This window comes from Mustela putorius, unplaced genomic scaffold (genome assembly GCF_011764305.1).
Source record: "Mustela putorius furo isolate JIRA1106 unplaced genomic scaffold, ASM1176430v1.1 tig00003921_pilon_pilon_pilon, whole genome shotgun sequence".
In the NCBI taxonomy this organism is placed as follows: domain Eukaryota; kingdom Metazoa; phylum Chordata; class Mammalia; order Carnivora; family Mustelidae; genus Mustela; species Mustela putorius.
In genome coordinates this window covers 1-72,089 of record NW_025422066.1, presented here as the reverse complement: position 1 = coordinate 72,089, position 72,089 = coordinate 1, and the positions used below count along the sequence as shown (strand labels likewise).

Sequence of the window (72,089 nt, the reverse complement as noted above, 5' to 3'; positions counted from 1 at the left end):
ATTTATCGTCGTATTCTTCCTGGGTAGTATTACCTTTACCCTTCTTTCATTTTCAGCCTCCAATTTCTGACTTCCCATTGTTGTCAATCCTTACATTTCTGGCAATATTTAACCGACTAAATCATATCAATAAATAAGGCACTGGAAAACTAGTCAAGTCACCATGGCAGAGGCAGGGGATGTGAATTGGGTTATTACTCTATTGTGCTAGTATCTTATATTACAGAACTAATTCAGTGGGTGATCTTTCAATTAGTTTCCATATGTCTCCCCCCCCCCCCAATTTGTGTCTTAAATCCAGTTCTAGTATTCTTAAAAAAAATTAGGAAAGTAGCTCATGAGTGGTATCTCTTTTAATTTTTGTTTTCAGTGTAGACTTGTATTAACTTTTCATTTTGTTGGTGTGCTATTCCTACCCTTCCCCTGGAGTTTAGAGCTATCCATTTCTACTTCTCCAGAGAAAGAGTTATATAGTAATCATTTTATTACCTAAAAGTCAGCTTGCGTATTATCAATATTCCTAAAAGTCCTGAAGGGGTTCAGATGTTTTTATATAGAAGCTTTTGAAAAAAGTTTTTAAGTGAAAACAAAGAATGAAGCAATGAAGCAACGAAGCAATGAAGCCCTTTTTGTTGTTGTTATTGTTACAGGCTTTGCAGAATTACAAATTACCTTGTATAATATTATACTGGGAGTGCTCAATCATTAACGCCTTTAGAACAGCCATCAACTAATGATAGGACTATGTGAATAAGTAACTCAGTTCTCTTGGAACAAACCTCAGATGAATGTTCTATACAAGATCTCAAATTAATATTCTCTGTTGGATTAAGCTCTAGATATATTCAATGGTAGCTACCTTGAAAATAAATAATTAACTTGCTGTCCACCCCCTATTTTTCAGTCTCTATTCATGTTTTATTCATCTCCAAAATAAGTCACTTTATTTAGTATTTTTGTGTCAGGCACTGTCTCTGGAAAACTCCAGTGGTACATATTAGTCTATCTTGTTCCCTTATCACCTCAAATCCACTATTTCCTACTTCTACAACAAGTAGAACTATCTTTTGAGTTTTTCATCTTAAATTTATACTTACAGCTGAAACCAAGTTGTTAAGGGATTGCATATTCCAACCAACTCATACACATATACATATATATGTTCTCAAAAACTCATATGTATATTATATATGGACAACTCTATTCTCTCCTTCTGTTGTCTTCCCCCCCACCCAGTTTTCATTTAAATTCCAGCTAAAACAATGAATCCTGGAACACTGAAAAATAAAATTAAATTTAAAAAATTCCAGCTACATAAAATACAGTGCAATATTAGTTTCAGGTGTAAAATTTAGTGATTGATCAGTTACGTACAACACCTGGTATTCATCACAATTGCCCTCCTAATACCATCACCTGTTTAACCCATCCCCTCATCCACCTCCCCTACAGTAACCTCACTTTGTTCTCTATAGTTAAGAATATGTTTTATGGTTTGCATCTCTCTTTTCTGCCCTATGTTCATTTGTTTTGTTTCTTAAATTCCACATATGAGTAAAATCATATAGTACATGTCTTTCTCTCACTGACTTATTTGCTTAACATAATACTCTCTTTACCACATCATTGCAAATGGCAAGACTTCATTCTTTTTGATGGCAGAGGAATATTCCAGTCTGTGGCATGTGTGTGCGTGCATGTGTGTGCACCACATCTTTATCTACTAATCAGCTGATGGGCATTCAGGTTCTTCTATAATTTGGCTATTGTTAATAATGCTACTATACACACTGGAATTCATGTATCCCTCAAATCAGTATCTTTGAATCCTTTGGGTAAATACCTAGTAGTGCAATGGCTGAGTCATAGGATAGCTCTTTTTTTAACTTTTTGAGGAAACTCCATGCTGTTTTCCAGAGTGGTTTGCACTCCTACCAGCATTGTAAGAGGGTTCCCCTTTCTTCACATCCTTGCCAGCATCTATTGTTTCCTGTGTTGATAATTTCAGCCATTCTGACAGCTGTGAGTTGGTATCTAATTGTAGTTTTGATCTGTATTTTCCTAATATGAGGGAGGTTGAACATCTTCTCATGTATCCATCAATCATCTGTATGTCTTCTTTGGAAAAATGTCTATTCATGTCTTCTGCCCATTTCTTAACTTGATTGTTTTTTCTTGGGTGGGGTGTTGAGTTTTCTAAGTTCTTTATAGATTTGGGGTATTAACCCTTTATCAGATATGTCATTTGCACATATCTTCTTTCATTCTGTAGGTTGTCTTTTAGTTTTGATGATTTTTTTCCCATTGCTCTGCAGAAGCTTTTTACTTTGATAAAGTCCCAATAGTTCACTTTGCTTTTGTTTCCCTTGCCTCGGGAGGCATATCTAATAAGAAGTTGCTATGGCTGATGTCAAAGAGGTTATTCCCTATGTTCTCCTCCAGCATTTTAATGGTCTCCTATGTCAAATTTAGGTCTTTAATCCATTTTGAATTTGTTTTTGTGTCTGGTGCAAGTGAGTGGTCCAGTTTAATTCTTTTGCATGTTGCTGTCCAGTTTTTCGAACATCATTTATTGAAGAGACTGTCTTTTTTTCCGTTGGATACTTTTTCCACTTTGTTGGAGATTAGTTGACCATATAGTTGAAGGTCCATTTCTGGCTTTTCTATTCTGTTCCATTGATCCATGTGTCTGTTTTGGTGCCAAGTATCATACCGTCTTGATCATTATAGCTTTGTAATACAACTTGAAGTACAGAATTTTAATGTCTCCAACTTTGTTTTTTTTCTTTTTCATACACATATTTTGAGATTGTTTGTTCTAGGTGTGTGAAAAATGCTGCTGATATTTTTCTTAAGAATTGCTTTAAATGTGTAGATTGCTTTGGGTAGTATAGCATTTTTTTTTCAAATCTTTTTTTAAAAGATTTTATTTTTTTTTTAAATTTTTTATTTTTTATAAAACATATAATATATTTTTATCCCCAGGTGTACAGGTTTGTGAATCACCAGGTTTACACACTTCACAACACTCATCATAGCACATACCCTCCCCAATGTCCATAACTCCACCTCTCTTCTTTCAACTCCCCTCCCCCCAGCAAGACTCACTTTGTTTTGTTAGATTAAGAGTCACTTGTGGTTTGTCTCCCTCCCAATCCCATCTTGTTTCATTTATTCTTCTCCTACCTCCTTAACCACCCATGTTGCATCTTCACTTCCTCGTATCAGGGAGATCATATGATAGTTGTCTTTCTCTGCTTGACTTATTTCGCTAAGCATGATACCCTCTAGTTCCATCCATGTTGTTGCAAATGGCAAGATTTCATTTCTTTTGATGGCTGCATAGTATTCCATTGTGTATATATACCACATCTTCTTTATCCATTTTAACAATACTTGTTCTTCCAATCTGCGAGCATGGAATGGTTTTCATCTCTTTGTGTCATCCTCAATTTCTTTCATCTTTATTTTATAGTTTTCAGAATACAAATATTTAACCTGTTTAGTTAGATTTATTCCTAGGTATCTTATGGTTTTGGGTGCAATTGTAAAGGGGATGGATTCCTTGTTTTCTCTTTCTGTGGCTTCATTATTGATATGTAGAAATGCAAGAGATTTCTGTATGTTGATTTTATATCCTGCAACTTTTTCAGAATTTTTGTATCAGTTCTAACAATTTTTTGGTGGAGCCTTTTGGGTTTTCTATATAGAGTAGTATGTCATCTGCATATAGTGAAAGTTGAACTTTTTCCTTGCTGATTTGGATGATTTTATTTATTTTTGTTATCTGATTGTTGTGGCTAGGACCTCTAGTACTATGTTAAGTAACAGAGGTGAGAGTAGACATCGTGTCTTAGGTCTTAACCATAAAGGACAAGCTCTCAATTTTTCCAAACTGAGGATGTTATCTCTGGATTTCTCATATATGGCCTTTATGATATTGAGGTATGTTCCCTCTAACCCTACTCTGTTGAGGTTTTTTATTATCATGTATTGGATGTTATACTTTGTCAAATGCTTTTTCTGATTTTATGGAAAGCATCATATGGTTCTTACCTTTTCTTACTATGGTATATCATGTTGATTGATACGTGAATATTGAACAACTCTTATAGCCCAGGAATAAATCCCACTTGATTGTGGTGAATGATTCTTTTACTATGCTGTTGGATTTAATTTGCTAGCATTTGCTTGAGGTGTTTTTTTTTCAATTTTTTGAGGGGGTTGGGGAGCAGAAGGAGAGGGAAAAAGAATCCTAAGTAGGCAACCAGTCCAGTTCAAAGTCCAATGCAGGGCTTGATCTCAGGACCATGATCATGTGATCATGACCTGAGCCTAAATCAAGAGTTGGAGGCTTAACTGACTCTGCACCAGGTGCCCCTTATTGAGAATTTTTGCATCCATGTTCATCAGGGATATTGGTCTGAAGTTCTTTTTTTTTTTTTAGTAGTCTGTCTGGTTTTAGTAGCAGGGTAATTCTTGCCTCATGGAATTAATTTGGAAAGTTTCTCTTTTTGCCTTGTCCTTTGCCATATGCTCTGTGAAGAAAACCTCTGAGCAATTTAAAAATGATAAGTAATAAAACTTACTGCAGGGAATATATGAACAGCCTTTACCTAATATACTCAAAAAGTTTTCTGTATATGCTATGAAATAGATAGGATTGAGTCTATATTGAAATATTTTATTTATATTCTAGCATATTAATAAGTCTAACCTTCTTCTTATATGACTTTATATGACGTATATGACTTTAGGGTTTCCTTCTTTGGTAGTTATAGCAATAAAATATATTAAGTAAAGAAAAAACTGTTGTATGTTTTCTTAGTATTTTGTTTTTTCTGCAAATAAAACTCAAAGGATTTCAGAATATAAACACAGACTTTCTTAAAAAACTTAAAAAGAGTCTCTGGGAAGTCATTATATTTTGTAGAAGTGAAAGTAGAAAAACAACATTTTTAAGTATGCTTTGTTCCTAAATATCAATGAATATTCTTGAAACTCTATTACATCAATTATAAAGATAGAAATCAAAATGAAATATCAAATAATATAACATATTGATAAATGTTCTTATAAAAATAACCAACATATCACAAAATGAAAGATTTTCTTAATTATTTCATAAACATTTATTTGATATTGATAATAGTAAATTTGAAATCCAATAAGATTAATGTCAGTAGAGTTTAGTTATATTAATCTGTTCAGCAAATCATTTTCAAAGTATTAAAAATTATTAGAAGTTGTAAAAACTTGTGTTTTATGTCTTTGAAGCTGTGGAATTCACTCAACATATATTTGTTGAATGATTATTATGAATCAATCACTTTTCAGAGTTTATTTTATTCAGTTTTTGATAACTGCTGTAATAAACTATGTAAAGTGCACCTTTGAGTTTCATTATGTTAAATTGAAAAGGCCTTTGTCTATCAAATGTTCAGGAATAATTTTCAGTGTTTACATGAGTGCAGGGAAAAAAGTCTTTATAGCATGTTTGAGGTATAAATTGATTCAAAATTTCAAAATGCAATATGACAACATATATTCAAATCTTTATAAATTAGTTATATCCCTTGGGACAGCACTTCCTTTATTATAAATTTATCCTACGTAAACAGTCTTTGGTATGTGCATATTTATATGTAGAATATACTCTGAATCATTTTTTATAATATTGACAAAACAAGTAATCTTAAAGTTTAATAATTGACCACCAGGCAAATAAAGATTGGTAATAGCAGAATACTCTATAGCTATTAAAAATCTATTTTGGTGTATTTTTGATGAGAACACTGAAGATATATTGGGAAGAAAATATTCCATATTGTTAAAAAAAAGTCTTTGCATAAAAATACTTTGTAAAAAGTAGAAGATAAACACCAAAATGTAACAGTATTCTTTTCTGAATACTATTTAAATGTTTGTTTCTTAAAATATATTTGGAGCATTTTTGGAGAACTCATATGCTCTATGATGAGTTTAAATTACTTTTGATATCAGATTTAATATCATGGGAAATAACATATAGAATATAAATTATGTTGTTCAAGATTAAAGAAAATTTGGTTGCTACAGTTTATGATACAGTAGTAGCTAACATTTTTTGTAAATTCATTGTGGGCAAATAACTTCATTAATAAATTTTACAGGTTCATAATCTTATAAAATATGTCATGTTCTTATTCCTTTTTTACAAGTGAAAAATATAAGGCTTGAAGATATTAAATCAAATATAATAATATTTTAACTTTGTTTTAAATAAAGTCATTTTTAGACTATAAACTATGCCATATGTAAAAATTCCAACAATGGATTCCAATGGAGAGTTGTATTTACAACTCTCCATTTTTTTCAGTTGTTATTATTTGACTTCTCAAATTGACCCTAGGTCAACTTTATCAACTGGTCAATAGTTACTTCTTATCTCCAAATTTCATGTTTCCAACTTTTTTTTTTCTTAAATGTTCTACACCCAGTGTGGAGCTCAATGAAAGTCTTGAACTCATGACCTTGAGATCAAGACCTGTGCTGAAAACAAGAGTTAGATGTTCAACTCACTGAGCCACCTGGGCACCCCTCATTTTTCCAACTAACTTAAAATACTGATAAAAAAGCTAAAATAATTGTTTCACATAGTCAAATTTGCATAAATTCCAATTTTATATTCAGGCATTAAATGCCATCCTGTAATTTTTAACTAGATATCAACAAACCACATCTAGTGATAATACTCAACTAAAATTCATCACTTTTCTTGTGTTATATTTATCTTGTTTATTTGAATGATATTTTTTTTTCCCAACAGACATTACTTAAAAACCTGAAATCTCTGGATATAATTTTTAACCCAATATACTACAATATGTTTTAAATACTCTGATTTTTTAACATCAGGCTTTTCTGCAACAAACTCAAAAGTGAGTGTACCTTTATAAGTTAAAATAGAGCATTTTATCATTACTTATAGTTAAACTTATTTATTTATTTTTACCCATGAATTATTTTTTTACCCTCTTTCTTGTTTTGTGTGAATATAGTTGGCATACAGTGTTATATTAGGTGTAGAACTTGGTGATTTGACAAGTTCGAACATTATGCTCTGTTCACCACAAGTATAGCTACCATCTATCCCATTACATCATTATTACAATATCATTGACTATATTCCTTATGCTGTGCCTTTATGTCCTTGATACATTTATTCTGTAACTAGAGGCCCTATCTCTTCCTCTCCCCCTCATCCATTTTGCCCATCCCCTCATTCCCCCTCTCCACTCCTCTCTAGCAACCATCAGTTTCTGTATCTATGAGTTCTCTGTATTTATGGGTCTGATGCTATTTATTTTTATTTTATTTTTTTACTTCACCTTTTTTTTAGATCTAACTTATGAAATAGATTATTTGATATTTATCTTTCTCAGTCTAACTTATTTCACTTAGTGTAATGTCCTCTAGGTCCATCCATATATTTTCAATTTAACATCTCTTTAATGCCTCTTGCAAGACATTAATCAATCAATTAATTAATTAATTAATTTTTCCCCAAATGGTACTTCTTCATCTAAATTAATCTGAGGGAAAGGAGTTACTCTAATTTGTTTTCAGTACAGTAGATAGCCAATAAGGGGTTAATATCAGTAAATGGACTTTCCCTGTGAAGGACTATTTTCCTACTTAATAAAAATAGATAACAACAAATGACCATTATTTCTGCAATGTTTTTTAAAAGATCCTGAGGAAATCAAGGATAGTTTGTCACATTAAGACAATCGTATATATAATTTCCTTGCATTTTCAAGAAAGGAACTTAAAGTCTTACCAAGCATTGGTACAAAGTTCCTTTTATAAATGGAAGATAATCTCAATTTTACTGTGTTATGTTGGTGGTGTCAATGTTCTGGTGGACAGTTTTTCTCTCCTTCGCTTGTTTCTCAATGTTACAATTTCCCTATGTGATCTAGTGGAAGGATCAGGGTCTGCAACTGTGTAGGGTTTGATTTTTAATTTTCTGGGGTCTCTTCCAAGGCATCTGAGAAATATGTCCCCAGATATTTATTTTCCTCTCTCAAGAAACTACCATTTTCATCCTTATTTGAGTTTATTTAAGTGAGACAATTAAGGATTTTGTCTCCTGTTTTAACCCTCATCTTTCACACAGTTCAAGAGGGTTTTGCTGTTTCGTTGTTGTTGTTTTTCCTTTCAAGTTTTCTCTTAGATGGTTCACAGGACATAATGATTTGGGAGCCATGAACAAACACTTACTTCTGAACCATCTCTAGAATACCAAATAAAATATAGTATAGCATCATATTTTACCATTTAGCGATCAAAAACATAAGTATAGACTGGTTTCTGACCTCTTAATCCTTACATGGAGAAGCTCCAATAAAAAAAAATCAGTCTAAAACAAATGACTAAACAGACACATGAAAAAATCATTAGGCATCAGGGAGATTCAAATCAATACCACATTGAGATACCACCTTGCACCAGTTAGAATGGCCAAAATTAACAAGACAGTAAACAACAAGTGCTGGAGAGGATGTGGAGAAAGGGGAACCCTGTTACACTGTTGGTGGGAATGCAAGGTGGTGCAGCCACTTTGGAAAATAGTGTGGAGATCCCTTAAGAAATTAAAAATAGAGCTACTCTATGACCCTGCAATGGCACTGCTGGGTATTTACCCCAAAGAAATAGACGTAGTGAACAGAAGGACCAACTGTACCCCAATGTTCATAGCAGTGGTGGCCACAGTTGCCAAACTATTGAAAGAGCCAAGATGCCCTTCCACAGACAAATGGATAGAGAAGATATGGTCCATATATACAGTGGAGTATTATGCCTCCATCAGAAAGGATGATTATCCAAGTTTTGTATCAACATGGACAGGACTGGAAGAGATTATGCTGAGTGAAATAAGTCAAGCAGAGAGAGTCAATTTTAGCATATGGTTTCACTTACTTGTGAAACATACTTGTGCCATAAAAGGAATAATATGGAGGACATTGGGAGAAGAAGAGGAGAAGTGAGTTGGGGGAAAACAGAGGGGGAGACAAATCATGAGAGACTGTGGACTCTGAGGAACGAACCGAGGGATTTGGAGGGCGGGGGTGGGAGGTTGGGTGAGCCTGGTGGTGGATATTATGGAACACATGCATTGCATGGAGTAGTGGGTGTGGCACATTAATAGTGAATTCTGGAACACTGAAGAGAAATAAAATAAAATAAAATAAGATAAAATAAAATGGAAAAAAAATCAGTCTAGTCCAAAAATGTAAATAAAATATGAAGAAAAAAGGAAAAATGCATTTTTTTTGAAAAAGTGGGAAAGCTAAGAATATCTCAGTAACAAGCTCTCAGGTATAGTCTGTGATCACTCTTGAGATGTTGAGAACTGAAGAAATGGAAACAGTTCAATCTCCAAGCAGAGCATACCTGAAGCATACCATTTGCTTACCATAAGGTTTTCCATTCCCCTGACAGTCTTTGAGTCTCTACCAAATGCAAGTGATGGTGACCAAATCCCTTGCTATAGCTATTTCTGAATGTCTGAAGAAATAGCCTGCTTGTTCTCATTGGGAGTGTTCTTCACATATTCCCACAGAAGGAGATGAAGGTAAGACACCAAGGACTTTGATAATTTGCAAACTCCATCCTTGTGCTGTAACCCTCTCCACTTATTTTTGATATGTGTATTGCTTCAAATCTTGCTAAGATTGCACCAAATTTTGTAGGAAACTGTATCATACACTTAGATTTTTTTAAGAAATATGATCTTTTCCACTGATTAAAAGTTCTTCATATAGAAAAAAATGAGGGGGACATCCACCAGATAGAAGCAGGTGTCTTACTCAGTACCTAAAAATATCAGATTTGGAGGATAGATGAACATAATCCATGATCTGCCCCATACCCTGCAGCACCTTCCCAGAAATTGTTTTGGAATCCACAAGGAAATTAACTCTTGTAGTCTGACATAAATAAAACAATAATGCACCTTTGCAAAGAGATTCAGTAGGGAATTTTTATTCTAATGGGACAAATATGATTCATATAATACAGAGGTTGACAAATTTTCTTCTGTAAAAGGAATGCTAGTACATATTTTAGACTTTGAGGACTATATGGTCCTTAATGCCAAGTCCATATAGATATCATATAGATGGCATCTAGTAAATTGTTGAAACTGTCTCCCTAAATATTACCAATACATTGTGTTAACAAGGCAAAGCTGAGTTTACTACTTATCACTAGGAGAGGGAACACTTCTGTGAAGCTTTAGCAACATCTCAGTTGGAGGGAGGTAAATTTGTTGAGAATTGGAAATTCTGTTTGTGGTAAATTTTTCAATGTGAGACCTTGATTGGATTAAGATTGGTAATGATGATATAACAATCCAGGATTGGGAAAGACAGGAAGGTAGAGTTCTGAAGTGAATAACTCAAAGAATCTTAGGGTCCAACCTGTTGTTTGACGCTTTTCATTGAAGAGTTGATGGGACTTTCAGATCATGTAATGAATAATAGAACTATTTGCCTGGGTGTAAGGGCCCTAGAAAATCAAAAGTATGCTAATAAAGATTGTGGAATATCAACACATATTAATTACTGTAGACAATAAGGTATCTTTTGCATTCTTAGTGTCCAGGCTAGGTGAGGGGTAGACAGATTGGTTCTCAGAACTCGTGAGGTGGGGCACAGAGCAGCCACAGATAATGAATTATCAAATGAGAGGAATTCTGTAATAATAAAACAATATAGAAACTAAAATTTGAATATTTTATAATCCTCAAGTTACAAAATTTTATTCTGCTTTTGATTATCTGAAAACATTTAAAAACATTAAAAAAATTCTTAACTTGCAGGCCATACAACAAGCAACTGGATGGAGGTCCCTAATTCACTCTTATTTAGAGGGTCACAGTGAGTATGGTATATATGGAATAGAACATTAAAACAATATTTTTTAAGTTTAATTTCATTTTGAGAAACTGACATAAAATTTTTCTGATTTGGGAGAAGAAAGAGATGCTCACCTTTTGAATGGAGGTGGTTGAATTTTTTCAGGGGTAACTTTTGTTTTCTATAGTCATTTCCAATCCACTTAAAGGTTATCATTCAATTTGGCCATTTTCAGACCACTCACATAGTACAAATTTGTAACAGTGTATATAGGTTTTGGATTATAAATTACTCAGGGAGATACTTATTTTGGGAAGTGAAATAAATCCTGAGATCAGGTTATCTCTTCCATTTGTGTGGCTGGTATAAGAGCTCAAGTGTAAGTCTCTGCTTTGGAGTCCACTTTTCTTTTCCAACTTTACAGTTATGCTCCATGCAAACAAGGACTCTGACACCACCATTGGTACAACAAAACAGTGCAGCACGTATGTATTAAGATCAGTAAGCTCCGGCCCTACCTGCCATTCTGCTGCCTTTGGCCATGTCTCAAGCCTAGGAGCACATATACCAATGGCTACTCTGCCTTATGAGAGTGGGATCAGGAAAGAGACTTACAAAAGGCACTGAAGACAGCCTCTTGGCTATTGTGCAGAGAATTCTAGGAGCTGATATCCAGCATATGATCTGTAAGTGACATGGATTCTGGATTGCAAGTCCATCATGCAGCTGAAAGTGGAAGTCCCAATTTCCTGTTCAAACCACTTTTGATATTCACATTATAAAAGTTATGGATCCATTCTTTTGTCAGAGTCTTAGTTTGTCTTTTCTATTTCCCATCTGATTTTCAGCTTCAAAGATATTTTATTGGAAGTAAAATAATAACAGCTCTAACTCAACATTTTCACCTTTGGCAGCAGATTATCTTTAATATTGATTATATTTCTAAATAATTAAATACAATAACTTTTTTTCCAAAACTTCCATGTCCGGTTTCAGCTTAATAATATTCATCTTCAGTGTCTTCATACTAGTCAGGTCTTCCTACTAGAGAAAATTAGATTGTAGTATATTTTTATAAGGGTAAAATTGGCTTTATTATCATTTCCAGTTTACACAGATTCATGTTTTATTTTATTTTTCTCATAAAGATTGAAATTCCAAGTTTGTCTGGTTGATGTAGCAAAGGTAATTATACCAAGAATATATTGCTTAGAAAAAAATAGCTTTACAATAACTCCAAGTTAACATATTTTTATGTCTCTACTCCACAGCAAGAAACTCTTTTCATTTTAGAGTTTGTAGTGGCTCTGTGAAAGCATGTGAATTTCACTGGAATAAAGAATTCATTTGTGTGCATATTGAAAAATAAAGATAAGCTTTATAAAACAGCTGGAAATATACAGCTATATGTAGATACAGTAACTGCTTGCTGGCACCCTATATTCTGAAACCATACGTATATTTTAGAAACTCAACAAAAGGCAAACAAACTTGAAGCCCAAGTGCAAACATACAGAATTTTTATTTTAGAAATCGGTTTTAAATTATGGATATAAAATTGAAAACAAAATGAACCATAGGGGTTTAGGAGAAGATACCTTAAATATAGAAAATTATTGAAGCATTTTTTACCTTGTTATCTTAAGTGTATTTTTTAATTTTTTTAAAGATCTTAGTTATGTATTTGACAGATCACAAGTAGGCAGAGAGGCAGGCAGAGAGAGAGGAGGAAGCAGGCTCCATGCTGAGCAGAGAGCCCGATGCAGGACTTGAGCCGACAGCAGAGGCTTTACCCCACTGAGCCACCCAGGTGCCCATTTACCTTGTTATCTTAATAACAGTCCTAACAAGAGCAGAAAAATGTCAAGTCTCAATTAAAAACGCTATGATTGAGATGTAAAACTGACTGGAAAAAAAAGGAAGACTTTTTAGTTTTAAAATATTAGTACTCTCTCATTATTCTGTTCTTACATTACCTGAAATATTAAGTACTTTAAAAATTAAGAGACTATGAGAATATTCTAAGCAGTATGTTTTCTTTATCTACTATGGAATTTACTTTGTATGGCCTGCCATTGGGGAAATTTTCATAAACAATAGTGGTTCATCATTTAAGGATATTTGAATCTCTTTCTGAAATCTATTTGATGTGGATCTAATAATACAGTAATATATGAGTCATATTTGTTCCATCAATAACTACTAGCTATAAACTCTTCCTGTTTTTATAACCATTAAAAATGCCATTTTGGTCTGCTCTTGCTTCCCAGCTTCTGGCTCTCTGCCTTGCTCTTTAGGTTCCAATAATATAAAAATATGTGCATTGTCCTTTGTTTCTTGTCAGTGTAGCATTTCTCTCACCATCTCCTTTGCCTGTGTTACTTACCTCCCCATCCTCCTGATTTCCTTTTTACATATTGCTTTTTTCTGTTACCAAGTTACGTTGGTGCATATTTCAATTCTGTCACTAGTTGATCTGTAGTTTTGTACCATTTCAGCTAGAAAATATACTTGGTATGATTTCAATCTTCTTACATTTGTAGTATGTGTTATGTTCCTCTTTTTATTTAAGATTTTATTTAATTTGTCAGAGAGAGAGAGAGAGAGAGACAGCAGAAAGAGGGAGCTAGTCTCCTACTGAGCAAGGAGCCCAAAGTGGGATTCAATTCCAGGACCCTGGGATCATGACCTGAGCCTAAGGCCGATGCTTAACCAACTGAGCCACCCAGGTGTCCCAGTTATATCTCTTTTTATGTAATTTAGCTAGGGGATTCTTCTGCGCATGCTTGAAGAAAATGTGTATCCTATTTTTCTTAGATGGAACGTTTTACATATCTTTTTGAGAACCATGTGCCCTGAAGCATGCTTCAAGTAAAAAATGTTCCTGTGAGGGAAAAACAAAACAAAACAAAAAACCTTTAACTGAAGTTACTCATTTAAAATAGAGCATATAGGAGGGAAGTTCGGTGGGAGGATGGGTGTAACAAGTGAAAGAGTTTGAGTACATTTATCATGATGAGATTGACTAATGAGATATAGAATTGTTGAATCACTATATTGTACACCTGAAACTAATAGAACACTGTCTATTAGCTATACTAAAAGAAAAAACTTCATAAAAATAATAAAATAAAATGATAAATTAATGAAACTACACTAAATTAAGCTGCTACTTGATAGAGAGCTGTCATTTATTGCAATGATTTTTGGGTGTGGAGGAAGGGATAATGGTCAAATCAATTTTGTTGTCACCCAGAGTTGTGATTGTGATAACAGAAATGTCTGTTTCTCTCCCAATCTCCCTAGCTTCTGAGTGCAGCACCTAAATTACCAGCTCCCAGACAAGAAGAACAGAGGAATAGAAAAAAAAATAGAATAGCAAGAATTCAAAGATAAGTTTTTTGGATAGCATTAAAGTGTTATGTTTTATTTGGCTTATTTTATTTATTCAGGAAATCAGGTGGCAGCTTTATTTTTTACCATAATATGCTAGTATAATGCCAATTGAATAATAAAAATGCAACACAATATGTACTAGAATAAATGACATGTAATAGATACTTATACAATAAAATGAAATGCGTATCTAATATAAATATTTAAAGTAAAATATAGTATATTTTATATATAATATGAACAAATGTTCTCAGTTATAAATATAATTTCATGAAGTCCAAGTATCATACATTTTCTGTTACTCCTGGAAAAAATAGAAGAATTGTTTTGGCAAACTACTTCCTTGTCAATTAAAATACTTTCCTTCATGTAAGTACAACTTATAAGATACTGTCTTCATGAAGTCTTCCCCAAGTTCTTCAGCTTTTAGAAATTCTCTGTGACTCTATAGCCCTGATACATTTTAAAGCTCTCTAACCATAATTGGTTTTCTTTATTTTTTCAATCTATGTCCTCCCCACCATTCTGAAGATTTATTTTTTCATGACAGCAATACTAGAATATTAAAAATACAAATATATCCTATATATAAAAAATAAAACATGGCCTTAGGGACCATCCACTTCACAGGCAGTCCACTGTTGGTTGTCTTTTTATAGTAATTGATGTGGTGATATCTCTGGCAAGGCTGAAGTCTGAGGTCATCATGTTGTCCTTTGTCACCAGCACTTCCCTGGTGGCCAGGTCTTGGTGTATGCACTTCTTGGAGGCAAGGTACTCCATGCCTCAGGCTACCTGATAGGCACAGGATACCAGGTCCTTGGAGGAGAGTTGCTCTGCTGCATTGTGGCTGATATTGTAACAGTACTCCAGGTCAGGAGGCCTCTGGGCCTGCAGGTAGTCCTGTATGTTGTCTTTGGAGGCATACTCCATGATAGTGTACAAAGGACCGTCCTGTGTGCAGGACCCAGCAGGTTGATGGTGTCCTTGTGCTTTCCAATCATCTTCATCATCTCCATTTCTGAGATTAGGTTTGACAGGTCTTTCTCTGTTGCATCTGACTTCAACATCTTCACAGACACTTTAGTCAAATGGTTGGATTTGTCTTTGTCCAGCCCAATGGCCTCCTCCAACACCACCTGCCCAAAGTAGGCCTGTCTTAGGGGTCTGCCTAAACTGCCTACAACCAGCCTGTCTAAAGGCAGTTATGAACTCTAGATTATCCTCAAAAACATTAAACCACAAGCTAAAAATTCTCTTCACTAGGTCTCCGTCACAGGTCTAATTTTCTTATCTTTCATCATTTATCTTTTTCCTAATTCTTATTTTCAGTATAGTTTATTTTGCTTCCAGGTGTTTCCCCTGTTTTCTGTATGCTGTTTCATAGGGAAGAATTATCCTGCAATAAAATTATTTCTTGAGAATTCATTACATCTCTCAGTTAAAATGGGTTCTTTTATGGTATTGATTCATTTGAGTTTTCTCAAAATGGGAAGAATTTTCAAAATGGTGTTTTCCTCAAGGTTCAGAGTATGTCTTAGCCTCATCTTTACTCTTTTTGAAATTCACTTTTCAAATTCTTGTCCCTCTTTTTATCTTTTTAAATTAAAATGTTTTATTTTTACTATTTTTTTTATTTGAGTATAGTTGATATTCAGTGTTACATTGGTTTCAGGTTTTCAATATCTCCATACATTATTCTATGATCACTACATAGCCACGATCTGTCACCATATAACACTATTATAATATCATTGACTATATTTTCTACACTGTCCCATATCTCTTTTTAAAATCTCTGATTTTTATGTTTTCTGTTATTCCAATTTTCGACCATCATTTTACTTGGTTACTTTAATAAAATATGCCTGATTACACACTCTTCGCTGAAAACCATTGGATTTATAGTAGTCTTCTTCTTCTACTTTTTTAAAAATTAACATATAATGTATTATTAGCCCCAGGGGTACAGGTCTGTGAATCGCCAGGTTTACACACTTCACAACACTCACCACAGCACATACCCTCCTCAATGTTCATAACCCCACCACCCTCTCCCTACCCTCCTCACCACCCCGGCAACTCCCAGTTTGTTTTGTGAGATTAAGAGTCTCTTATGGTTTGTCTCCCTCCCGATCCCATCTTGTTTCATTTACTCTTTTCCTTTCCCCCAAACCTCCCACATTGCACCTCCATTTCCTCATATCAGGGAGATCATATGATAGTGTCTTTCTCTGATTGACTTATTTTGCTAAGCATAATACCCTCTAGTTCCATCCATGTCATCGCAAATGGCAAGATTTCATTTCTTTTGATGGCTGCCTAGTATTCCATTGTACATATATATACCATTCATTTGTTGATGGACATCTAGGTTCTTTCCATAGTTTGGCTATTGTGGACATTGCTGCTATAAACATTCGGTGCACGTGCCCCTTTGGATCATATAGTAGTCTTCTTTACCTCTATCAGAACCCCAGGAAGCTTTATTTATTTATTTACTCACATAAACACATGATCCAACACAATGTTTTTTGATGTTCAAATGTACCGCTTAACACTATGTTAAGTGTTACCGCTTAACACTATGCTTACTGTTCTCTTTCACTGTCTGACTAAATCCTCATCATCACTATGCCATTTAATCAGAAAGAACATTTGAACTCAGAGTTCTCTCCATATAAGAGAATGAAGACTCCACCCTTCTGTTTGTACAGGTAAAATAAATGTTGATATTGTCTGTCCTGCACATACCCCATCCTGTTCACCCGAATATTCACCATCAATATACACAAAATATTCACCATCAAAATATACACAAAATAAAAAGCAATGATACCTCACCATCACTTCTATTGGTGACAGCATGCTAAAATCACCATCATACTGTTTCTGAAATATTGACTTGATTGATAACCCCACTTCCACAATCATTTGGGGGCACTCCTTTTAAGCTCCCTGCAAATTTCATTTCCTGGTACAGCAACTTAACCTAAAAAAGCAGGGAGCCTGCTTCCCTCAGATGATTTTTGTGATTCTGCTGTGTCAAATGAAAATCTTTTGGTATCTTCCCCTTTCATAGTAAATAAAAACTGAAGGCATTTCACTGTACTAGAAGGTCATACATCAATACTTTCTTCCTCTCTCCACCACTATGAACTCCTCATTGGCCTCCTTGCTTTTCCTCAAAAGTAACAGACAAGCTGTTCACACAAAGTCTATATACTTACTTTCTCTGCCTAGAGCAATCTTTTCCTTTAATATTTGTATAACACCCTCCTTCACTTCCTGGGTCTTTGTGCAAAGAACATCTCATAAATGAGATATAACCTCCCAACACAAAATAAAATTAACTTTCATCCCAGCATTCTCCAATGGCTTTTACCTTTCCTGTATTTCTTTGTAACACTTATCACCATCAACCATCAATCATTATTCTATTACTGGTTTATTTTCTTATTTGAGACAGAGAGAGAGAGAATTGGGAGGGGGCACAGAGGAAGAAGAAAACACCCCACTGCCTAGAAAGCCTGCTGGGGAGTTACATACCAGGACCCTGAGATCATGACCCAAGCCAAAGGCAGTCACTCAATGGACTGAGCTACCGAGGTACCCCTCTATTATTGGTTTATTTCACTATTATATTTCAAAAGAATGTAAGCTCTTTGTGGTCAGGTATTTTATATGTTTTATTAATTGAAGTATTCTCAGAAAGGTAGCTGGCAGATTGTAAGGGCTCACTAAACTGTATTTTGTTGTTATTATTGGGCTCCTTTATGGGCTTTACCTCTTACGCTAGAAGTCTATCCTTCAGATGTAAGCAATAAGAATAGAGCCCTGCTGCCTGTTCAAATGAGTAAAAAGCCTGTATTAAGTGGATATTTTAAAAGCTAAATGAATGGCTTAATAGTTGTATATAGGGGGAAAGGGAACATATTTTCCACAGTTTAGAAGTGGAGTTCTTTTATAGAGTTCTTGTACAAGCCTACACTATTGTACGATAATGGGCAGTTGTACATTACAATTATACAAACACTTTGGTAATTTATATCCTTTTTTTGTAATTCATGACTGGATCATTTAATTCCTTAGGAGCATTATAGCATTTCAACTTTTCATGTTCAATAAACTTATTGGGGTTGCTACCTTTTTTATTCAAATGGAGAAATAGTCATGATTTAATCTAAATAAAGTGTTATTGATTGTGTTGTTTTCTAGGAATGAGTCACACACGCTAGTTTAAAAGTTTTGTTAAATTCCCAAGTCTGTCACCGATAAAAGCCTTTTGTAGATTAGTAACTTGATACAAAACAGAAAAGTTATGTAACACTCAATTGTTATACTATCTATGTTTCCATCTTGCATTGTAATAACACCCATCTTAACTCTATTTAAGACAAATCATTGCCAGTTGGCTTTCTGGCATTGATTGCATGATATGAAATCTAGTATAAATAAAAGTTTTTGGTTTTAGTAGCATATAAATCAATTTAGAAAAATATATGTATTTGAATATATGATAAAGTTTTAAATTATTTGGCAATTGTAAACTAAACTTTTTTTTTGTAAATTTTTATTTTCTAAAATCTCATTGAGCTCTTTTGCAATAAGAAACAAGTTACAAAAATTAAGATTTATTTACCCCAATTCAAAATTATTAGGAATATAATCATAGAGGTTGAAGTATTTAAAATATTGAACCCAAAATATTTTATTAGGTAAATTCATGAATGCTGAGCATTCACTGTTAAAATATACTAATACTATTGATAGACTGGTAGAAGCCTAAAATCAAATATTTATTAAATATTTATATCCATATTTTTTCATGGCTTGATAATTCATTTCTCTAGCATTAAATAATATTCCATTGTTTGCATGTACTACACTTTATTTGACCTTTCACCTATGGAAGGATATCTTGGTTGCTTCCAAGCTTTTGTCAGTTATGAATAAAACTACTATAGACATCTTTGTGGGTATAATTTTCATCTTCTTTGGATAAATACCAAGAACTGCTACTGCTGAATCATCTGGCAAGAATATTTTTAGTTTTGGAAGAAACTGCCAAGTTGTTTTCTATTCTTTACTCTCAATAGATATAGAAGAACATTCCTGTTGCTCCACATCCTCACCAACATTTAGTGTTCTGTTGTCAGTGTTCTGGATTCTAGGTATGTATTGGTGTCTCTTTTTTGTTTTAATTTGCATTTTCCTGATGACATATGATGTGAAGCATCTTTTTATATGCTTATTTGCCATCTGTAATATTTTCTTTTGTGAGGTATCTGCTAAGGTTTTTGGCTCATTTTTAATCAGGTTTTTTCCCCCATTGTTGAGTTTTAAGGGGTCTTTGTGTATTTTTGATTAACAGTCCTTTGCCAGATGTGTATTTTGCAAATTTTTCTCATAGTCTGTGCTTTGCCTTTTCATTCTCTTGGCATTGTGTTTCACAGAGTAGACATTTTTAAATTCAGTGCTTGTGCTTTTGTAGCTAAAGTTATTGCCAAAACCAAGGTCATTTAAATTTTCTTCTATATTACCTTCTACATGTTTCATGTTTAGGTTTATAAACCAATCTGAGTTAATTTTTGTGAAGAGTGTGCCTGATATCTTTTATTATTTTATTTTATTTTATTTTATATTTTTACCTTTAGCTTCACCATTACTCCAGAACCATTTGTTTAAAAGATTGTATTTTGCTCTCTTGTATTGCTTTTGTTTTTATATTTAATATAAAATATAATTGATAATATATATTCTGTTCCTTTCATCTAGTCTTTCTGTGGTATTACAATATCTTGCTTACAATTATCGTTATGGTAAACTTTTTTTTTAAGATTTTATTTTTTATTTGACAGAGAGAGAGATCACAAATAGGCAGAGAGACAGACAGAGAGAGAGATGAGGAGAAGCAGGCTCCCTGCTGAGCAGAGAGCCCAATGCTGGAGTCGATCCCAGGCCCCTGGGATCATGACCTGAGCCGAAGGCAGAGGCTTAACCCACTGAGCCACCCACGCGCCCTATCATTATGGTAAACTTTGAAGTCAGCCCTCAGACTTTGTTCTCCTTCAACACTATGTTGACTATTGTGGGTCTTTGCCTCTCCATATAAACTTTAAAATAAGTTTGTTAATATTAAAAAAAAAAGAACTTGCTGGAATGCATTAATTGTATAGATAAACTTGGAAACCAGTGATCTCTTGAGCTTAGCAGGAGATAGACCATGGACATCAGTCGTCACAGTGGTGCCTCTGGCAGAACCTATTGCAAATCCCTAGGCAAAATAAGACCTCAAGGATCTGAGAGAATGTCTAAGAAGTACTTGATACATCCCTTGGATATGGTTTATTGAAGTGTCCACCTGTCTGAAAGCTGGGGAATCTAGCTAAGGGAGGGAAAATTAGTTATGATAAAACATATCAACAAACATCAATAAATTTTGTAAAACTAATTGTCATGGCTCATATACAATATGACCAACAGAGGGACCATCAGAAGGAAAGCATCAGTTATGTTTATTGTGAATTTTTTATTCAAAATAAAGCAATGTGAGGGGAAGATACAATGAGAAAATTACCATTTTTAAGTGGTAAACTTCTTACAACATGGAATAGGTTTTATATTCTAAGAAGTATATTGAAAAGTAAAACATTAAAAAATAAAATTTTAATTTAAAAAAATTATGTAATTTTAAAAAAAGGTTAAAAATAGCAGAACCATTTTTCTTATAACTGGAAAATACATTGTATATATATCTATCAAAAATAACTTGTCATGGGGGCGCCTGGGTGGCTCAGTGTGTTAAAGCCTCTGCCTTTGGCTCAGATCATGATCCCAGGATCCTGGGATCAAGTCCCACATCGGGCTCTCAGCTCAGCAGGGAGCCTGCTTCCTCCTCTCTCTCTGCCTGACTCTGCCTACTTGTGATCTCTATCAAATAAATAAATAAAATCTTTTATTAAAAAAATTAAAAAAATAACTTGTCATGTCTGGAATCAGGAGCATATGGAAAAAAATAATATCTGAGGACAATACTTCTGCCATGTTTTGTGCCTTATTATTTTTAAACAGTCAGGCAACTTTTAGCTTTATTGAAATACCTGCTAAGATACCAGCAGTGCCCTTTGGAGCCCTATGACTATACAAATTAATTGCAAATATTCAAAAGGTTTACTTGGTGTCACTACATAGGGCCACCACCAAGTATGTTTCAGAAGTAAGCATAACTGTTACTCTTCCATAAGGCAAAAGGGCATGTTTTCAGGAGTTCCATTTGCTGTACCAGGAGGTGAATCAGGTAATGATTTTTGTCTATAAAATAATTCACTTTTCAATCCAACATTCCTCATTCCACATTATAATAATAAAAACTAGGAGGAGACTAAAACAAACAAACAACTACAACTACAACAACCAGCTTTTCCTTCAGTGGAAAAGTAAATATAACCTTATGAGTAGCCTGAAATTTATTTTTAAATATTTTTAAGATAAACGTTTTTGTTAGAAAACCATATATTTTATATTAGTAAGAAATAACAGGCGAAGTTTTATTAACTTCTAAAAAGTCTAGTTACTTTTATTTATCTATTAACTCATCTCTTTATAAAGTAGAACATGATCACACCTATTGTATCTATCCAAGTTTGTATGCTTTGGTTATTTTATGTTTGCTATTTCCTTGCTTAATTTTTACAATATTTGATACATAATAGTATCTTTAAGTCCATCTATGGTTTAACAGAATTTGTTTGAACTTCATAAAAATGTACCATACTTTTTGCACTGTCCTTGTTTTACTTCTCTATTAACTTTCCAAGATTTATTCACTTTAGAGTGTATAGCTATCGTTTATTTTTATTCCTCCATAATGCTATGTTTACAAATTTGTATTTATCTGTACTTTTAAAAATATCTTAATTATATACCATTTCTCATCTCACGTAACACTCATGCTACTTCTGCACTTATTAGATATTATGTAACTGAAAACCACAACTCAGCAACAATATAACACCATTTTTCAAAATTAAATGGCTTACCAGAATTCTTTAATTCTATCCTTTATTTGTATTAGATGACCCTTTATTCTGGTATTTGGCATTGTTCATATGGAGGAAAGCTTATAAGTTGATATTCCATAATAGAAGAAGGATTTTGATTATTATTTTCATTGATGTATAGAATATGGTTGATTTAATATTTCTTTTTTTTTAAAGATTTTATTTGTTTATTTGACAGAGAGAGACAGAGAGGTCACAAGTAGCATAGAAAGCAGGCTCCCCGCCATGGTTCCCAGGACCCTTCATGATTTAAGGCTATTGATTTAATATTTCTATCTTACTCTCTGCCTGGAACATAGTGCTATCTATGTAATAGCCACTAAAATATTAAGTTAATTACCTAGACTTTAAACTGCATATTGATAGGAATAACATACAGAACTCTTCTCAGATTGGGACACCTGGGTGGCTCAGTCAGTTAAACGCCTGAGCCTTTAGCTCAGGTCATGATCTTAGGGTCCTGGGACTGAGTTCTGCAACAGATTCCCTGCTTAGCCGGGAGTTTGCTTCTCCCTTACCCTGTTGCTCCCCTTGCTTGTGCTCTCTCTCACTCTCTCTCTTACAAATAAATAAAATTTAAAAAATAAATTCTTCTCAGATAGCTAATATAGAATATTGTCTTTGTATTCATCAAAGGGAAAGTGCCATATAATAATGAAATTCAGACTACTTCAAATTCATTTTTTAACCAGTAAGAAAGTACTGGAAACAAGCCAAAAATGTCTTCAATGAATTAAAGAAATAGATTGATTTTCAATATCTTAATGTTTCTAAAATAAATTGCAAGATTTTTATACTAGATATCAGTGTAAATATTCATTATACAAGGATATTCTAAAAATAAACCTGAGAAAACTACTTGACATATATCATGACAAAAGCGAGTTTGACAAAGTCAGTTTGGGTAAAACTTACAACAGCTACCACCTGAAAATCTTGTTCTGTAGTTTAATTATTTTAATTTACAAAAATACAAAAATAATATATCAGAGTAAGTATATTGATAGCATTGAAGGTATGCTCTGGTTGGGCACTGTTTACTATTTAAAGGGGAACGAAATATGTGATGCTTATGGTGTGACTATATTAAAATTCAACAAGTTCAGAAGCATACAACGAATAGAATAAAGACAAAAGATGACCCTTACTTATCCAAAAGATAGACAATGGTATATATGTGCTAGTTGGGGAGAGAATCCAGTCAGTAGATGGAGGACGTGGTAGTGGAAAAAAAAAAGACACAACGTTTTGGTTGAAACTTTAGCACTATATTTAACAAAGTGAAATTGTGTGTTAATAGCCTTGAATAAAATCCAAAAAATATTTTCAATTCATTGAAGATTATTTAGGACAAACTTGAAAAATACAACTTGATAAGGATTCCGATAAAAGATTCATAAGCAATACAAGTTTCAGAATTTTCAGTATATTTTCCCTAAAAAGCCATTTGATTTAAATTAAAAAGAATTCTATTTACCTGCCACTTAAATAAGAGGAAATTATTGGGTTTTGTAATAAGTCAATAAAATAAAGTAACATATCTTTAGAAAACAGACATGCACACTAATTTAAAAATAATAGTGCTTAATCTGTTCAGCAAACATTTGTAAAATTCCTTGCCGACAGCTAGCTCTGGAGTTCTGCTAGGTGAGTAAGGCCATGTATGTTACTGCTCAGAGTACTGACGCAAAGCAATTGTCCCCTTCACATCCATTTTTTGCTGTTGATATGTCATGCTATGTTGTTTAGAGATCCATAGATGGCCCTACATGAAGGCCTTTTTTTGTGTGTATATGGGTGACTGTGATTTAACTTTCAAATAAGATGGCTCCTGATTTACAATGATTCAACTTATGATATATTTTGCAATGATGTGAAAGTGAAAGTGATTCAGTAGAAACTGTACTTTGAATTTTGAATTTGGGTCTTTATATGGGCCAGTGACATGTGGTATGGTGCTGTCTTGTGATGCTGGGCAGGGGCAGTGAGCCACAGCTCCCAGTCAGCTAGAAGATTACAGGGGTGAACACCTGATATACTTACAACCATTCTATATATAACCATTCTTCTTTTTTTAAGTGTAATATTTAATAAATTGCATGTGATATTTGATACCTTGTTATAAAATAGGCTTTGCTTAAGATGATTTTGCCCAAATGCAGGCAAATGTAAGTGTTCTGAGTATGTTAAATAAGGTTAAGGTAAGCTATGATATTTCATAGTTTAGGGGTATTAAATGCATTTTCAATTTTTTATGTGTTTCTCTGTACATAGCCCCCTTGTAAGCTGAGGAACATCTCTATATGAATATGTAGCCTTGGTATGGCTTACATATTATTGGCATGAAGCATCTAGAACAGTACGTGTGCCATATAATTGTCTACAACATCAAACAAGTTTCTTGAAAACTTGTGCCAATGGGGTTATATCTTTAAGGATTCTTATTTCAGAAGGGTTCTCTCTTTTCAGAAGTTAAGTGAAAATCTGACCAAACTAAACATTTTTCCATTTTCCTTAGTCAGCAAAGAGAGCTAAAATCTATCTGCCATTTTCAACACTGTACTCAACGATTGTAATTCTAATTCAAGAACAGATTATTTATATCAAAACCACATGTTGGCCTAATCTTATACAATATTCATAAATCTCACTCAGAGCCTTGGATACTTTTATTTGTTGAGTCTATATGGTACTACGGACATTCATCTTTTTTGACCTCATAGCTTCATGTATGTCTATACTTTTGAAAATATATGCATCATAGTTCCATTGTAAAATGTCTATGCTATCAAAATGTGCTATGCTATCAAAATGGTAATAAGAACATACAAATGACCTGATGTAATGAACTGGACCAGATTGCCAGATATCACATTTCATACCAGAAAGATGCAGTGGTAAGTTTTAAAATGGCCATCTATACTTTGACTGAATTATAACTCATTTAACTTCTTTCTTTGTGTACAGTATTATACATTAGTCAGTGTTATAGTAAATAAGTACTTTGGACAGATGTAAATATGCTGTAATAAAAAATGTTTTTCTTCTTTCTTTTAGTCCTTTTAACTTGTAAAACTAGCCACAAATACCATGCCTCCCCCAAAATAATTTGCAATCCAAATTTATCTCTAAATGAATTTATTGCACAGAAATATATATATATATATACACATTTACAGTAGACATGTTCAAAAATAGTTACACAACAGCAGGTCCCTAAATGTAAGCAGTATAGTTGTTTTGTTTTGTTTTTTTCTTAAAAAAAAAAAAAAGAGGTTATATGAAATATTGGAATTTTATTTCCAGGCCTAGTATTTCAAGAAAGTTAACTACACTTACGGTGTCAACAGCCTCTTGTTGGCAGTATGATTTTATTGGCTCCATGGAATAACAGCAAGAATTTACTATTGCTTTTTTCTTTTATGACACACACAGAAAAAAAAATTGACACGTTTACTCAAGACCAACCAGAATCATTTTAACCTATCAAAATTGATGGGAGGCCTTCACTGCCAAAGTCACTGCTGGCTTTTCACAATTCATTGCAGACAATCTGCTACTCCCATTATGATAAAGGAGAGAAGAGTCATAATCAGGGAAGAAAGCTAGATTAATACTTGTAATTATCATTGAATTATTTAGCCTTCCCTAGGATTATTATTATTAGTGTCATTTGATAATTTTCTCTCATTTTATTAAACACAACTGTGAGTAATTACCCTAACTAATATTTCTCTGTATTGGCTGACTAGCTAGCAAACATTCATGAAAATATCCATTAGCCACACATATAAAATGCTGCATTATGATGCTGTTGAATCAGAACATAACACTACCTGATCCTGTAGCTCTTTGAGGATTTGCAAATCAACTAATTATATGTTTCTTGGATTCTTCCCATACAATTAGAAAATTTATAATAGAGTCCATGAACATTATTAGTTTTACCATTTTAAACCAGCAATCACACTTTGATTTTTACAACAAAAGCAGAAATATAAACACACACATTTGGATCAGTTTTCTGTTAGTCTGTCCAGACTTCAAAATCCTATTCCTCAAGATAAAGCACACCAAAGTTCTGGATTAAACAAGAAATTAGATGGCACCTGAACACTTGGTTTAATATTCTCTAAAGGACTATGCAACTTATTTCTTACATTATGACATTGTTTTACAAATATCCACACTTTTATAATGTTAATATTTTTAATAATCAATAAAGTCAATTAATCATGATTAAAAATCAAACATAAAAATTTCTACTTTTTGCTTTTGCCCCCTCCATTTGGAACTTATTTATAACCTGATAATTCAAAGGTCCCTATGTTTATGAAAATCTGGACAGAAATAGCTCTAAGATCCCATTCAGAACTTGATATTAATCTAAGTCTTTTGGCTCCATTTATCCTGAGAGCAAAGAGTAGGACAAAGGATTTGAGTACTGTTAGTTTATCTGGGAGATTATCCAAGGTAGAAAAGAATGGGAAAGTGAGACAGTGAAGAAGCAACTTTGTCAAAAAGGTACATTGTTGATATAATTGTTGTGGATAGAAAATGAAGGCTTGCTTTTACTGAAAGTTCCTGAGAAACTTCTTTAAATTGTCCTCATGAAGACCTGAAAACTGACAATTTTATCTATGGTTCTTATTTCCACTTCACTGAGAGCTGTCCTCAGAGGACATTAACTCTCCTACACTTTTTGGGTTGTGTTGGAGACATTATAAAATGAGAGAGAGAACATGAGAGGCTATCAGTGTTACATAACTGTGATTTCACATGGAACTATCCACCACAGGTGTGGCTATAATCAGGTGTTGGGCCTTGATATCAGAGGTATTTGAGGCAGTATCATTTTAGGTTAATCACTATATCTGAAATTTCCAAAAACTTCAACTGATGAAAATTTGATTATAAATCTATAAATATAACAATAAATCTACTGTATTCAAATTATTTTCATAGAAATTCACAGAAAAGCATCAATTGATTAATATTTAAATGTTACAAAATACTGAACTGAAAGAATTTGGTCATATAACAACGTGTAAGAAGTAGAACTTAGGTTTAGGTTAGAACTCAGGATGCATTTGAGACTCAGTTAAGAAATTGAATGGAGGGACGCCTGGGCGGCTCAGTGGGTTAAGCTGCTGTCTTCCACTCAGGTCATGATCCCAGGGTCCTGGGATCGAGCCCCAAATCGGGCTCTCTGCTCAGCAGGGAGCCTGCTTCCTCCTCTCTCTCTGCCTGCCTCTCTGCCTGCTTGTCATCTCTCTCTGTCAAATAAATAAAAAAAAATCTTTAAAAAAAAAAATTGAATGGATGTCTGACTATCTTATAGGTTTGCTAAAAATCAGTGACTTTGTGTTCACTTGTGGCTATGCAGGAATTTTTAACTTTCTCTAAGAAGTTATTAGATTTGATTATATAATGGCAGTAAAGGATGGGGAAAAGCAAAGTACAAACCCCATAAAGACAAAGACACAGAGTATGAGAAACGAGTAATAGATAAGAAGAATCAATGCATTTGAGGAAAATGGGAATTGAAATACACAATGATTGTTGATTTTTTCAGATGGAGAAAACAAATCTAGCTTGCAAGAAGGAAATAACAGAAGACATGTTGTGATGTGATACAGAATCCTGGAAAAGGCAGTAACGTGGAATAAAGGAGTAGGGAGAGCATATCAGGTAATTTGGATAGGAAGGAGTTAGGAGATAATTGCTTGATAAATTTTATATGGCCCACTTAAATGCACAGATTTCTCTTCTTTAATTTATATGGAGAACAGGGCGTCCTTTCTCTTCCCTTTCAGAGCACCAGAGGTGTACTCTTTCAGACTGAAAACCTGAAAAGCTCAGGACTCAGTTGCTTAAGCACAGCTGAGAGAACATATTTCAATTAAGATTTACATTTTGCTGTATGTAGTAGACTGTCAAAAGTGGTTTAACCATATTTTTTCATTTAACAAGAAGACTACAGAGAGTGTTTTCTGGTGTTGGTTCAGAGTCTTAAGAAAGTCCAGTGAACTATCTTAGAGGTTTTCATGGCTTTTTATTCACGGTTGCAAAAATTGCTGTTGGAGTTCTCACTATTAAGCCCACATTTCTGGCAGAAAGATAGAGGTAAAAGAGAATGATATCTTGTAAGACTGATACTTTGTCATATGGTTACAATGTAACTAGAAAAGAGACAATAAAATATTTGATGTTGTTTTAAGTTTCCTTGTTGTCAGTCCCTCAGTGCTTTCTGATATTAAATGAAAAAGTAGACGGATATTGACCTGGCAACTATCAACACGTGTCAGTCTCTCTTGGATAACCAATATCTCTATAATCTCTTCTTCCCAGTAAAAAATATATATATATTCATAACCCACACTGTGCCATCTCAAGTTACTGCACCAAGCTAAAATTACAATGATTTTCAGTCATTCCAAATGGACAGAATACCCTTCCTTATGATATCATGTCTTATAAGATGGATATTGCTACCAATATACCCAGATGTGACTGTGGAAGAGACAGGAAAAAAATAATAATATTTATACATTCCTTGGGTTGACCCTGTTTACACAGATGCATTACTATTAGAAAAGGTTGGTTTGGGACATTGGAATGAATTTACTTAATGGGTCTGTATGTAATTGGGTTGGAGGAAATTTTTAATTTCTACAAAAATTATTAGAATTCTACCTTATTCTCTTTTGTTAATTTTCACATGTTAACAAAGCCAACGTTTTTGTCTAGCAGACAAGATCTTAAATCCTAACAAAACTCAATTTTTTCCTTTTTTTTTAAGTTTGAGAGCCTCATGTTCTCTCATGCTGCTTTAAATACAACTCAAAAAAAGGGAGCTAAATGGGGCAGTAAGACCAGACTTTTTATTTCATTTTATTTATCTTATTTTTAATTAAAAAATTAAAGATTGTATTTATTTATTTGAGAGAGAGAGAGCATGAGTGGGGCAGGGGGAGGTAGCTGCAAAATCCCTTTTTTCTGGGAAACAATACTTTACAAGAGATGTTTGAAAAAGTACTAATCGGAGATACAAAAATTTAATTGACTTTTGTAAAGCTACAGGGATCCAAATGATGGGAATCCCAGCCAGAGTATTATTCTCTGTAATATTTTATTTATTTTTATTTTATTTTCTTCCATGTCTACTAACTCCAGTCCAAGTTCACTGATCTCTTTTTACATAGTGCAAAACATGGCAAAGAATACCAAACAAGTGCCCAATATTCTACATTTATTATATCATTTCTAACATATAGAAGTGTGTTATCAAGGCTGGTTCTGTGAATGAACATAGTTATGCTAAAGTGTGTTTTTTTCTCCAAGAAATTAAATGCATGATTATCACACAATTATAAAATACTTGTGTCAAGAATTTTTATTCAAAAATTAATAAGAGAATCAGATATTAAAACTAGTTCACATGGTAATTTGGGATATAAGCAGAGTTGTGCAGCAGAAGTGCTCTGGGCCCATAATTTGGGTTATAGAATTTATGTTTTCTAATGAAAAATCATTAACTTGCATTATTGTTAACAAGAATCTTGTGCATTACCATCAGTTTTCTACATTATAACCTCTTGCTCTACAGTTTGTAAATAACTTTGTCAATAGCAAGCTAATAAACGGTGTGACTCCAAAGGATTGAGATAATCTCCAGAGTTTCTGCTACATAATGCCCAGGACTCCATTGAAAGGACACCTAAGAATTTATTTTGCCCAAAAATTTGATCATTTTTTTCACTGTCCTTACCTATTTTCCAAACCTAGTCCTTTTGCTTCACCTTTCAGTCTGCGGACAACCCTGTATCTGATTGACTTGTTAATTCTGGGAATGTTTTGCAGATTAATTTGCTTGCCAGAGGTGGTTCCTCTAATTGATGTCTAAGAACCCTAATTAGTTAAGAATACTTTTTTTAACATTTTCATTGCTATTTATTATTATTATTATTATTGCTAATATCTCTATTATAAATAATTCACAAGGGCATCTATCTGACAAAAGACAAAGAGCTGGCTACTAGTAGAAAAAGTACATTTGACTCTGTCAGTGAAAATGGTAAAGGGATTTGAGAAAATAAGGCAAAGCACTGGAATCATGTGTTAAAACTTGAAATATTATAGACACATTTACTTAATTTCTAATACTGTTGTTGCTTATAATTAAATAAGATGTTTTCCATGAACCACGCATTACAGCAAATATATTGTTTATACAGATTAAATTTTCATCAAAAGGGACGCCTGAGTGGCTCAGTTGGTTAAGCAGCTGCCTTTGGCTCAGGTCATGATCCCAGCGTCCTGGGACTGAGTCCCGCATCGGGCTCCTTGCTTGGCCGGGAGCCTGCTTCTCCCTCTGCCTCTGCCTGCCATTCTGTCTGCCTGTGCTTGCTCTCTCGCCCACTCTCTCTGATAAATAAATTAAATCTTAAAATAAATAAATAAATAAATAAATTCTCATCAAAAAATTGTAAGTGTATTTTATTGTAGGATCATGATCAGCATTTTGCAGATGAGAAAAATGAAATTTAGAAAATGTCTCTTCAAATCCCTCATACAATATATCTGGCCTGAAGGATATACTATCACAATAGGACGATAATTGAGATATACTTAAAATGATAAATTTACTGTTTAGGAAGATAATTGACAGATTCAGATTCTTTTAAAATGATAAACTTTACTGTTTAGGGTTTTTGGGAGTGGGTTAAAAGTTTGCCACAGTCCCGCATCGATTCTGCTCAGCAGAGAGAGTGCTTTTCTCTCTCTCTGCCTGCCTCTCCATATGTATTTCTAAAATTTTGTGTTTAAAAAAAAAAGAGAATGCACTGAGAAGTAAAGAAAGTGATATATCAGTGTTACCAACTAATGGCTATACTATCATCACCTTATTTATGAACAATGAAACAGCGTGCAATATTTAAATCAATTTAAATAAATTCCTATTTATTTTATATATTTATAAATTTAAATAAATTCCTATTTATTTATTTATTATTAAAGAAATTCCTCTAACAAACAGTATGTGTTGAAGGTTGCTAGCAGAAAAGTGTTGTACTACATGGAAGTAATCAGAAAATATGATCTAAAATTCTGCTTTCAAGGGCGCCTGGGTGGCTCAGTGGGTTAAAATTCTGCTTTCAAGAAGCTATAACAGTAAGTACTGAGCATTAGCTATTATATGCTATGGATGAATAACTGAAATCTACATTTGAAACTAATGGTACACTATATGTTAACTAATTGAATTTTAAAAAGTTAGTAAAAAAAATACCACTATTTTATAAAACAATATTCCCAACAGGCTCTTTTGCTTTAAAATACTCACTTTGTAATGAGAGTCATTACTTTTGTCTAGCCAATTCTTACATCACTGTTTATCCCTTCCCTGCTTTATCCCTTCCCAGTATCAATAAAGGCTCACTTGGGTTACCTAGAAGCCATGAGAAAGCTTGTAATAGATCTGGCTGGTTTTCACCAGCAATTTGACCACCGTGTGCACAGGGAAGTCTATTGATAAAGGCTTTATTGCAATAAATTGCAAATACATGGATGATTTTGAATTCTCTTTCTTGAGGTCTTGTTTCATGATAATAAATTTAGGGTGGCTTATTGGAATGGATGTTATTAACATATTTTCATAGTTCTAAGTACATGGAATTGTAAAATAGATTAATGAATGTGGCATTACTGACAACTGTCCTCATTTTGAAATCAAATTACAGTGTACTGAGCTGAGGAGGCAAAGCAGATTTGGGATTATGAGTGAACTAATTTAAAAAAGTCTTAGGGGTATGATCAGACTATTGGGTAATTCAGTAGAAAAATGTCAACTGATTGAGATTCTGTGTTCCCTGATTTCAGAGAGAAGTTAAGATAAATAAGTAACACGAGGAGACTAGGAAGCCAAACATAAGTGAAAATTTTGTGCCAGGGTGTGTATACATCTGTTTATCTTCTTGCTTTACCACTGAGGTTGCTCCTAGAGGAGAGTTTAAATATGTGTTGGAGCTAATCTCTGTGGATTACACAAGAAACCACATCCTACAGCTCTCCCTGAAACACCCCTTATGATTTCAATGTAATTTGGTTTTTTTGTTGCATTTTTAGAAATAACAAAATACTTTGCAAACTCATCTACTTTATTATTTCTACAAGTTACCACCACAAGTGAGTCAGCTGGCTCCACATTTTAACACAGTGACAGTCACAGAGGCATGGAGGAATGAGTAGAGTTATCAATATATGTGCTTTTAAGAAGTATGACAGGGTAGCAGCTATTTCCAGGAACCAAAACATGGGTCAGCAGCTGTGCAGGAAAAGTGATGGAATAAATGACTCATTTCAGAGGAGTTATATAACATATTAGTTCTATAATGTATCTTCAGCACCCAATTACCCGCTTTGATCTAAAGATAAGGATTTACAGTTAAGGTCCCATTTATGATTTGACTGGTAGGGTCTGAATCATTTTTACTATTGTTTTGACTATTACTTGAAACCTATAGTAGTACTTGGGATATGTGTCGTGTATTCTGTGAACATGTGCTAGTTTAGATTAGATAATTCCTGTCTCGAACCCCTGTTAATTTTTTAATTTTTGATTATTTGTTACTGGTTTCAGTAAATGGATATATCTTAAAAATTGCAAAGTCACTATTAAGATAAGTTATTATTATATAGAGCATGGAATTGTACATTCCTCCTTTGAATCTGACAGAGTTTGACCATATCCTTAACAATTTGGGAAAAACATGCTATTATTTTTCTTTATAAAATTTCTCCTGTTAGGCTGTGATGGTTGTCATCAGCAATAACCCCTCTGACGGCTTCGTCAAAAGAGTTGAAAAAATTGGAAAGGTGTGAATGGTCCTGTTTGTTGAATATAAAGAAAAGAGCATTTAAGTACAATTAACACTCTTACTTCTCCTTCTATGCTTTCAGATGTTTGACATTTGAAAATTTTGCTTCTAGAAGAGATGCCCTATATAATTCTTTTTTTTACATTTTTTATAAACATATTTTTTTATCCCCAGGGGTACAGGTCTATGAATCTCCAGGTTTACACACTTCAAAAAAACCCTAAGCCCAGCAGGAGAAGAGAAATCATAAAGATCAGAGCAGAAATCAATGAAATAGAAACCAAAAAAACAATAGAGCAATCAACGAAACTAGGAGCTGGTTCTTTGAAAGAATTAATAAAATTTATAAACCCCTGGCCCGACTTATCAAAAAGAAAAGAGAAAGGACTCAAATAAATAAAATCATGAATGAAAGAGGATAGATCACAACTAACACAAAAGAAATACAAACAATTATAAGAACATACTATGAGCAACTCTACGCCAACAAATTTGACAATCTGGAAGAAATGGATGCATTCCTAGAAACATATAAACTACCACAACTGAAACAGGAAGAAATAGAAATCCTGAACTGACCCATAACCAGTAAGGAGATTGAAACAGTCGTTAAAAATCTCCAAACACGGCTTCCCAGGGGAATCCTACCAAACATTTAAAGAAGAACTAATTCCTATTCTCCTGAAACTGTTCCAAAAAAATAGAAATGGAAGGAAAACTTCCAAACTCATTTTATGAGGCCAGCATCACCTTGATCCCAAAACCAGACAAGGATCCCATCAAAAAAGAGAGCTATAGACCAATATCCTTGATGAACACAGATGCGAAAATTCTCACCAAAATACTAGACAATCGGATTCAACAGTACATTAAAAGGATTCTTCACCACGACCAAGTGGGATTTATTCCAGGGCTGCAAGGTTCGTTCAACATCTGCAAATCAGTCAATGTGATACAGCACATCAATAAAAGAAAGAATCAGAACCATATGATACTCTCAATAGATGCTGGAAAAGCATTTGACAAAGTACAGCACCCCTTCCTGATCAAAACACTTCAGAGTGTAGAGATAGTGGGCATATACCTCAATATCATCAAAGCCATCTAAGAAAAACACACCGCAAATATCATTCTCAATGTGGAGAAAAACTGAAAGCTTTTCCGTTAAGGTCAGGAACACGGCAGGAATGTCCATTATCACCACTGCTATTCAAAATAGTACTAGAAGTCCTAGCCTCAGCAATCAGACAAAAGGAAATTAAAAGCATCCAAATCGGCAAAGAAGAAATCAAACTATCACTCTTCGCAGATGATATGATACTATATGTGGAAAACCCAAAGGGCTCCACTCCAAAACTGCTAGAACTTGCACAGGAATTCAGTAAAGTGTCAGGATATAAAATCAATGCACAGAAATCAGATGCATTTCTCTACACCAACAACAAGACAGAAGAAAGAGAAATTAAGGAGTCCATTCCATTTAAAATTGCACCCCAAACCATAAGATACCTAGGAATAAACCTAACCAAAGAGGCTAAGAATCTATACTCAGAAAGCTATAAAGTACTCATGAAAGAAATCAAGGAAGACACAAAGAAATGGAAAAATGTTCCATGCTCCTGGATTGGAAGAATAAATATTGTGAAAATGTCTATGCTACTGAAAGCAAGTCCTATATAATTCTTACTTTAAGGAACAAGTTGCTTTTATAATTTTTTTTATTATTCTACCATTCAAGTATTTCCATTTAAATTAAATTCAATATCATTTAAAAAATAATCAAAAGTGCAGTCAGTATTCAATTCCTGGGCTAAATAATTTTAGAAAGCTTTGTGTTATTGAACCTACAGGGTTTTTCTGTAGTTTTAACTCTTTCTTTCTGTGATTTTTCCCATTAGTCACGTAAGTGACTGAAATATAACAGACATTGAGGATAAAGAAGGACTGAATAGAACAATCCTTGGCCTCTTGAAGTTGAGAATCTAGCAAGGGAGTCAAACAATTCAATCATTCAGAGACAATTTATTGAGTGCCTGGCCTAAGATGAGCACAACAAAACCCCAGCCCAGAGGAATCATTTTAATTTTTTATTTTTTATAAACATATATTTTTATCCCCAGGGGTACAGGTCTGTGAATCACCAGGTTTACACACTTCACAGCACTCACCAAAGCACATACCCTCCCCAATGTCCATAATCCCACCCCCTTCTCCCAACCTCCCTCCCCCCAGCAACCCTCAGTTTGTTTTGTGAGATTAAGAGTCACTTATGCTTTGTCTCCCTCCCAATTCCATCATGTTTCATTGATTCTTCTTCTACCCACTTAAGCCCCCATGTTGCATCACCACTTCCTCATATCAGGGAGATCATATGATAGTTGTCTTTCTCTGCTTGACTTATTTCTCTAAGCATGATATGCTCTAGTTCCATCCATGTTGTCGCAAATGGCAAGATTTCATTTCTTTTGATGGCTTCATAGTATTACATTGTGTATATATACCACATCTTCTTGATCAATGTCTATGCTACCTAAAGCAATCTACACAATGCAATTCCTATCAAAGTACCATCCATCTTTTTCAAAGAAATGGAGCAAATAATTTTAAAATTTATATGGAACCAGAAAAGACCTCGAATAGCCAAAGGGATATTGAAAAAGAAAGCCAACGTTGGTGGCATCACAATTCCGGACTTCAAGCTCTATTACACAGCTGTCATCATCAAGACAGCATGGTACTGGCACAAAAACAGACACATAGATCAATGGAACAGAATAGAGAGCCCAGAAATAGACCCTCAACTCTATGGTCAACTCATCTTCGACAAAGCAGGAAAGAATGTCCAATGGAAAAAGACAGCCTCTTCAATAAATGGTGCTGGGAAAATTGGACAGCCACATGCAGAAAAATGAAATTGGACCATTTCCTTACACCACACACGAAAATAGACTCAAAATGGATGAAGGACCTCAATGTGCGAAAGGAATCCATCAAAATCCTTGAGGAGAACACAGGCAGCAACCTCTTCGACCTCAGCCGCAGCAACATCTTCCTAGGAACAACGGCAAAGGCAAGGGAAGCAAGGGCAAAAATGAACTATTGGGATTTCATCAAGATCAAAAGCTTTTGCACAGCAAAGGAAACTGTTAACAAAATCAAAAGACAACTGACAGAATGGGAGAAGATATTTGCAAATGACATATCAGATAAAGGACTAGTGTCCAAAATCTATAAAGAACTTAGCAAACTCAACACCCAAAGAACAAATAATCCAATCAAGAAATGGGCAGAAGACATGAACAGACATTTCTGCAAAGAAGACATCCAGTTGGCCAACAGACACATGAAAAAGTGCTCCATATCACTGGGCATCAGGGAAATACAGATCAAAACCACAATGAGGTATCACCTCACACTAGTCAGAATGGCTAAAATCAACAAGTCAGGATGTGGAGAAAGGGGAGCCCTCCTACACTGTTGGTGGGAATGCAAGCTGGTGCAGCCACTCTGGAAAACAGCATGGAGGTTCCTCAAAATGTTGAAAATAGAACTGCCCTATGACCCAGCAATAGCACTACTGGGTATTTACCCTAAAGATACAGACGTAGTGATCCAAAGGGGCATGTGCACCAGAATGTTTATAGCATCAATGTCCACAATAGCTAAACTATAGAAAGAACCTAGATGTCCATCAACAGATGAATCATTTTAATGGGAGTGATAGATAATAGGTAAGCCAACTTAAAAAAAAATTGTACTGGTTTTTCCTTTAATAGTGATGCATATTTGAACTAAATAAGCACATTTTAAAAAGAGCAGTGATTAAGAAGTGGTTTTTTAACTGAGTGGCCCAAAAAGGACTCCCTTAAAAATCTGTTTTGAACAGATTTCTGAATAATATCAGCTATGAAGCTGCGTAAAGATCTCAAGGGTGGGAGATTTTTCCAGTCAAAAAACTGTCAAGGTTCCAAAGTCACAATACAGTTGTAAGTTTCTCTAATAAAGTAACTTCTGACAAAGGATGAGAAGAAATAACTAACCCATGTTTGAAATAATAGGGACAGACTTTATATGGAATTAATATTTAATTAAAGCTATAAAGGACAAAAATACACTAGAGCAAAATCCTGGTGACGCTGATATACCTAATGAAAGATCATAAACAAGGTGTGGGTAGCAAAGAGCGTGTGGGAATGTTGGTAAGAACAGTGGGGAAGAGTCATCCCTGAACATGTTCTTAAAAGAAGCAATTCTTGTGTTGTTTTAAAGGGTAAATTGGAGTTTGCCTAAGTGATTAGAGAAGGATGCCTCAGCTTATGGAAGTTCAAAGCCATAAAGATGTGATAAACTACTGCAGATATTTTTCATGTATATTTGTTGTTGCTTCTAGTAATGGTGATCTAAAAACTCCTACTTAAGACAACTAAAAATCCAGACAAAATAGCTTTTAAAGTTTAAAAATATCAGAATGATTATAAAAATAAGTGAGGGATTACTGGGCCAAAATACGAAACACAATGAGAGTCTGAGGATATATGCCCTGAAGCCATTTTAGCTATGAGAGCATTTGAAACTGCTAAAACACACTGAGCTGTGTTTTTAATAGACTCTTGATACTAGAGAAACAAATTCAAAATCCAGCAGCAATCAAATTTGAGGACTTTGGTACAACCCAAATTTAAGTTGAGATCCCCAAAGCACAAGGAGAAGCAGAAATAAAGACTATAGCCTACCTTGCCTTCTGTGTAAACTGAGAAAGTCAATCACTGAATTTGGAATATGATTGTCTTGTAGAGTCTCAGATATAAGAGAAAATCCTGCCAAGGAGGACCATACCATTATTATAGCTCTTAATTATCCCTACTCAATAAGAGTTTCAAATATAATGTCTTGAACATAGCAAAATGTAACAAAGCACACAAAGAAAAACCATTAACAAGATTTGATAGACAAAATGGGATTAAGTATGATGTTAAAATGATCAATAAAGATTGTAAAATGGCTTGATTACTCTGCTCAAAGAAATGAGAGGGGAAGAAAAATTGAACAAAAAACTGAAACTAAAAATGATATTGAGAAAGATTTTATAAATGAATTAAATGGATACTCCAGAACTTTAAAGATATGACAGCTAATTTAAGATACCAGAGGGATGCCTGGGTGGCTCACTTAATTAAACCTCCAATTCTTTTTCCTTTTTTTTTAACACCTTAATTTTATTTTATTTCTTTCATTTTGGCTCAGGTCATGATGTCAGGGTTGTGAAATAGAGCCCAGAGGGCTCTGTGCTGAGCCTGGAGCCTGCTTAAGATTATTTTCCCTTCTTTTTCTATCCCTCCCTGCGCTCTCACTTGCTCGCTCTCTCTTGCTTGCAAATAGATAGATAGATAGATAGATAATAGACAAAGCAAAATAAAAGCAGATTATGAAAATAAATATAAAGATTTTGAAATGAAAACAAGTTCAAAATAAGATAGAGAAGACCTACACAGCTAAAAGTTCATTCAGAAAATCTACTATTAAAGAAGTCAATATGACACAATGTTAAGATATCAAAAGATTTGAGCATGTACTTTACAGAAAGGGTAATCCAAATGGCCACTCATATATAAAAACTGTTTATCTTTATTATGAATCTGGAATTAAATTAAATTAAATTAAAATAAATTAAAACCTAGAATGACATACTATTACACACTTACCATATTGGGCAACAGTGAAAATGTCTTGCAAGAATGTAAAGGAATGACAGTGCACATAATAAAAACATATGAGGTAAATTGGACAATATTTAGAAAACTTAAAAATTAAAAAAAAATATTTGGTCCATTCCTAGAAATACAACATGGAACTAAATGAATATTTTCACCAGGATATGCAAACAGATGATTATAGTTATTTCATTCATAACGGCAGATCAGTAGTGGTATATTTGCACAATGTTACATTAAATAAGAGAGAATATTAACAAACTGGGAGGAGGGGCTAGGTTGTTATCATAAACAGATCTTCTATGGTGCTAATTATGTTCTATTTCTCAAAATCTTTTAGTTAAAAAAGTTTTCAAATTTATATCTAGATAGATAGATAGATAGATAGGTAGATGATAGATAGACAAATATCCCAGAAGCTGCAATGCTAGGCTAAGACCAGGCTTTAAAGGGCTTTTCTATGCTCTACTAAATACTTTAAACCATTCAGTATATCATAGCTCAGTGTTCAAATCTCCATTTGTTTCCTCAGTTTCCTAATATTTATCTTAAGGTGACCTGATGCAGACTTTTGATCACCTTTGTCTAAATATTTCTATTTTAACAAAGTCCTTTTGAACACTCAGAGACTAAAACTTAGAAAAATACTCTGATTGTTATCTCACTAGAGTGGAAAATATATAGTTACCCATTAACTAATGATATCCATGTCTACATTAGATCCATGACATTTTTAATTCTTGGGAGCTTTTGGTTAAATGAATTTTTTAAGCTTCCTTTAAATGAAGCTTTAAGCCATCACCACATGAATAAAATTAAAGAACTAAATGAAAACAAGCCAAGTATTTACAGAGTAATAGAATGTGCAGTGGAAAGAGTACAATTCTGAAATCATAAAGCCTAAATTAGTGTGATGCATCTTTACTAGCCATGTAATCATAAACCAGTTATCTAAATGTGTTAGCCTCAGTTTTTCACCCATGAAATGGTGATGGTAATACTTATTATGCAGAGTTGTTGTGTGGATGTAATGAAGCATGGAGCATGAGAGTCTCATATTCCATGCTAAAATGATAGCTATTTTTATACTTATAATAATTCTAATAATAGTAATTAAATTGTTCAAAATGATAATATTCATTTATATTGAGGCATTGTATTGACTATTCATAGACACATTTACCAAAATAAATTTTATTTTACTTTACCCTCTCTGAGGATATATATTCCCTAATTCAATATGAATCTCATTATGAATAATAATTATCATAATAAATATGCTGATTTTTCTTCTTTTTAGGGAAGTATCCTTTACTGTTGAACATAAAGAAACCTAAGCAAGACCGGGAGTCAAGATGGCGGAGAAGTAGCTGGCTGAGACTACTTCAGCTAGCCGGAGATCAGCTAGATAGCTTATCTAAAGATTGCAAACACCTGAAAATCCATCGGAGATCGAAGAGAAGAAGAACAGCAATTCTGGAAACAGAAAAACAACCACTTTCTGAAAGGTAGGACAGGCGGAGAAGTGAATCCAAAGCGACGGGAAGATAGACCCCGGGGGGAGGGGCTGGCTCCCGGCAAGCGGCAGAGCAACCTCGCACAAAATCAGGACTTTTAAAAGTCTGTTCCGCTGAGGGACATCGCTCCAGAGGCTACCCGGGGCGAAGCCCATGCGGGGTCAGCGTGGCCTCAGATCCCGCAGGGTCACAGAAGGATCGGGGGTGTCTGAGTGTCGCAGAGCTTGCGGGTATTGGAACAGGAAAGCCGGCTACAGAGACAGAGCCGACAGTAAGCTCGCAGCTTGGGGTGACCTTGAACCGGTCGCAGGCTCAGTGAGCTCGGAGCCCGGCCGGAGGTCAGGCAGACGGGAGTAACTGGGCGTGGTTCTCTGAGCGCGCACTGAGGAGTGCGGCCTTGGGCTCTCGGATCCTCCAGGGCCGGAGACCAGGAGGCCGCCATTTGTATTCCCGTCCTCCGGAGCTCTACGGAAAGCGCTCAGGGAACAAAAGCTCCTGAAAGCAAACCCAAGCGGATTACACACCCCAGCCCCGGGTAAGGGCAGTGCAATTCCGCCTGGGGCAAAGACACTTGAGAATCACTACAACAAGCCCCTCCCCCAGAAGATCAACAAGAAATCCAGCGGAGACCAAGTTCACCTACCAAAGAGTGCGGTTTCAATACCAAGGAGAGCAGCAGAATTCTAGAGGAGGAGAAAGCAAAGCACGGAACTCATGGCTTTTTCCCTGTGATTTTTTTTTAGTCTTGCGGTTAATTTAATTTTTTTCTTTTTGATTTTTTGGTTTTTTTTTCTCGCCTTTGGGTAAATTTTTTTTAACTGTTACCTTTTTCTTTTTTAACGATTTTTTACTAGTTTATCTAATATATATATCTTTTCTTTTTTATATTTTTCTTAGGTGTTTTCTTTTCTTTTAAATTCTTTTCTTTTTTTTTTCTTTTTTCTTTTTTTTTTCTTTCTTCCTTTTTGAACCTCTTTTTATCTCCTTTCTCCCCCCTCACGATTTGGGATCTCTTCTAATTTGGTTAAAGCATATTTTCCTGGGGTTGTTGCCACCCTTTTAGTATTTTACTTGCCCCTTCATATACTCTTCTCAAGACAAAATGACAAGACGGAAAAATTCAATTCAAAAAAAAAGAACAAGAGGCAGTACCGAAGGCTAGGGACCTAATCAATACAGACATCGGTGATATGTCAGATCTAGAGTTCAGAATGACAATTCTCAAGGTTCTAGCCGGGCTCGAAAAAGGCATGGAAGATATTAGAGAAACGCTCTCGAGAGATATAAAAGCCCTTTCTGGAGAAATAAAACAACTAAAATCTAACCAAGTTGAAATCAAAAAAGCTATTAATGAGGTGCAATCAAAAATGGAGGCTCTCACTGCTAGGATAAATGAGGCAGAAGAAAGAATTAGTGATATAGAAGACCAAATGACAGAGAATAAAGAAGCTGAGCAAAAGAGGGACAAACAGCTACTGGACCACGAGGGGAGAATTCGAGAGATAAGTGACACCATAAGACAAAACAACATTAGAATAATTGGGATTCCAGAAGAAGAAGAAAGAGAGAGGGGAGCAGAAGGTATACTGGAGAGAATTATTGGGGAAAATTTCCCCAATATGGCAAAGGGAACGAGCAACAAATTCAGGAGGTTCAGAGAACGCCTCACAAAATCAATAAGAATAGGTCCACACCCCGTCACCTAATAGTAAAATTTACAATTCTCAGTGACAAAGAGAAAATCCTGAAAGCAGCCCGGGAAAAGAAGTCTGTAACATACAATGGTAAAAATATTAGATTGGCAGCTGACTTATCCACAGAGACCTGGCAGGCCAGAAAGAGCTGGCATGATATTTTCAGAGCACTAAATGAGAAAAACATGCAGCCCAGAATACTATATCCAGCTAGGCTATCATTGAAAATAGAAGGAGAGATTAAAAGCTTCCAGGACAAACAACAACTGAAAGAATTTGCAAACACCAAACCAGCTCTACAGGAAATCTTGAAAGGGGTCCTCTAAGCAAAGAGAGAGCCTACAAGTGGTAGATCAGAAAGGAACAGAGACCATATACAGTAACAGTCACCTTACAGGCAAAACAATGGCACTAAATTCATATCTCTCAATAGTTACCTTGAATGTTAATGGGCTAAATGCCCCTGTCAAAAGACACAGGGTATCAGAATGGATAAAAAAACAAAATCCATCTATATGTTGCCTCCAAGAAACTCATTTTAAGCCCGAAGACACCTCCAGATTTAAAGTGAGGGGGTGGAAAAGAATTTACCATGCTAATGGACATCAGAAGAAAGCAGGAGTGGCAATCCTTATATCAGATCAATTAGATTTTAAGCCAAAGACTATAATAAGAGATGAGGAAGGACACTATATCATACTCAAAGGGTCTGTCCAACAAGAAGATTTAACAATTTTAAATATCTATTCCCCCAACGTGGGAGCAGCCAACTATATAAACCAATTAATAACAAAATCAAAGAAACACATCAACAATCATACAATAATAGTAGGGGACTTTAACACTCCCCTCACTGAAATGGATAGATGATCCAAGCAAAAGATCAGCAAGGAAATAAAGGCCTTAAATGACACACTGGACCAGATGGACATCACAGATATATTCAGAACATTTCATCCCAAAGCAACAGAATACACATTCTTCTCTAGTGCACATGGAACATTCTCCAGAATAGATCACATCCTCGGTCCTAAATCAGGACTCAACTGGTATCAAAAGATTGGGATCATTCCCTGCATATTTTCAGACCACAATGCTCTAAAGCTAGAACTCAACCACAAAAAGAAGTTTGAAAAGAACCAAAATACATGGAGACTAAACAGCATCCTTCTAAAGAATGAATGGGTCAACCGGGAAATTAAAGAAGAATTGAAAAAAATCATGGAAACAAATGATAATGAAAATACAATGGTTCAAAATCTGTGGGACACAACAAAGGCAGTCCTGAGAGGAAAATATATAGCGGTACAAGCCTTTCTCAAGAAACAAGAAAGGTCTCAGGTACACAATCTAACCCTACACCTAAAGGAGCTGGAGAAAGAACAAGAAAGAAACCCTAAGCCTAGCAGGAGAAGAGAAATCATAAAGATCAGAGCAGAAATCAATGAAATAGAAACCAAAAAAACAATCGAACAAATCAACGAAAGTAGGAGCTGGTTCTTTGAAAGAATTAATAAAATTGATAAACCCCTGGCCCAACTTATCAAAAAGAAAAGAGAAAGGGCCCAAATAAATAAAATCATGAATGAAAGAGGAGAGATCACAACTAACACCAAAGAAATACAAAGTATTATAAGAACATACTATGAGCAACTCTACGGCAATAAATTTGACAATCTGGAAGAAATGGATGCATTCCTAGAAACATATAAACTACCACAACTGAACCAGGAAGAAATAGAAAGCCTGAACAGACCCATAACCAGTAAGGAGATTGAAACAGTCATTAAAAATCTCCAAACAAACAAAAGCCAGGGCCAGACGGCTTCCCGGGGGAATTCTACCAAACATTTAAAGAAGAACTTATTCCTATTCTCCTAAAACTGTTCCAAAAAGTAGAAATGGAAGGAAAACTTCCAAACTCATTTTATGAGGCCAGCATCACCTTGATCCCAAAACCAGACAAGGATCCCACCAAAAAAGAGAGCTATAGACCAATATCCTTGATGAACACAGATGCGAAAATACTCAACAAAATACTAGCCAATAGGATTCAACAGTACATTAAAAAGATTATTCACCACGACCAAGTGGGATTTATTGCAGGGCTGCAAGGTTGGTTCAACATCCGCAAATCAGTCAATGTAAGAACAAGAACCATATGATACTCTCAATAGATGCTGAAAAAGCATTTGACAAAGTACAACATCCCTTCCTGATCAAAACTCTTCAAAGTGTAGGGATAGAGGGCACATACCTCAATATCATCAAAGCCATCTATGAAAAACCCACTGCAAATATCATTCTCAATGGAGAAAAACTGAAAGCTTTTCCGCTAAGGTCAGGAACACGGCAGGGATGTCCATTATCACCACTGCTATTCAACTTAGTACTAGAAGTCCTAGCCTCAGCAATCAGACAACAAAAGGAAATTAAAGGCATCCAAATCGGCATAGAAGAAGTCAAATTATCACTCTTCGCTGATGATATGATACTATATGTGGAAAACCCAAAAGACTCCACTCCAAAACTGCTAGAACTTATACAGGAATTCAGTAAAGTGTCAGGATATAAAATGAATGCACAGAAATCAGTTGCATTTCTCTACACCAACAGCAAGACAGAAGAAAGGGAAATTAAGGAGTCAATCCCATTTACAATTGCATCCAAAACCATAAGATACCTAGGAATAAACCTAACCAAAGAGACACAGAATCTATACTCAGAAAACTATAAAGTACTCATGAAAGAAATTGAGGAAGACACAAAGAAATGGAAAAATGTTCCATGCTCCTGGATTGGAAGAATAAATATTGTGAAAATGTCTATGCTACCTAAAGCAATCTACACATTTAATGCAATTCCTATCAAAGTACCATCCATCTTTTTCAAAGAAATGGAACAAATAATTCTAAAATTTATATGGAACCAGAAAAGACCTCGAATAGCTAAAGGGATATTGAAAAAGAAAGCCAACGTTGGTGGCATCACAATCCCGGACTTCAAGCTCTATTACAAAGCTGTCATCATCAAGACAGCATGGTACTGGCACAAAAACAGACCCATAGATCAATGGAACAGAATAGAGAGCCCAGAAATAGACTCTCAACTCTATGGTCAACTAATCTTCGACAAAGCAGGAAAGAATGTCCAATGGAAAAAAGACAGCCTCTTCAATAAATGGTGCTGGGAAAATTGGACAGCCACATGCAGAAAAATGAAATTGGACCATTTCCTTACACCACACACAAAAATAGACTCAAAATGGATGAAGGACCTCAATGTGCGAAAGGAATCCATCAAAATCCTTGAGGAGAACACAGGGAGCAACCTCTTCGACCTCAGCCGCAGCAACATCTTCCTAGGAACAACGCCAAAGGCAAGGGAAGCAAGGGCAAAAATGAACTATTGGGATCTCATCAAGATCAAAAGCTTTTGCACAGCAAAGGAAACAGTTAACAAAATCAAAAGACAACTGACAGAATGGGAGAAGATATTTGCAAACGACATATCAGATAAAGGACTAGTGTCCAGAATATATAAAGAGCTTAGCAAACTCAACACCCAAAGAACAAATAACCCAATCAAGAAATGGGCAGAGGACATGAACAGACATTTCTGCAAAGAAGACATCCAGATGGCCAACAGACACATGAAAAAGTGCTCCATATCACTCGGCATCAGGGAAATACAAATCAAAACCACAATGCGATATCACCTCACACCAGTCAGAATGGCTAAAATCAACAAGTCAGGAAATGACAGATGCTGGCGAGGATGCGGAGAAAGGGGAACCCTCCTACACTGTTGGTGGGAATGCAAGCTGGTGCAACCTCTCTGGAAAACAGCATGGAGGTTCCTCAAAATGTTGAAAATAGAACTGCCCTATGACCCAGCAATTGCACTATTGGGTATTTACCCTAAAGATACAAATGTAGTGATCCAAAGGGGCACGTGTACTCGAATGTTTATAGCAGCAATGTCCACAATAGCCAAACTATGGAAAGAACCTAGATGTCCATCAACAGATGAATGGATCAAGAAGATGTGGTATATATACACAATGGAATACTATGCAGCCATCAAAAGAAATGAAATCTTGCCATTTGCGACAACATGGATGGAACTAGAGCGTATCATGCTTAGCGAAATAAGTCAAGCAGAGAAAGACAACTATCATATGATCTCCCTGATATGAGGAAGTGGAGTTGCAACATGGGGGCTTAAGTGGGTACGAGAAGAATAAATGAAGGAAGATGGGATTGGGAGGGAGACAAACCATAAGTGACTCTTAATCTCACAAAACAAACTGAGGGTTGCTGGGGGGAGGGGGTTTGGGAGAAGGGGGTGGTATTATGGACATTGGGGAGGGTATGTGCTTTGGTGAGTGCTGTGAAGTGTGTAAACCTGGTGATTCACAGACCTGTACCACTGGGGATAAAAATACATGTTTATAAAAAATAAAAAATTATATTAAAAAAAAAAAGAAACCTAAGCAAGTCTGTCTTATTCAAGATTTGCATGCTGCTTTCTTATGAAACTAGATTATAGAGTTGTATGAAATAAATTCATGCAGTTAAGACATTTATGTTTGGAAAAATGGGTGGTGAGTTTAGTATTTCAAAAGAAGATTTTAAATTTAAACCTTAAAACTGAGCTCTTTCAGCCTTATTTATAGACCATCCTTCATGCTTCATAAGTACTCCTTCATTGTAAACTAATAGTTTTTGTCACAGTGTATAAAACTAAAATGGATTTTATATTCTATTATTTCAGAGTTAGTTGCAGTTTCTACTTCCTTACTTCCTTTTTTGAAAAATAGATTAATTCTACAAAATGTTTTTTCCAGCTTTATTGAAAAATAATCGACATATTATAATTTGTAAATATAAGAAATGGTTTCTCATAACATTGCAAACTTTTAACATTGTGTAAATTTTGTACAATTTGATAAATTGGCATACATCTGTATTGCAATATAATCTACATAAAAATGTGAATACATCTACTATCTCATATAGTTGCCACTGTTTTTTTATGCATGTATGGTAAGGAATTAAGATCTACTCTCTTAGCAACTTTTATGTATATAGTACAGTAGAGATAAACTTCAGAGGTCTTGTGGGTTTTGTTCCAGACTGCCTCAATAAAGTGATTATCTCAATAAACTAAGTCAAATTATTATTATTTTTTTTGGTTTCCCAGTGCGAATAAAAAATTATGTTTCCCAGTGCATATAAAAAATAAACACTATACTGTACTGTTCAAAAGCATTATGTCTTTAAGGAAAAAAAATGTATATACCTTAAGTAAACTAGTTCTGAGTTTTCAGTGGGTCATAATTACTGATCACAGATCACCATAACAAATACAATAATAATGAAAAAACTTGAAATATTGCAAGAATTACCAACATGTGACAGAGAGACACAAAATGAACAAATGTTGTTAGAAAAATGGTGGCAACAGACCTCTTTTATACAAGATTGCTATAAACTTTCAACTTGTACGAATGTGATATATGCAAAGTTTAATAAAGGGAAGCACAATAAAAATGTATGTATATATTATTAACTATGATCATCATGCTGTACATTAGATCCCCAGAACTTTTTCATATTATAGTTGCAAGTTTGTACCCTTTGACCACCTTATTCCACCCCAGGTTCACCTCTTGTCAACTCAACTCTAAGTTTCCATTAGTTTGATTTTTCTTCAGATTCTGTATGTAAGTGATATCATAATACATAAATTAAAAAATATATATAAAATCTTTGAAATATTTCCCTTAGTATAATACCTTCAAGATCCATCCATGCTGTTGTAAATGGCAGTATTTCTTAATTTTTCATGGTTAAGTAGTATTCCATAGTATATATTTACCATACTTATTTTATTCATTCATCCATTAATGGATACTGAAGTTATTTCCATCTCTTTCTTGAGTTAATAATTTTATAATGAACATAAGAGTGCAGATATGTCTTCGAATAGTGACTTCATTTCCTTTAGATATATACCTAGAGGTGGGATTACTGAATCATATGGTAATTTTACTTTTAATAATATGAATAATCTCCACACTGTTTTCCATACAAATTTATATCCCTATCACTGTGCATAAGTTCCCCATTTTCCCCAATATTTACCAAAATTTGTTAGTTATAATTTTTTAGTAGTATATATTCTAATAGGTAGTAATATCTTGTTGTGTTTTTCAGAGGTAAACAACAACAACAACAACATAATGACTTTGCCCTGAGTTTTTACGTTGAGCACTTTTTAATGCTCCTGTTGGTCATTTATATAACTTTTTTGAAAAAGAAGTCTATTGAGATCCTTTTGCTATTTTTTTAATTATATATTTTTTTCTATTTGTATCTGTTGGTTATTAACCTCTTTTCAGATATAAGATTTGTAAGTATTTTCTTCCATTCTGTGGATTGTGTTTTCATTCCCCCTTTTTTTTGGCAATGCAGAAACTTTAGTTTGATGTAATACCATTTATTTATTTTTGCTACTTTTGCTTGTGTTTTTGGCCTGGTATCCTAAAAACTATTGGCAAGACCAATGTCAAGGAGAATTTTTCCTATGTTTTCCTTTAGGAAATTTAGTTTCATGCATCACATTTAAGTCTTTAATCTATTTCAAGTTAAGATTGGTGAGTGATATAAGGTTCCAGTTTCATGCTGGTTTATGTGACTATTCAGTTTTAAATATCACTTATTGAACAGACTATCTTTACCCATTATATATGTTGGCCACTGTCAAATATTAGGTGACTGTATGAAAGGATTTATTTCTGGCCTCTCAATTCTGTTCTACTTGTTTATTGGTCTATTTTTATGCCAGTATACTTTATTGTTTTGAGCATGAGGGCTTTGTAGTATAGTTTCAAATCAAGAAGTGTAATTTCGCTTCTTCATTCTTTCTCAGAACTGCTTTAATTAATTTGTTGTCTTTTATGGTCTCATATAAACTTTAGGATTCTTTACTTACTTCTGTAAAAAAAAATATTGGATATTTTTAAAAGATTATTTATTTATTTATTTGACAGAGAGAGATGACAAGCAGGCAGAGAGGCAGGCAGAGAGAGAAGAGGTAGCAGCTTCCTGCTGAGCTGAGAGCCTGATGCAGGGCTCGATCCCAGGACCCTGGGATCATGACCTGAGCCAAAGGCAGCGGCTTAACCCACTGAGCCACCCAGGCGCCCCTAACATTGGATTTTTGATAGGAATTTAATTTACAGATGGTTTTTGGTAGTATGGACATTTTAACAATGTTAATTCTTACCACTCATAAATATGAGCTATCTTTCCATTTATGTCTCCTTCAATTTCTTTATCAATGTCATAGTTTATGGGGTACAGATCTTTCATCTTCTTAGTTAAATCTTTTCCTAAGTATTTTATTATTTTTATGCTATTGTGAATTAGATTGTTCTCTTTATTTTTTCAGATAGTTCATCATTAGAGTGTTAAAATGCTCCTGTCTTGTGCTTACTTTGGCAGCACATATACTTAAACTGGAATGATGCAGAGAAGATTAACGTGATCACTGAGCAAGGATGACATGAAAAACGATTTAAAAAAAGAAACAAAACAAAATTCTTGTCTTTTATATATTGATCTTGTATTTGGCAGCTTTATTAAATTTGTTTATTCAAAATTTTTTGTGAAGTTTTTAGGATTTTTTTACATGTAAGTTCATGTTATCCAAAAAAAGAAAATTTTACTTCATCCTTTTTTTCTTTTGGAGTCTTTTATTTCTTTGTGTTCCTTGTTTCTCTGGCTAGGACATCCAGTACTATGTCAAATGAGAGTAGTGAAAGTGGACACAATTGTCTTTTTTCTGATCTTTAAGGGGAAAACATTCAAACTTTTTTGATTGAATATGAGATTAGCTCTAGGCTTGCAATATGTGTTTTTTCTTTAATGGATTTTTTAAATTATTTTTAAAAATTTTTATAAACGTTTTTATCCCTAGGGGTACAGGTCTGTGAATCACCAGGTTTACACATTTCACAGCACTCACCATCACTCACCATAGCACCTGCCCTCCCCAATGTCCATACCCCCACCATCCTCTCCCAACACACCTCCCCCCAGCAACCCTCAGTCTGTTTTTTGAGATTCAGTCTTTTATGGTTTGTCTCCCTCCCAATCCCATCTTCTTTTATTTTTCTTTTCGTACGCCCAAAACCGCCTATGTTGCATCTCCACTTCATCATATCAGGGAGATCATATGATAGTTGTCTTTCTCAGATTGATTTATTTCGCCAAGCATAATACCCTCTAGTTCCATCCTTGTCATCACAAATAGCAGAATTTCATTTCTTTTGATGGCTGCACAGTATCCCATTGTACATATATACCACATCTTATTTATTGATTGATCTGTTGAAGGACATTTAGGTTCTTTCCATAGTTTAACTATTGTGGACATTGCTGCTATAAACATTTGGGTGCATGTGCCCCTTCAGAATGCCACGTTTGTATCTTTAGGGTATATATCCAGTACTACAATCTCTGGTCATAGGGTAGTTCTATTTTCAGCTTTTTGAGGCACCTCCACGCTGTTTTCCAGAGTGGTTGCACCAGCTTGCATTCCCACGTACAGTGTAGGAGGGTTGCCCTTTCTCCACATCCTCGCCAGCATCTGTCATTGACTGACTTGTTCATTTTAGCCATTCTGAAAGGTGTGAGGTGGTATCTCATTGTGGTTTTGATTTGTATTTCCCTGATGCCGAGTGATGTGGAGCATTTTTTCATGTGTCTGTTGGCCATTTGGATGTACTCTTTGCAGAAATGTCTGTTCATGTCCTCTGCCCATTTTTTCATTCGATTATTTGTTCTTAGGGTGTTGAGTTTGATAAGCTCTTTATAGATTTTGGATAGATACTGGCCCTTTATCTGGTATGTCATTTGCAAATATCTTCTCCCAGATAACTTCTGACAGTCATCTTTTGGCTTTGTTAACTGTTTCCTTTGCTGTGCAAAAGCTTTTTGATCTGATGAAATCCTAATAGTTCATTCTTGCCCTTGCTTCCCTTGCCTTTGGCGATGTTCCTAGGAAGAAGTTGCTGCTGCTGAGGTCAAAGAGGTTGCTACCTGTTCTCTCCTCAAGGATTTTGATGGATTCCTTTCTCACATTATGCTTCTTCATCCATTTCCAGTCTATTTTCATGTATGGTATAAGGAAATGGTCCAATTTCATTTTTCTGCATGTGGCTGTTTAATTTTCCCAACACCAGTTGTTGAAGAGGCTGTCTCTTTTCCATAGGACATTCCTTCCTGCTTTGTTGAAGATTAGTTGACCATAGAGTTGAAGGTGTATTTCTGGGCTCTCTATTCTGTTATATTGATCTATGTCTGTTTTGGGGACAGTTCCCTACTATCTTGATGATGACAACTTTGTAATAGAGCTTGAAGACTGGAATTGTGATGCCAACAACTTTGGCTTTCTTTTTCAATATTCCTCTGGCTATTCGAGGTATTTTCTGGTTCCATATAGATTTTAGGATGATTTGTCCCATTTCTTTGAAAAAAATGGATGGGATTTTGATAGGGATTGCATTAAATGTGTAGATTGCTTTAGGTAGCATAGACATTTTCACAATATTTGTTCTTCCAATACAGGAGCATGAAACATTTTTCCATTTCTTTGTGTCTTCTTCAATTTCTTTCATGAGTACTTTAGAGTTTTCTGAGTATAGATACTTTGTTAGGTTTATTCCTAGGTATCTTAGGGTTTTGGGTGCAATTGTAAATGGGATTCACTCCTTAATTTCTATTTCTTCAGTCTTGTTGGTATAAAAAAATGCAACCAATTTCTGTTCATTGATTTATATCCTGACACTTTACAGAATTTCTATACAAGTTATAGCAGATTTGGAGTGGAGTCCTTTAAGTTTTCCACATACAGTATCATATCATCTGCAAACAGGGATAGTTTGACTTCTCTTCTGCCAATTTGGCAAAATTTGGATGCCTTTAATTTCTTTTTGTTGTCTGATTGCTGAGGCTAGGACTTCTAGTACGATTTTGATTAGCAGTGGTGATAACGGACATCCCTGCCGTGTTCCTGACCTCAGCGGAAAACTATTCAGTTTTTCTCCATTGAGAATGATATTTGCAGTGGGTTCTTCATAGATGGCTTTGATAATATTGATAATATGTGCCCTCTATCCCTACAGTTTGAAGAGTTTTAATCAGGAAGGGATACTGCACTTTGCCAAATGCTTTTTCAGCATCTATGGAGAGTATCATATGTTTTATTGATGTGTTGTATCACACTGATTGATTTGCAGATGTTGAACCAACCTTGTAGCCCTGGAATAAATCCCAGTTGGTCGTGGTGAATAATCCTTTTAATGTACTGTTGAATCCAATTGGCTAGTATTTTGGTGAGAATTTTCGCATCTGTGTTCATCAAGGATATTGGTCTGTAGTTCACATTTTTGATGGGAACCTTGTCTGGTTTTGGGATCAAGGTGACACTGGCCTCAGGAAAAAAAAAAAGTTTGGGAGTTTTCCTTCCATTTCTATTTTTTTGGAACAGTATCATGAAAATAGGAATTAATTCTTCTTTAAATGTTTGGTAGAATTCCCCGGGGAAGCCATCCGGCCCAGGGCTTTTGTTTGTTTGGAGATTTTTGATGACTGTTTCAATCTCCATAATGGTTATGGGTCTGTTCAGGTTTTCTATTTCTTCCTGGTTCAGTTGTGGTAGTTTATATGTCTCTAGGAATGTATCCATTTCTTCCAGATTGTTGAATTTGTTGGCGTAGTGTTGCTCATAGTATGTTCTTATAATTGTTTGTATTTCTTTGGTGTTGGTTGTGATCTCTCCTCTTTCATTCATGATTTTATTTATTTGGGTTCTTTCTCTTTTCTTTTTGATAAGTCTGGAAAGGGGTTTATCAATCTTATTAATTCTTTCAAAGAACCAGCTCCTAGTTTCGTTGATTTGTTCTATTGTTTTTTTGTTGTTGTTGGTTTTTTGTGGTTTTTGTTTGTTTGTTTGTTTGTTTCTATTTTATTGATTTCTGCTCTGATCTTTATTATTCCTCTTTTCCTGCTGGGTTTAGGCTTTCTTTGTTGTTCTTTCTCCAACTCCTTTAGGTGTAGCCTTATGTTGTGTATTTGAGATCTGAGAGAGAAGCGTGGTTGCACACGTCTGTCACTGCACTCCCGAGGAGAAAGTCTGGGGAGGGCGCAGCACGCCTCCCCAGAGAAGAGAAGGAGCCATTGGCCTTGTGGTCGGGAAAAGGACGGGAAGCAGGGTAGCCTGCCATGGCAGGAACAGCAGGCCGGTGGAGAGACAAGTGTCACATGCCATCTGTGCGGAGAGATAAAGCCTGGTTCCTAAGGAGACATGAGGGGACAACTAGGGCAGGGACGGGTGCTCCACTCTGAGGAAGGAGTCTGGGCAGAAGGCAGGCCTGTCCTGTGCCTCTGGTTCCAAGGGGACAGCATCACCTTGACCACCTGTCCGTAGGGCAGACTTAGGCTAGCTACAAGGTGCCATACCCAGAACTCGCAGAAACAGCTCCCTCGAGAAACGGGCAGTCACATGCCATATTACTTAACATGTGACAGCGTTTTTGGTGGGCAGGGGTTTGCGGGGGAATGAGTGGGGACAATCCCCAAAGCTCCCCATTACAGTGAACGGGCAGTGTTCAGGGATCCTGTCACCTCTCCTTTCCTGTGGGGAAAGCACTGGCCTTGTCCTCGAGTCCGCCTGAGGTCCAGTTCCAAAGGCCAAGCGTTGCCTACACCGGGAGATTGTAGTGTGCATAGAGTGCCATCTTAGGCCACGCACACTGCTGCAGGTTTGTGACTGTGTCTGCTTAGGTCGGCCTGGCAGTGTCAACCCAGGGCGCCAACATGGAGCCCGGGAAAGCAAGCCACAAGAGACACCGGCTCTACCGCAGCTCTTCTTCCCTGATGCAACAGAGCGAACACCCAAAGCCTTGCTGAGGAAGCAGCAGCGAAGTGCGGTTCGCACCAAGCTGAAAACCTCTGCGAAAGCATAGCAGTCGCTGGGAAATCAGAGTCGGTTCTGTGGGCTGCTTTTGTTGCTTGCCTTAGCCTAGTATTCGCAGCACTATGCTAGAAACCCGCATAGAGCGAAAGCCTCTTTGCTCGGACATCCCCTCTGGGAAAGCACAGCATTCTTTGGGAAATCAGATACCAGTCTGAGGGATTCTCCTGTTGCCTGAGCTGGTCTCAGCATTGTGTAATAAACACGCATGGAGCGAAATCATCTATGCCTGGGCATCCCCTCTGCCTGAGAGAGAAGCGCACTTGCGATTTTGGAAAGAGCATTAAGGAAAAAGAAATGTTTTTCAATGCACTCCCCAGGAGCATGTCTGTGGAAGGTGCAGCAGGCTGCCCGGGGAGAAGAGCAGGAGCCATTGGCCTTCTGGTCTGGAAACGGTTATGAAGCAGTAGAGCCGGCCCTGACAGCACATCAGCCTGTGGCAATACAAGTGTCATCCGCTCCCAGTGCAGAGAGACCGAAGGTTGGCTGCTAAGTAGACAGGAGGGGATGAGGTGGGCAGGGCGGGTGCTCCACTCTTAGGAAGGAGTCTTGGCAGAGAGCATGCATGTCCTGAGCCTCTGGGCCCAAGGAGACAGCAGTTCCTAGGCTATCTGTCCCTGGGGCACACATGCGCTAGCCACCAGACGTCTACACTGAACTCGCAGAAACAGCTCCCTGAAATAACGGGGGGTCAGATGCCTTCTTCCTCCAGGATGTGAAAGCTTGGAGGAGGCACAGGGTATAAAGGGAAGGAGTGGAGACAGTCCCCCAAAGATCCCTATTCAGTGGACGGGCGGTGTGCAGGGATCCTGTCACCTCTCCTTTCCTGTGGGGAAAGCACGGGCCTAGTCCGAGAAACCGAATGAGTGCCAGAGTAAAAGGCCAAGGGATGCCTACACTGGGAGATGGTAGTGTGCATAGAGTGCCATCCTAGGCTACGCATGCTACTGCAGGTTTGTGGCTATGTTTGATTAGTTCGGTCTGGCACAGTGAACCCAGGACGTGAACATGGATCCGAGGAAAGTAAGGCCCAAGAGGAACCAGCTCTCACGAAGCTCTTCTTCCCTGATGCGACTGAAACCTTGCTGAGGAAGCAGCAGCGAAGTGCTGTTCGTGCCAAGCTGAAAACCATGACATGAACAGACATTTCTCCAAAGAATACATCCAAATGGCCAACAGACACATGAAAAAATGCTCCACATCACTCGGCATCAGGGAAATACAAATCAAAACCACAATGAGATACCACCTCACACCTTTCAGAATGGCTAAAATGAACAAGTCAGTCAATGACAGATGCTGGTGAGGATGTGGAGAAAGGGCAACCCTCCTACACTGTACGTGGGAATGCAAGCTGGTGCAACCACTCTGGAAAATAGCGTGGAGGTGCCTCAAAAAGCTGAAAATAGAACTACCATATGACCAGAGATTGTAGTACTGGATATATACCCTAAAGATACAAACGTGGCATTCTGAAGGGGCACATGCACCCAAATGTTTATAGCAGCAATGTCCACAATAGTTAAACTATGGAAAGAACCTAAATGTCCTTCAACAGATCAATCAATAAATAAGATGTGGTATATATGTACAATGGGATACTGTGCAGCCATCAAAAGAAATGAAATTCTGCTATTTGTGATGACAAGGATGGAACTAGAGGGTATTATGCTTGGCGAAATAAATCAATCTGAGAAAGACAACTATCATATGATCTCCCTGATATGATGAAGTGGAGATGCAACATAGGCGGTTTTGGGCGTACGAAAAGAAAAATAAAAGAAGATGGGATTGGGAGGGAGACAAACCATAAAAGACTGAATCTCAAAAAACAGACTGAGGGTTGCTGGGGGGAGGTGTGTTGGGAGAGGATGGTGGGGGTATGGACATTGGGGAGGGCAGGTGCTATGGTGAGTGATGGTGAGTGCTGTGAAATGTGTAAACCTGGTGATTCACAGACCTGTACCCCTAGGGATAAAAACGTTTATAAAAATTTTTAAAAATAATTTAAAAAATCCATTAAAGAAAAAACACATATTGCAAGCCTAGAGCTAATCTCATATTCAATCAAAAAAGTTTGAATGTTTTCCCCTTAAAGATCAGAAAAAAGACAATTGTGTCCACTTTCACTACTCTCATTTGACATAGTACTGGATGTCCTAGCCAGAGAAACAAGGAACACAAAGAAATAAAAGACTCCAAAAGAAAAAATAGAAGAAGTAAAATTTTCTTTTTTTGGATAACATGAACTTACATGTAAAAAAATCCTAAAAACTTCACAAAAAATTTTGAATAAACAAATTTAATAAAGCTGCCAAATACAAGATCAATATATAAAAGACAAGAATTTTGTTTTGTTTCTTTTTTTAAATAGTTTTTCATGTCATCCTTGCTCAGTGATAACGCTAATCTTCTCTGCATCATTCCAGTTTAAGTATATGTGCTGCCAAAGTAAGCACAAGACAGGAGCATTTTAACACACTAATGATGAACTATCTGAAAAAATAAAGAGAACAATCTAATTCACAATAGCATAAAAATAATAAAATACTTAGGAAAAGATTTAACTAAGAAGATGAAAGATCTGTACCCCATAAACTATGACATTGATAAAGAAATTGAAGGAGACATAAATGGAAAGATAGCTCATATTTATGAATGGTAAGAATTAACATTGTTAAAATGTCCATACTACCAAAAACCATCTGTAAATTAAATTCCTATCAAAAATCCAATGTTAGGGGCGCCTGGGTGGCTCAGTGGGTTAAGCCGCTGCCTTTGGCTCAGGTCATGATCCCAGGGTCCTGGGATCGAGCCCTGCATCAGGCTCTCAGCTCAGCAGGAAGCTGCTACCTCTTCTCTCTCTGCCTGCCTCTCTGCCTGCTTGTCATCTCTCTCTGTCAAATAAATAAATAAATAAATAATCTTTAAAAAATATCCAATATTTTTTTTACAGAAGTAAGTAAAGAATCCTAAAGTTTATATGAGACCATAAAAGACAACAAATTAATTAAAGCAGTTCTGAGAAAGAATGAAGAAGCAAAATTACACTTCTTGATTTGAAACTACACTACAAAGCCCTCATTCTCAAAACAATAAAGTATACTGGCATAAAAATAGACCAAAAAACAAGTAGAACAGAATTGAGAGGCCAGAAATAAATCCTTTCATACAGTCACCTAATATTTGACAGTGGCCAACATATATAATGGGTAAAGATAGTCTGTTCAATAAGTGATATTTAAAACTGAATAGTCACATAAACCAGCATGAAACTGGAACCTTATATCACTCACCAATCTTAACTTGAAATAGATTAAAGACTTAAATGTGATGCATGAAACTAAATTTCCTAAAGGAAAACATAGGAAAAATTCTCCTTGACATTGGTCTTGCCAATAGTTTTTTGGATACCAGGCCAAAAACACAAGCAAAAGTAGCAAAAATAAATAAATGGTATTACATCAAACTAAAGTTTCTGCATTGCCAAAAAAAAAGGGGGAATGAAAACACAATCCACAGAATGGAAGAAAATACTTACAAATCTTATATCTGAAAAGAGGTTAATAACCAACAGATACAAATAGAAAAAAATATATAATTAAAAAAATAGCAAAAGGATCTCAATAGACTTTTTTTTCAATAAAGTTATATAAATGACCAACAGGAGCATTAAAAAGTGCTCAACGTAAAAACTCAGGGCAAAGTCATAATGTTGTTGTTGTTTACCTCTGAAAAACACAACAAGATATTACTACCTATTAGAATATATACTACTAAAAAATTATAACTAACAAATTTTGGTAAATATTGGGGAAAATGGGGAACTTATGCACAGTGATAGGGATATAAATTTGTATGGAAAACAGTGTGGAGATTATTCATATTATTAAAAGTAAAATTACCATATGATTCAGTAATCCCACCTCTAGGTATATATCTAAAGGAAATGAAGTCACTATTCGAAGACATATCTGCACTCTTATGTTCATTATAAAATTATTAACTCTAAGCAAATAACTTCCGTATCCATTAATGGATGAATGAACAAAATAAGTATGGTAAATATATACTATGGAATACTACTTAACCATGAAAAATTAAGAAATACTGCCATTTACAACAGCATGGATGGATCTTGAAGGTATTATACTAAGGGAAATATTTCAAAGATTTTATATATATTTTTTAATTTATGTATTATGATATCACTTACATACAGAATCTGAAGAAAAATCAAACTAATGGAAACTTAGAGTTGAGTTGACAAGAGGTGAACCTGGGGTGGAATAAGGTGGTCAAAGGGTACAAACTTGCAACTATAATATGAAAAAGTTCTGGGGATCTAATGTACAGCATGATGATCATAGTTAATAATATATACATACATTTTTATTGTGCTTCCCTTTATTAAACTTTGCATATATCACATTCGTACAAGTTGAATGTTTATAGCAATCTTGTATAAAAGAGGTCTGCTGCCACCATTTTTCTAACAACATTTGTTCATTTTGTGTCTCTCTGTCACATGTTGGTAATTCTTGCAATATTTCAAGTTTTTTCATTATTATTGTATTTGTTATGGTGATCTGTGATCAGTAATTATGACCCACTGAAAACTCAGAACTAGTTTACTTAAGGTATATACATTTTTTTTCCTTAAAGACATAATGCTTTTGAACAGTACAGTATAGTGTTTATTTTTTATATGCACTGGGAAACATAATTTTTTATTTGCATTGGGAAACCAAAAAAATAATAATAATAATTTGACTTAGTTTATTGAGATAATCACTTTATTGAGGCAGTCTGGAACAAAACCCACAAGACCTCTGAAGTTTATCTCTACTGTAGTATATACATAAAAGTTGCTAAGAGAGTAGATCTTAATTCCTTACCATACATGCATAAAAAACAGTGGCAACTATATGAGATAGTAGATGTATTAACATTTTTATGTAGATTATATTGTAATACAGATGTATGCCAATTTATCAAATTGTACAAAATTTACACGATGTTAAAAGTTTGCAATGTTATAAGAAACCATTTCTTATATTTACAAATTATAATATGTCGATTATTTTTCAATAAAGCTGGAAAAAACTTTTTGTAGAATTAATCTATTTTTCAAAAAAGGAAGTAAGGAAGTAGAAACTGCAACTAACTCTGAAATAATAGAATATAAAATCCATTTTAGTTATATACACTGTGACAAAAACTATTAGTTTACAATGAAGGAGTACTTATGAAGCATGAAGGATGGTCTATAAATAAGGCTGAAAGAGCTCAGTTTTAAGGTTTAAATTTAAAATCTTCTTTTGAAATACTAAACTCACCACCCATTTTTCCAAACATAAATGTCTTAACTGCATGAATTTATTTCATACAACTCTATAATCTAGTTTCATAAGAAAGCAGCATGCAAATCTTGAATAAGACAGACTTGCTTAGGTTTCTTTATGTTCAACAGTAAAGGATACTTCCCTAAAAAGAAGAAAAATCAGCATATTTATTATGATAATTATTATTCATAATGAGATTCATATTGAATTAGGGAATATATATCCTCAGAGAGGGTAAAGTAAAATAAAATTTATTTTGGGTAATGTGTCTATGAATAGTCAATACAATGCCTCAATATAAATGAATATTATCATTTTGAACAATTTAATTACTATTATTAGAATTATTATAAGTATAAAAATAGCTATCATTTTAGCATGGAATATGAGACTCTCATGCTCCATGCTTCATTACATCCACACAACAACTCTGCATAATAAGTATTACCATCACCATTTCATGGGTGAAAAACTGAGGCTAACACATTTAGATAACTGGTTTATGATTACATGGCTAGTAAAGATGCATCACACTAATTTAGGCTTTATGATTTCAGAATTGTACTCTTTCCACTGCACATTCTATTACTCTGTAAATACTTGGCTTGTTTTCATTTAGTTCTTTAATTTTATTCATGTGGTGATGGCTTAAAGCTTCATTTAAAGGAAGCTTAAAAAATTCATTTAACCAAAAGCTCCCAAGAATTAAAAATGTCATGGATCTAATGTAGACATGGATATCATTAGTTAATGGGTAACTATATATTTTCCACTCTAGTGAGATAACAATCAGAGTATTTTTCTAAGTTTTAGTCTCTGAGTGTTCAAAAGGACTTTGTTAAAATAGAAATATTTAGACAAAGGTGATCAAAAGTCTGCATCAGGTCACCTTAAGATAAATATTAGGAAACTGAGGAAACAAATGGAGATTTGAACACTGAGCTATGATATAATGAATGGTTTAAAGTATTTAGTAGAGCATAGAAAAGCCCTTTAAAGCCTGGTCTTAGCCTAGCATTGCAGCTTCTGGGATATCTGTCTATCTATCATCTACCTATCTATCTATCTATCTATCTAGATATAAATTTGAAAACTTTCTTAACTAAAAGATTTTGAGAAATAGAACATAATTAGCACCATAGAAGATCTGTTTATGATAACAACCTAGCCCCTCCTACCAGTTTGTTAATATTCTCTCTTATTTAATGTAATATTGTGCAAATATACCACTACTGATCTGCCGTTATGAATGAAATAACTATAATCATCTGTTTGCATATCCTGGTGAAAATATTCATTTAGTTCCATGTTGTATTTCTAGGAATGGACCAAATATTTTTTTTAATTTTTAAGTTTTCTAAATATTGTCCAATTTACCTCATATGTTTTTATTATGTGCACTGTCATTCCTTTACATTCTTGCAAGACATTTTCACTGTTTCCCAATATGGTAAGTGTGTAATAGTATGTCATTCTAGGTTTTAATTTATTTTTAATTTAATTTAATTTAATTCCAGATTCATAATAAAGATAAACAGTTTTTATATATGAGTGGCCATTTGGATTACCCTTTCTGTAAAGTACATGCTCAAATCTTTTGATATCTTAACATTGTGTCATACTGACTTCTTTAATAGTAGATTTTCTGAATGAACTTTTAGCTGTGTAGGTCTTCTCTATCTTATTTTGAACTTGTTTTCATTTCAAAATCTTTATATTTATTTTCATAATCTGCTTTTTTTTGCTTTGTCTATTATCTATCTATCTATATCTATCTATCCATCTATCTATCTATCTATCTATTTGCAAGCAAGAGAAAGCAAGCAAGTGAGAGCGCAGGGAGGGATAGAAAAAGAAGGGAAAATAATCTTAAGCAGGCTCCAGGCTCAGCACAGAGCCCAACTCTGGGCTCTATTTCACAATCCTGACATCATGACCTGAGCCAAAATGAAAGAAATAAAATAAAATTAAGGTGTTAAAAAAAAAAGGAAAAAGAATTGGAGGTTTAATTAAGTGAGCCACCCAGGCACCCCTCTGGTATCTTAAATTAGCTGTCATATCTTTAAAGTTCTGGAGTATCCATTTAATTCATTTATAAAATCTTTCTCAATATCATTTTTAGTTTCAGTTTTTTGTTCAATTTTCTTCCCCTCTCATTTCTTTGAGCAGAGTAATCAAGCCATTTTACAATCTTTATTGATCATTTTAACATCATACTTAATCCCATTTTGTCTATCAAATCTTGTTAATGGTTTTTCTTTGTGTGCTTTGTTACATTTTGCTATGTTCAAGACATTATATTTGAAACTCTTATTGAGTAGGGATAATTAAGAGCTATAATAATGGTATGGTCCTCCTTGGCAGGATTTTCTCTTATATCTGAGACTCTACAAGACAATCATATTCCAAATTCAATGATTGACTTTCTCAGTTTACACAGAAGGCAAGGTAGGCTATAGTCTTATTTCTGCTTCTCCTTGTGCTTTGGGCATCTCAACTTAAATTTGCTTGTACCAAAGTCCTCAAATTTGATTGCTGCTGGATTTTGAATTTTGTTTCTCTAGTATCAAGTGTCTATTAAAAACACAGCTCAGTGTGTTTTAGCAGTTTCAAATGGTCTCATAGCTAAAATGGCTTCAGGCATATATCTCTAGACTCTCATTGTGTTTCATATTTTGGCCCAGTAATCCCTCACTTATTTTTATAATCATTCTGATATTTTTAACTTTAAAAGCTATTTTGTCTGGATTTTTAAGTTGTCTTAAGTAGGAGTTTTTAGATCACCATTACTAGAAGCAACAAGAAATATACATGAAAATATTTGCAGTAGTTTATCACATCTTTATGGCTTTGAACTTCCATAAGCCGAGGCATCCTTCTCTAATCACTTAGGCAAACTCCAATTTACCCTTTAAAACAACACAAGAATTGCTTCTTTTAAGAACATGTTCAGGGATGACTCTTCCCCACTGTTCTTACCAACGTTCCCACACACTCTTTGCTACCCACACCTTGTTTATGAACTTTCATTAGGTATATCAGCATCACCAGAATTTTGCTCTATTGTATTTTTGTCCTTTAGAGCTTTAATTAAATATTAATTCCATAGAAAGTCTGTCCCTTTTCTTTCAAACCTGGGTTAGTTATTTCTTCTCATTCTTTTTCAGAAGTTACTTTATTAGAGAAACTTACAGCTGTATTGTGACTTTGGAGCCTTTACAGTTTTTTGACTGGAAAAATCACCCATCCCTGAGATTTTTATGCCGCTTCCTAGCTGATATTATTCAGAAATCTATTCAAAACAGACTTTTTCAGGGAGGCCCTTTCGGACGACTCAGTTACAAAACCTCTTCTCAATCACTGCTCTTTTTAAAATGTGCTTATTTAGTTCAAATATGCATCACTATTAAAGAAAAACCAGTACGATTTCTTTCTTTTTAAAGTTGGCTTACCTATTATCTATCTCTCCCATTAAAATGGTTCCTCTGGGCTGGGGTTTTGTTGTGCTCATCTTAGGCCAGGCACTCAATAAATTGTCTCTGAATGATTGAATTGTTTGACTCCCTTGCTAGATTCTCAACTTCATGAGGCCAAGGATTGTTCTATTCAGTCCTTCTTTATCCTCAATGTCTGTTATATTGCAGTCACTTACGTGACTAATGGGGAAAATCACAGAAAGAAAGAGTTAAAAACTACAGAAAAACCTCGTAGGTTCAATAACACAAAGCTTTCTAAAATTATTTAGCCCAAGAATTGAATACTGGCTGCACTTTTGATTTTTTTAAAATGGTATTGAATTTTATTTAAATGGAAATACTTGAATGGTAGAATAATAAAAAAAAATTATAAAAGCAACTTGCTCCTTAAAGTAAGAATTATATAGGGCATCTCTTCTAGAGGCAAAATTTTCAAATGTCAAACATCTGAAAGCATAGAAGGAGAAGTAAGAGTGTGAATTGTACTTCAATGCTCTTTTCTTTATATTCAGCAAACAGCTTCATTCACACCTTTCCAATTTTTTCAACTCTTTTGACAAAGCCTTCAGAGGAGTTACTGCTGATGACAACCATCACAGCCTGACAGGAGAAATTTTATAAAGAAAAATAATAGCATGTTTTTCCCAAACTGTTAAGGATATGGTGAAGCTCTGTCGGATTCAAAGGAGGAATGTGCAATTCCATGCTATATATAATAATAACTTATTTTAATAGTGGCTTTGCAATTTTTCAGATATATCCATTTACTGAAACCACTATCAAATAAACAAAAACAAACAAATTAACAGGGGTTCGAGACAGGAATTATCTAATCTAAAAATAGCACATGTTCACAGAATACACAGCACATATCCCAAGTACTACTATAGGTTTCAAGTAATAGTCAAAACAATAGTAAACATGATTCAGACCCTAACAGTCAAATCATAAATGGGACCTTAACTGTAAATCCTTATCTTTAGATCAAAGCGGGTAATTGGGTGCTGAAGATACATTATAGAAATAACATGTTATAGAACTCCTCTGAAATGAGTCATTTATTCCATCACTTTTCCTGCACAGCTGCTGACCCATGTTTTGGTTCCTGGAAATAGCTGCTACCCGGTCATACTTCTTAAAAGCACATATATTGATAACTCTACTCATTCCTCCATTCCTCTGTGACTGTCACTGTGTTAAAATGTGGAGTCAGCTGACTCACTTGTGGTGGTAATAAAGTAGATGAGTTTGCAAAGTATTTTGTTATTTCTAAAAATGCAAAAACCAAATTACATTGAAATCATAAGGGGTGTTTCAGGGAGAGCTGTAGGATGTGGTTTCTTGTGCAATCCACAGAGATTAGCTCCAACACATATTTAAACTCTCCTCTAGGAGCAACCCTAGTGGTAAAACAAGAAGATAAGCAGTTGTATACACACCCTGGCACAACACACCCTGGCACAAAATGATCACTTATGTTTGGCTTCCTAGTCTCCTCGTGTTACTTATTTATCTTAACTTCTCTCTGAAATCAGGGAACACAGAATCTCAATCAGTTGACATTTTTCTACTGAATTACCCAATAGTCTGATCATACCCCTAAGACTTTTTTAAAATATTTCACTCATAATCCCAAATCTGCTTTGCTTCCTCATCTTAGTACACTGTAATTTGATTTCAAAATGAGGACAGTTGTCAGTAATGCCACATTCATTAATCTATTTTACAATTCCATGTACTTAGAACTATGAAAATATGTTAATAACATCCATTCCAATAAGCCACCCTAAATTTATTATCATGAAACAAGACCTCACGAAAAAGAATTCAAAATCATCCATGTATTTGCAATTTATTTCAATAAAGCCTTTATCAATAGACTTCCCTGTGCACATGGTGGTCAAATTGCTGGTGAAAACCAGCCAGATCTATTACAAGCTTTCTCATGGCTTCTAGGTAACCCAAGTGAGCCTTTATTGATACTGGGAAGGGATAAAGCAGGGAAGGGATAAACAGTGATGTAAGAATTGGCTAGACAAAAGTAATGACTCTCATTACAAAGTGAGTATTTTAAAGCAAAAGAGCCTGTTGGGAATATTGTTTTATAAAATAGTAGTTTTTTTTATTAACCTTTAAAAATTCAATTAGTTAGCATATAGTGTACCATTAGTTTCAAATGTAGATTTCAGTTATTCATCCATAGCATATAATAGCTAATGCTCAGTACTTACTGTTATAGCTTTTTGAAAGCAGAATTTTAACCCACTGAGCCACCCAGGCGCCCTAAAAAAGCAGAATTTTAGATCATATTTTCTGATTACTTCCATGTAGTACAACACTTTCCTGCTAGCAACCTTCAAAACATATTGTTTGTTAGAGGAATTTCTTTAATAATAAATAAATAGGAATTTATTTAAATTTATAAATATATAAAATAAATAGGAATTTATTTAAATTTATTTAAATATTGCACACTGTTTCATTGTTCATAAATAAGGTGATGATATTATAGCCATTAGTTGGTAGCACTGATATATCACTTTCTTTTTACTTCTCAGTGCATTCTCTTTGCACAAAATAGATATATATTTTAAAAGAATCTGAATCTGTGGCAAACTTTTAAAAAACCCTATACAGTAAAGTTTATCATTGTAAGTAATCTCAATTATCTTCCTCAATTGTGATAGTATATCCTGCTATCTAGGCCAGATATTGTATGAGGGATTTGAAGAGACATACTTTTCTAAATTTCACTTTTCTCATCTGCAAAATGCTGATCATGATCCTACAATAAAATACACTTACAATTTTTTGATGAAAATTTATTTATTTTAAAATTTTATTTATTTATCAGAGAGAGTGGGCAAGAGAGCAAGGACAGGCAGACAGAATGGCAGGCAGAGGCAGAGGGAGAAGCAGGCTCCCGGCCGAGCAAGGAGCCCGATGCGGGACTCGATCCCAGGACGCTGGGATCATGACCTGAGCCAAAGGCAGCTGCTTAACCAACTGAGCCACCCAGGAGTCCCTTTTGATGAAAATTTAATCTGTATAAACAATATATTTGCATTAATGCGTGGTTCATGGAAAACATCATATTTAATTATAAGCAACAACAGTATTAGAAATTAAGTAAGTGTGTCTATAATATTTAAAGTTTTAACACATAATTCCAGTGCTTTGCCTTATTTTCTCAAATCCCTTTACCACTTTCACTGACAGAGTCAAATGTACTTTTTCTACTAGTAGCCAGCTCTTTGTCTTTTGTCAGAAAGATGCCCTTGTGAATTATTTATAATAGAGATATTAGCAATAATAATAATAATAATAAATAGCAATGAAAATGTTAAAAAAAGTTTTCTTAACTAATTAGGGTTCTTAGACATCAATTAGAGGAACCACCTCTGGAAAGCAAATTAATCTGCAAGACATTCCCAGAATTACAAGTCAGTCAGATACAGGGTTGTACATAGACTGAAAGGTGAAGCAAAAGGAATAGGTTTGGAAAATAGGAAAGGACAGTGAAAAAAATGATCAAATTTTTGGGCAAAATAAATTCTTAGGTGTCCTTTCAATGGAGTCCTGGGCATTATGTAGCAGAAACTCTGGAGATTATCTCAATCCATTGGAGTCACCCCATTTATTAGCTTGCTATTGACAAAGTTATTTACAAACTGTAGAGCAAGAGGTTACAATGTAGAAAACTGATGGTAATGCACAAGATTCTTGTTAACAATAATGCAAGTTAGTGATTTTTCATTAGAAAACATAAATGCTATATCCCAAATTATGGGCCCAGAGCACTTCTGCTGCACAACTCTGCTTATATCCCAAATAACCATGTGAACTAGTTTTAATATCTGCTTCTCTTATTAATTTTTGAATAAAAATTCTTAACACAAGTATTTTATAATTGTGTGATAATCATGCATTTAATTTCTTGGAGAACAAAACACACTTTAGCATAACTATGTTCTTTCACAGAACCAGCCTTGATAACACACTTCTATATGTTAGAAATGATGTAATAAATGTAGAATATTGGGCACTCGTTTGGTATTCTTTGCCATGTTTTGCACTATCTAAAAAGAGATCAGTGAACTTGGACTGGAGTTAGTAGACATGGAAGAAAATAAAATATTACAGAGAAGAATACTCTGTGGTCCACAACCTAAATGGGCTGGGATTCCCATCATTTGGATCCCTGTAGCTTTACAAAAGTCAATTAAATTTTTGTGTCTCCTATTAAAGTTGATTCCCCAGTACTTTTTCAAACATCTCTTGTAAAGTATTGTTTCCCAGAAAGAAAGGGATTTTGCACATGTATCTGCCTTTGTCTCTGGTCATGATCTCAGTCAGGATCCTGGGATCGAGCTCCATATCGGGCTTCCTGCTCATTAGGGAGTATACTTCACAGTCTCTCTCTGCAGCTACCTCCCCCTGCCTCACTCATGCTCTCTCTCTCAAATAAATAAATACAATCTTTAATTTTTTAATTAAAAATAAGATAAATAAAATAAAATAAAAAGTCTGGTCTTACTACCCCACTTAGCTCCTTTTTTTTGAGTTGTATTTAAAGCAGCATGAGAGAAGATGAGGCTTTAAAAAAAAAAAAGGAAATAATTGAGTTTCGTAAGGATTTAAGATCTTGTCTGCTAGACAAAAATGTTGGCTTTGTTAACATGTGAAAATTAACAAAAGAGAATAAGATAGAATTCTAATAATTTTTGTAGAAATTAAAATTTTCCTCCAACCCAATTATATACAGACCCATTAAGTAAATTCATTCCAATGTCCCAAAACAACCTTTTCTAATAGAAATGCATCTGTGTAAACAGGGTCAACCCAAGGAATAAATAAATATTATTATTTTTTTCCTGTCTCTTCCACAGTCACATCTGGGTATATTGGTAGCAAGCCAATTATCTATCTTATAAGACATGATATCATAAGGAAGTGTATTCTGTCCATTTGGAACAACTGAAAATCATTGTAATTTTATCTTGGTGCAGTAACTTGAGATGGCACAGTGTGGGTTATGAATATATATATATATTTTTTTTACATGGAAGAAGAGATTATAGAGATATTGGTTATCCAAGAGAGATTGACAGGTGTTGATAGTTGCCAGGTCAATATCCATCTACTTTTTCCTTTAATATCAGAAAGCACTGAGGGATTGACAACAAGGAAACTTAAAACAACATCAAATATTTTATTGTCTCTTTTCTAGTGATATTGTAACCATACGACAAAGTATCAGTCGTACAAGCTATCATGCTCTTTTACCTCTATCTTTCTGCCAGAAATGTGGGCTTAATAGTGAGAACTCCAACAGCAATTTTTGCAACTGTGAAAAAAAAGCCATGAAAACCTCTAAGATACTTCACTTGACTTTCTTAAGACTCTGAACCAACACCAGAAAACACTCTCAGTAGTCTTCTTGTTAAATGAAAAAATATGGTTAAACCACATTTGAAAGTGTACTACATACAGCAAAATGTAAATCTTAATTGAAATTTGTCCTCTCAGCTGTGCTTAAGCAACTGAGTCCTGAGCTTTTCAGGTTTTCAGTCTGAAAGAGTACACCTCTGGTGCTCTGAAAGGGAAGAGAAAGGACACCCTGTTCTCCATATAAATTAAAGAAGAGAAATCTGTGCATTTAAGTGGGCCATATAAAATTTATCAAGCAATTAAATCCTAACTCCTTCCTATCCAAATTACCTGATATGCTCTCCCTACTCCTTTATTCCACGTTACTGCCTTTTCCAGGATTCTGTCTCACATCACAACATGTCTTCTGTTATTTCCTTCTTGCAAGCTAGTTTTGTTTTCTCCATCTAAAAAAAATCAACAATCATTGTGTATTTCAATTCCCACTTTCCTCAAATGCATTGATTCTTCTTATCTATTACTCTTTTCTCATACTCAGTGTCTTTGTCTTTATGGGGTTTGTACTTTGCTTTTCCCCATCCTTTACTGCCATTATATAATCAAATCTTAGAGAAATAACTTCTAAGAGATAACTTCTCTAAGAAATAACTTCTTAGAGAAAGTTAAAAATTCCTGCATAGCCACACGTGAACACAAAGTCACTGATTTTTAGCAAACCTATAAGATAGTCAGACATCCATTCAATTTCTTTTTTTTAAAGATTTTATTTATTTATTTGACAGAGAGAGATGACAAGCAGGCAGAGAGGCAGGCAGAGAGAGAGGAGGAAGCAGGCTCCCTGCTGAGCAGAGAGCCCGATTTGGGGCTCGGTCCCAGGAACCTGGGATCATGACCTGAGCCAAAGACAGTGGCTTAACCCACTGAGCCACCCAGGCGTCCCTCCATTCAATTTCTTAACTGAGTCTCAAATGCATCCTGAGTTCTAACCTAAACCTAAGTTCTACTTCTTACACGTTGTTATATGACCAAATTCTTTCAGTTCAGTATTTTGTAACATTTCAATATTAATCAATTGATGCTTTGTCTGTGTATTTCTATGAAAATAATTGGAATACTGTAGATTTATTGTTATATTTATAGATTTATAATCAAAGTTTCATCAGTTGAAGTTTTTGGAAATTTCAGATATAATGATTAACCTAAAATGATACTGCCTCAAATCCCTCTGATATCAAGGCCCAACACCTGATTATAGCCAAACCTGTGGTGGATAATTCCATGGGAAATTGCAGTTACTTAACACTGATAGCATCTCATGTTCTCTCTCTCATTTTAGAATGTCTCCAACACAACCCCAAAGTGTAGGAGAGTTAATGTCCTCTGAGGACAGCTCTCAGTGAAGTGGACATATGAACCATAGATAAAATTGTCAGTTTTCAGGTCTTCATGAGGACAACTTAAAGAAGTTTCTCAGGACCTTTCAGTAAAAGCAAGCCTTCATTTTCTATCCACAACAATTATATCAACAATGTACCTCTTTGACAAAGTTGCTTCTTCACTGTATCACTTTCCCATTCTTTTCTGCCTTGGATAATATCCCAGATAAACTAACAGAACTCAAATCCTTTGTCCTACTCTTTGCTCTTAGGATAAATGGAGCCAGAAGACTTAGATTAATATCAAGTTCTGAATGGGATCTTAGAGCTATTTCTGTCCAGATTTTCATAAACATAGGGACCTTTGAATTATCAGGCTATAAATAAGTTCTAAATGGAGGGGGAAAAAGCAATAAGTAGAAAATTTTATGTTTGATTTTTAATCATGATTAATTGACTTTATTGATTATTAAAAATACTAACATTATAAAAGTGTGGATCTTTGTAAAACAATGTCATAATGTAAGAAATAAGTTGCATAGTCCTTTGGAGAATATTAAACCAAGTGTTCAGGTGCCATCTAATTTCATGTTTAATCCAGAACTTTGGTGTGCATTATCTTGAGGAATAGGATTTTGAAGTCCAGACAGACTAACAGAAAACAGATCCAAATGTGTGTGTTTATATTTCTGCTTTTGTTGTAAAAATCAAAGTGTGATTGCTGGTTTAAAATGGTAAAACTAATAATGTTCATGGAGTCTATTATAAATTTTCTAATTGTAGGGGAAGAATCCAATAAACATAGAATTAATTGATTTGCAAATCCTCAAAGAGATACAGGATCAGGTAGTGGTATGTTCTGATTCAACAGCATCATAATGCAGCATTTTATATGTGTGGCTACCGGATATTTTCATGAATGTTTGCTAGCTAGTCAGCCAATACAGAGAAATATTAAGTAGTGTAATTACTCACAGTTGTGTTTAATAAAATGAGAGAAAATTATCAAATGACACTACTAATAATAATCCTATAGCAGGCTAAATAATTCAATGATAATTACAAGAATTAATCTAGCTTTCTTCCCTGATTATGACTCTTCTCTCCTTTATCATAATGGGAGTAGCAGATTGTCTGCAATGAATTGTGAAAACCCAGCAGTGACTTTGGCAGTGAAGGCCTCCGATCAATTTTGATAGGTTAAAATGATTCTGGTTGGTCTTGAGCAAATGTGTCAATTTTTTTTTCTGTGTGTGTCATAAAAGAAAGAAGCAATAGTAAATTCTTGCTGTTATTCCATGGAGCCAATAAAATCATACTGCAAACAAGAGGCTGTTGACACCGTAAGTGTAGTTAACTGTCTTGAAATACTAGGCCTCGAAATAAAATTCCAATATTTCACATAACCTCTTATTTTTTAAAAGAAAAAAACAAAACAAAACAACTATACTGCTTACATTAGGGCCCTGCTGTTGTGTAACTATTTTTGAACATGTCTACTGTAAGTGTATATATATATTTTTTTCTGTGCAATAAAGTCATTTAGAGATAAATTTGGATTGCAAATTATTTTGGGGGAGGCATGGTATTTGTGGCTAGTCTTACGAGTAAAAAGGACTAAAAGAAAGAAAAACATTTTTTATTACAGCATATTTACATCTGTCCAAAGTACTTATTTACTCTAATACTGACTAATGTATAATACTCTACACAAAGAAAGAAGTTAAATGAGTTATAATTCAGTCAAAGTATAGCTGGCCATTTAAAACTTACCACTGAATCTTTCTGGTATGAAAAGTGATATCTGGCAATCTGGTCCAGTTCATTACATCAGGTCATTTGTATGTGCATATTACCATTTTGATAGCATAGCACATTTTATAACCCAGACATTATACAATGGATCTATGATGCATGTATTTTCAAAAGTATAGACATACATGAAGCTATGAGGTCAAAAGGGATGAATGTCCGTAGTACCATATAGACTCAACAAATAAAAGTGTCCAAGGCTCTGAGTGAGATTTATGAATATTGTGTAAGATTAGGCTAACATGTGGTTTTGATATAAATAATCTGTTCTTAAAATAGAATTACATTCGTTGAGTACAGTGTTGAAAATGACAGATAGATTTTAGCTATCGTTGCTCACTAGGGAAAATGGAAAAATGTTTAGTTTGGTCAGATTTTCACTTAACTTCTGAAAAATCTTACGTTTGAGAGAACCCTTCTGAAATAAGAATCCTTAAAGACATAACCCCTTTGGCACACGTTTTCAAGAAACTTGTTTG

General features: G+C 34.8%; 2 pseudogenes; one reads left to right on the top strand and one right to left on the bottom strand.

The window, feature by feature from the left end:
- Positions 1-49,660: 49,660 nt before the first annotated feature.
- Positions 49,661-49,777, top strand: LOC123388881 (annotated as a pseudogene).
- Positions 49,778-56,552: 6,775 nt separating this feature from the next.
- On the bottom strand, positions 56,553-56,669 carry LOC123388880 (annotated as a pseudogene).
- Positions 56,670-72,089: the final 15,420 nt, after the last annotated feature.